Genomic DNA, 72,089 nt, shown 5'->3' with positions numbered 1-72,089 from the left:
CTGGAGTAGATGGACCTTGGGTCTGATCCAGCATGGATTTTCTTATGTTATGACATTTGTCATTAAACATGACCGTACAGTTTTGGAGGTTAGGAGAGTCTTGATGCTGCAATCCAGTGCATACTTGTTTGTAGTAAGTGTCATGCAGCAAAGTGGTATTGGGCTACACATGTAACATTTCAAAGAGATGACAGGTCAAGTGTGCAAATATTATTTATAAAGCACCTCCAGTATTAGAGTTGTGCAAAATTTTTAAAAACACAGCTCTTGACTGCAGGCTTATAGTCTAATAGATTGATATAGACTTATATCATGGAAGGGAAGAAAATGGAAAAACAAATGAATTTGGGCATTAATTCTTCATAAACCTACAATATACACAATAAACACTTTCACAGTAGTGACTGAAGAAGGCAAATGTTTTGTAGTCACTTCATATGATTGCCAAGCCCGTATGGCAGAGGAATTTCTGAATGAGAGCCAAGCCGGCATTTTGCTTCATGCCAGCTGCCTGCTATGTTAGATGTCAGGCATTGTGTTTAGGTTAATCTAACATGCCAACTGGTGTGGAGTGGAGCTGAGCACCCATTCAGAAATGTTACTGCCCATCTAGAATTAGTGATTGCAGCAGAGGGTTCTTCTGAATGGGAGCTGACCAGACTCTCAGCACCATTTCTTGACAACTGCCTGGTACTCTTGGGATATGGGCCCCGCTGAATCTGTGGGCCTTTGGCAGCTGCCCAGGCACAATGATCCTGTTTTCTGTACCTGCTGCATGGGAAGATGAGAGAGCAGAGCTGATGAACTCAAGGTTCATTCTCATAATGCTAAACCATAGGTTAGGACTGCATCTGAGCAAGACAATTAAGGAGATTGTCAGTTGCTTGATCTTATACTTTTCTATGTATCCCTTTCTCTTTTCTCCTGCATAGCCATTCAAACTGTATAAAATGCATGCCTCCTGATGTTTTTCCTGGTGACATGTTGTAATTCTTTATCCATGTATGGTATAAAGTGCTTATCTGCATAGACCATGTACCAATGAATAATAATGGCATCATCCTGCACTTTACAGTAATGTTGTCTTTGCTTTAGATTGTGGGTTTCTAAAAGGATCAAGGAAGTTTCTTCTGATAATATGGATACTATCTGTCCATTTTTTCAATGCTATTCTTCTGGAAATCCTTCTACTGCTTTTTGACTTTATCTTCTAGTTTGTGAAATGAATCAACAATTGACTCATCAGCAGAGTTCCATCTGTCACGTATTACTAAATCTGGGACATTATCCAGAAATGAATTTCCCATAGTTTCTATGGTCTGAAATAGGTTACTGATTTGCCTTTGAAAGTTGATTTGTTTAAATGTCCTTATTTGTGACATGGGACGTTTGGAATGATATCAGGCTGCATTTTCTCAACCATTTCAAAGGGCTGGTAGCTCAGGGTGAAAGAGCATCTGAAAGCAGTGTGATTTCAATAAGTCCAACTGTACCCCCAAATCCCTTGACATAGTTCTGAGTTTGATCAATTTTAAGTGCAGATAATTTTGGTTTCAGTCTTACTAAGCAGCCAGTGAGCTGGATTACAGCTGCGATAATTCCTGACCATAAGCTTCACTGGGGCTGGTGGGAGTTTTAGTACAAGGTACCTGGAGGTTGCCTAGTCTTGCTGTACATGATTCAGTGCTTAGATTCAGCAATTAATTCATCTCTCATGACATCCATCTTGCACATGGTACAAAACAGAGATATTAGGTCTTCCAAACCTTCATTATATAGGAGGGATCTTTCATCTGTTCATGCTCCATGATGATCTGTTGAACAAGGTCCCATAACATGAAAATGGGGCTTTTCTGTGCATGTCACTCTACAATTCTGTGGATGATGTTTTATAGAATCCTTTGAAAAGTAAGAAATCATTTTGCTAGATGTTGTGAATGGCCAGGAGAGTGACTTCATGAAAATACTAGTTCTTATGAAGTAAATTGACTATAGTAATGCATGTGCAACTCTGTGGGACAGCACAGCTGATTGAGTCCCATCCGGAAAGACTTTCCTAAGATTTCGCCCAGTCTCCTCTGTAGAGTCATCTCAGTGCTCAATGCAAACACATGAGCAAAATTACTGTGAGTGAATACCAACATCCACTAAGCAAACTGCTAAACAACAGTTGATATGGATTTGCTTGGGTTGATATATTCAGTGGCTTCCCTTATATCATCCATGCTATGCTGAATTATAGCTGAAGTAGCAGATTTCTCTTATGTGGAGTATGAGTATAAGCAACTTATTTTTAAGTTTAGATTAGCCTTCCATAAGCTGGTACCCTCCAGTTCAAAATGTCCATAATCCTAAGGCAATATGGTCATAGGGATGATTGGAATTTATTTCAACATACCCACAGTGCACTGGATTGGAGACGACTGGTCTAGATAATCAAAAAATATTAGGTTATATAAGTCATTTTTCACCATTGATTTATACCATTTTGGATCTCAGAGAGAAGTTGGCTTTAAAGCTGAAATTCAATTATTTCTTAATATAATTTCTATCTCTACTTTTTCTGCAAGTGGTTTCAAGTTAGTTTACAACAACCCAATAAAAGCACAATATTAAACAGTGAAACGACAAGGATAAAAACAGCAGAACCCACATATAACATGGCAACTAAAAGGGACATGAAAGACCCACATGCAAACTTTAGAGCTTTGCTACACAAGTCTGTGTCTGCTTTGATTTCATCATAGGATTGAACAAGCTTTCCCCCGTTTTTCACAACATAACCTCTAGGTGGTACTGTGCTATAGTGGAATATTGCAATTACACAAGTAGAAAAACATGTTTTCTTTTGTTTTCAGAAATATACTTCATTTTCTTCTCTACAAAAACCTGGAAAAGTACTCTTACATAACAAATGCAAAACTAAAGGAACATGACATCTAAAGAACCCATTTCTCAAGTAGAAAACCTCAGTGTTACACACCTGTGTAACATAGCTGTTTTACACAAAACAAACTGAGGCTTAGGAGAATTTAGGATCAGAATGATGTATATGTTTTTAAATTATGGAGAGTCAATTTGCATTTAGAAAATATTGATAAATACAGATAATGCTTTTCATGTTACATATGCAAATGCCACAAACTTTCCCTGGATGAGATATACTGTAGTGCCCTGAGGATTAATTAACTCACAGTCGGCTGTCATATTATCCAAAACAGGATGAACTGTTAGATCTCTCCATACCCTCTTCCTTAAACAAACACACATGTTCATTTGTTATCAGTAGCTTAGGAAAAAATAGAAGCTTCAAACCAGAAACATTAGTGCATTCATGGGTTGACATGTACAAACTGCAAGTAGAGATGACAAACTTGTGATCTCATTAAGTTTTTGGTACAAAGCATCTTTGAAAAGGCATGGTTATTGTCCACTTCATGAACCAAATTTTAGATTTCTTTGCTTTAAGGAAAATGTGAAATCTATTAAGTGTGAACTGTATGTTATCTACTTTTAATTTACTGTCAAATGAAGTGAAGCCCTGTATTTATCACAGTCTCATTCACCTGAAGCTACTCATAACCCTGTAAACTGTTTGATTTTTTAAAACCAGTCATTCTCAACATCTCAATTTTTTTATATATCAATGAAAACAACTATTTTAATAAAAACAGAAAAAATATTTTTAAGAGCAACATTTTCACTGGTTAACATGAATTAATTATAAATGGTTAAATATGAATGGTTAACTTTGTTGTAACTTACAATAAAGCAAAATGGCTAGCTAACACTAAATGGGACTATATCTGGCCAGTTTAAACTGCCATAGAAGTTCCTGCTATTTCTGAATCAGAGTTGTAGCTTCAGTTTAGAGTTGAACTGAAGGATATATCCTTGGACCTTTAAAGATGCTGCCTTGACCCCAGAGATAAAAATAGTAGTTTCTATGAATACTTATTCAAAACAACTTTGGTCCAATCTTAGCAATTTGGCCAACATAAAGACAACTGCCTTATGAAATTAATTTCTGCATCATCTAAAATATAAATTTCATTCCAAAATCACAGGCACACAAAGTCACATTGTTATGGTTTACAATGACAATGTGGAATATTGAACAGTACCTCATGCTGAATTTGCTTTTGAAAATGAAAAGGTTGTTGTAAACTCACAAGATGAAACAAATTGTGCTGTAGCAGTTTGTGCCAGATACATCGCTGCTGGATAAAAATGTATTAATAGGATAGTTTTCTACATGTATACTCAGAAGTAAGTTCCATTGAGGTTGGTGATAGTTACTCCCAAGTAAGTGTTCATTAGATTGCAGCCTAACCTAGTGTGAAAATGGCAGAGATCTAGAGATCTAATTCTTTCTGGGACAGGTAATCTTCTTTCTTTAAAGCTCCTCGATATTAAATAATAATTCCTAGTAAATATAAACTTAACATACAGTGGTACCTTGGCTCATGAACCAGGGCGACTTATTTTATATTGTTATTTTTTGTATTTTAACTTTATGTTGTGAGCCGCCCCGAGGCTTCAGCGAATGGGGCGGCATAGAAATGTTTTAATAAATAAACAAATAATAAATAAATAAATAAAATGAACCTAATCCGTTCCATGACTTTGGGTTGTGACCCAGGTCAAATTTTCCCATAAGATTCAATGTAAATGTGGTTCATCCATTCTGTAACTAGTTTTTAAATCAGAAAAATGTGAAACACAGTGACAAAGAACAACGAAGTACTGAAGTACAGTACAGTGGAGAACACTAATGTAGGTGGGAGGGGAGGTTATTGTTTTGAGGCAGAGTCCCCCTCCACAAGGACATTCGGGAGATCTCTTTCAGGGGTTTCCTCTCTTCTTTGTCTCTTAGCTGCAGGGTCAATTTTGGTGAAAAATCTGTCTATAGTCATTAGTTTTTTCCTGTGCTGCATAACCCTCCAGAAATGAGAGACCATGTTATTGTTCATCAGATTCAACACTCTGTTCGTTACAGTTATATTGGGGTGGTGCTTCTCAAAGAAATCCTGGCACGGGCACGCTCCTGCAGGAAAGACAGGCGCAATCTTGGCCATTCCCCCCCCCCCCCCCCCCCCCCCAAACCCCCCCCCCCCCCCCCCCCCCCCCCAAGTGCGGAGATGGCCACAATCGCAGTCGCGTTCGTGCAGGGAAGACATGCTTGATCATGGCTGTGTTGTGGTGCGCCTGTCTTGCCTGCAGGAGCATGCCCGTGATCACACACGTCTTCCCTGTATGAACGCAACTGCGATCGTGGCCATCTCCCTATTCGGGAGGGTGGGGTGGGGAGATGGCTGTGATCTTGATCACCACCCAATGTGGAATTCGCAACCCAAGTCAAAATTTTCATGAAATTTTTGTTCGTGACCCGATTTGGTTGTGAACCAAGGTGTTCGTGAGCCAAGGTACCACTGTATTACCAAAAACAACAGAGTCCTGTGGCACCTTAAAGATTAACAATTTTATTCTGGGGTAAGAGATCATAGATACTGTACTCTTCATCACATGCATGAAGTGTTAACTAATAACTGGCAGATTTATGTACATATTTTGTGAGATGGAGAATGGAAGATGTAAACGTTGTCAGAAGGAATTGAAATACAAAAAGTACAGATAGTAGTGATTTACCTCAAGGGTTGCCTTTCAGAAAACATTGTCACGTGATGACACAGGCATCATTGTAATGATAAACTCACTAACATATGTGATGTGATTTTAAAAAAGAAAAACTTTGCCCTTACTCAGACTATAGGAAGAAAGTGGTTTTTAAAATGAATTATATTTCAGCAAGTTCCATCCTTAAAATTCCTTAGAACAAGAATATATACCACAGGGTCATAAATAGAGTTTTTAGGAATTTGAAATGCTTTCCTACTGATTTCTGAACATTGCTATTCTTGTTGTCCTATTTCCGTCCATTGCTGGCAAATGATGGTATATCATTGGAAGATAAATAGGTGTATATGCACCCTGATGCTTTGGATAGCATATTAGGTTCTGTAATAGCATTGCCAAGCAAGATATTGGGCAGAGTTGACATCTGTATTGGCTACAGGGTTTAGATTGCTGTGCCCTTTTCTCCATTGCAAGGTCATGTGGTAGCGGTTTTAAACCATCCATTTTAGGTTGGGTACCTCTGTGTAAGCAAGAACAGGCTTAACATGCATGGCCTGTGAGAGGGAAGTATCATTGTCAAAGATGGTTTGATGGTATGTTTTGGTGGTATGAGTGGGAACTACAGATTATGTGGCATTCTGTTGTTTTGTCTTCTGAGCTTGTCCTTTAGTAGATTATTTCTGGGGACCATCCTGACCCTATTTGATCTTTGTTGGGTGGGTATTGTAGTCTGAGGAATGTCTGATTTAGTTCCTTAAGCTGTGAATCTCTATCTGATGAGTCAGAGTAGATGTGACTGTAAACATATTAGCTTTACTTAATGGGCTGGTTTTAAGATCATATAAAGAGTACTGACAGATCAAACCAAGGGCCTATTTAGTTTTCCATCTTGTTTCCAACAGTGGTCAATTGGATTTTATAACAGCACGTGAAGGAAACAGACCTCTCCTGCTTTTTGCCAGTCCTCCAGCAACTGTTGAAATTCAAGGGATTACTACCTCTGAACTTGTAAGTTCTATTTAGAATCATTGGTGTCATTACTGGTAGTCTTTACTCCATAAATATCACATTTTGAAGCATTCTGAGCCTTCAGTTATCACCATATTACGGGGTACTGAATTCCATTAATTAAATTATGCATTGTAGGAACAAGGACTTATTCTTGTAGGCCTGAGTCCACTGACATTCTAGTGTGCGGTGTGAAGGTTAGAGCATTGGACTGGGGACCCAGGAGATCTTGGTTCTATTTCCCACTTGGCCATGAAGTTCACTAGGTGACTTTGGGCTGGTCATACACTCTCAGCCCAACCTACCTTGCAGGCTTGCTGTTGTGAGGGTAACAATGGAGTTGCATAGGAAAGTTAGCATTACATAGTGGACAAGAGTGTGATAAAATTAGTGGACAGTTGTACGGGGAGGGTTTACATGACATGTCAACCCCCTTGGGAATTTTACTATACACTGGGAGTAAATTCCCATGTTTGACAGATGAGTAAGTACAGTGGGGGTTCTGTCCCTCTTCTTCTCCACAGTTCCTCTCTCTGTTCTCCTATGGTATCCTGCAAGACCTGAGAACAGGATGACAGTGGTCAAAAGCTGGCACTTTCAGCCACTTTTTCCTGCTTCTCTTCCCTCCAGTGCTGGCATAATGGGATTGCTCATGAGCTGTTCTGCTTTCCCAGCATGGTCAAGAGTACTGGTTTGACAGAATTCAGATTAAGCTGTGGTGGGTTATTTAAACCACAGTCAAGGTATGCATATGCCATGTGTCATCTGAAACCTGTGTTAGCAGTATCTGATCTATAGCACTGAAATAATAATAGCCTGCCTTACAAGAATTAAAGAAGTGCTTGGAACATCTTAATGTGCAACATAAATATTATCACTAAAATAAAACCTGCTAGAGACAGAGGCTCCCTTTTGTACATTGTGCATTTTTGACAAACAACATAAGGCAGTTCATTCAGAACTAAGACTCACTATGTTCAATAGACCTTACTCCCAGGTAATTGTGTATGCCACTATTCTGTAAACATACTTCGAGAGTCAAATATCAGTGTCTTATAAAATTGTCAGGTTTTCCTTGCTAGAAATTTGGTTTTAGACTTGACGATGTTTCCATTTATGACAGAATCATTTTCTTAGAGCCAGTTTGCAAGACAGAAGGGTCCTTCAAGGGTTATTTAGCCCTCTGCAAGACTGTCTTATGTGCCAGCCACCATTTTGTATATTCATTCCTAACCAGGCTGTTTAACCCATACTGGCCAGGTTCTCCGAGTTAAGTATGGAAAATGGCATCTCTGTGTTGTTGCTTATCATAGGCTAAATAACCCACAGTGAACCATCATATGGCATATGAGCTTGGTCAAAATATGTTTAAGTCATTTTCTTTTCCACCATCAAGCATACATTCTTGAGTGGATATATGATAGGTACTGCTGTTATAGCTCAATGTGTAAAGTTTTTCTTTAAGCCTTGATGAGATGTTGCAAAATATGGACTGTATACAGATGTTAGCTTTTTAGCAACTGTTAAGTGGTAACTGTAGAGCTGTCATAAACAGTGAATATGTACACCATGAAGTAAGTCACACCCAAGGACTCTGGGCAAATGAGTTTCGAAGGTTTCAGAATGCTTATAATTCCTCCTTGGAAAGTTGAAATTACCCCTCCCCCACCTCTCTCTCTCACACACACACACTCTCACATAGAAATGTAATTAACTGATTTGTATGTTTTGGTTTGTCTTTCATGAGTAGCTAGTAGAGATGTTTGCAATGAGAATACACTTTTGTTATTACTTAGCACATGAAACCACAAGTGCCTTCTTATGAATACTCCTATAAACTTAAAACAAACAAATGGGCAGCAATACACAGCTCTTTTTCTGAAACAATGTCTTGTGTAGTTGGTATCTGAGAATATCCACAGTCATCCCCTGTGCTTTTTCAAATAGATTTATGCAAACATGAGTACTATTATCTTGCTTTAAAAAGAAAAAAAGCCATGGTCCCCAAGAATTTATAGTCGCAATACCAATCCTGATATACTTTTTATGTACTTTGATGAAATCACAACATATTGCAGACATACCAAAAGGGGTGAAAGTGAATTATTACCAAGGGGCTCAACCTTGCTGCTATGTTACATCTCTTTCTAACATTTTGCTACATTAAAATGTAATGTGCCTTGAGTAAGTTTTGGCAGGCAGAGACTTGGCCCTATCAGGCATAAAAAGAGAAGTTTATGACAGGCTATCTCAGTAAACAACAGGTGGGGTCTGCCTGTAATAGGCATAGGATTTCTGGTTTTATATTTATATTACTATCTAGATCCTTTTGTATACAGCCATCCTGGACAGAGTCTTTAGCTGACCAACCAGAGCCCCCAGAGGAGAAGCAGCATTCCAGAAAGCACTGTTTCCACTGGTTAAAGCAATCAGTAATCATTAGCAAGAGGAAAGATTAAGCAGCAAGACACAACATTTGCACATGGAACTCTGAGTTGATAAACCTCCCTCTTCCTTTCTTGCATCACTGTTCCTCCTCTGCATTTCTTACTTCTGCAACTTAAAGCCTTTCCAGTAGCACCACCCAAGCCCTGCACTACCAGTGCTTTGTGTTACCCTGTTGTGCTAAGGCCTGCTAGGTATCCATGTGTTTCCCTAGCACTGCCTTGTCTGGTCACAAGCTCCTGCTTTCTGCCAGTTTTTATGCTAGTCTGGTTCAGCCCCACCACCTCCTTCTGTTCTTGGAATGCCCATTAGATAAGCTCTTGGTATGTGAACAATACCTGAATAATCGATATTCTGCCCTGATACAAAGTTGCATATCAATATTACATTCTGTAATTAAATGCACATTCTTTCTTAATCTTTGGCTTATGTTGCATTGCTGATTTCCTTCTGAAGTGTAAAGAGTAATTACTGAATATTGTGTCCAGACTCTTGGTCTGAGAACCTGCCCCCCCCCCCCGAAAAAAGTGTTAGTCAAATATATACAAATACACACACACAAATATATATATACAAATATATGTGTGCATATGTTTAAATGTGATCAGGGTCATGTTAACAGAAACCACTGCACTTTGGTATGGCCCAAGACACAATGGCAGTGCAGTATTCCCTCAAACCATATTGCACCTAGTTTATTTTTGCAGGGTGGGAATGTTTTTATAGTAAAGGGTGACTTTTTCACCCTCAACAACAAAAGCAGGAAGCTAAGACTTTACTAAAAAGCAGAGACATCACCCTACTAACAAAAGTTCATATAGTCAAGGCTGTGGTTTTCCCAACAATGTATGGCTGTGAAAGTTGGACCATAAGGAAGGCTGGGTGCCGAATAATTGAGGCCTTTGAGTTGTGGTGCTGGAGGCTTCTGCGAGTCGCTTGGACTGCAAGGCAATCAAACTGGCCAGTCCTAGAGGAGATCAACCCTGACTGCTCTTCAGAAGGCCAGATACTGAAGATGAAACTCAAATACTTTGGCCACCTAATGAGAAGGAAGGACTCCCTGGAGAAGAGCCTAATGCTGGGAACAATAGAGGGCAAAAGAAGAAGGGGACAACAGAGGATGAGGTGGCTGGATGGAGTCACTGAAGCAGTTGGTGTGACCGTAAGTGGACTCTGGGGGACGGTGGAGGACAGGAAGGCCTGGAGGAATGTTGTCCATGGGGTCTCGATGGGTCGGACTTCGTGACTAACAACAACAAGACCTGTAGAAGGGAAGAAGATGGAAGTTGGCACAAAACAGGTAAAGAGTAAAACTACACACTGTATATGTTCACACCTTTACTAATGATGTTACATATGATTTTGTTAGGGAAACATGCTCCAATTTAACCAAAAGCCTCTTCCTAGTATAGTGATATATGTGTCCTAACTTAGTTTCAGTTAAAAATGTAGTTGAAGGAATAGCTATTTCTATTACCCTTGACAAATGCTTGCAGTCTGAAATACAATAAAAGCATATGGATTTGTCCCATGAAATTTCTTTGGGTTCACAGTGGAAAAGTATACTTGCAAAGTTTGTGCAAATTCTGCTCTCAGCTCTTTGTTTAGGCTGCAGGGTGTGGGGGATGGGCAAATGTAACTTAGGTGGAAAATTCCCACTAGAAGATGAGGGTGCAGGAAGGAGACAGGAGGAAATGCATTAAAGACTTAGGCTGGAGCAAAATTTGCGGAGTTCAGGGTAGAGAGTGAAAATGCCATGCACTGTAGAAAAGGGGATCATAATATTTCATTTCAGCTCATTGCCACTTAATTGGTGAGACATGGGGGAAATTATATATGTTGGAAGCTAACCTCTGAAAATTCATTATAACCATTGTGGTTTGTGGATCACAGTAGCTAGCCACAATCCACAGGCCCACAGCGGATATATTAAATCAATATGAACAGCTTTTTTTAAAGCTTTTCTGTACTTGTTCTACCGATAAAGTGTCAGTGGGTGCAATCCGCATGTCTATCGAAACCAGTGGCATTATTCCCATTGATTTTTATGGAGTTGAAGTGCATCCTTTGAAATGAAACAATAAATACATTCGGTTTTGTTGATAGCCCGCAGGATTATGTAATAGGGCACAGGCCGGGCGGGGTGGAGTTTGCAAGCGGGTGAGGTGTAAAAGAATACAGGAATTGATTCGAGAGTAGATCCAGGGGGAGGCGCGGGCTGAGAGGAATCAAATAGACGGAAAGCAAACCCTGAATTAGTACGAGGAACCCCCTCATGTCGCCAGACGGTTCGGCGTTTTGATTCCACGGATTCCATTCTTTGCCCAGAACTGAGATGCGATTATGTGGACATTGTCTTAAATACGCTGACTGCTAGGCTGAGGCGGGGGACACCGGGAAGAGAACGGGTGGCAGCATTGTGCTGGACTTCTTACCTTTCTCGCCCTTAATTTTAGCAACAGCCTTGCTTCAGGCTTATACAACGTAGTTAGTGTCTTTTTGGCGGCGAGTGAGAGGTGTGCATTGTGGCTGTTGTGGCTGTGAGTTGAGAGGCCCCGAGGTATGGGAACTATGAATGGCGAGTACCCTTCCTGGGTGTGGCGTAGGCTTAGGATGTGCCCTTTCTTTTCTTTTCCTCCTTCACCCTCTCCCGATGGAAGAACCGTGACTTGCTACACCAAAACTGGCACTACAAGAGACTTTTATGGCTGCAACTGGGCTGATTCTGAGGAGTTACTAATGGGAGATAGGGGGGGGGGGGGGGTGAGATGGGAGGATGAAAAGGACTGTCTGTCGCTTTAAGAAGTGCCATTGGGTGGCTGCATCTTTAAAAGGAAGAGGCGGTGGAAAGAAAACTACCTTGAGGTATGGGGTTGGTCTATGCTAATTGAGGAGGCGGTGCCAGGATGAATGGAGGGAGGTGAGGGCGGTACTGCTTACAGGGGAGGAAGGGCCATGTATTTAGGCCTGTCTCTTTAAGGGACCAGTTGATACCATTAGTGAGAGAGAAGAGGGAAGCAAATCTGTCCCTCACTCCTTTTTCTTTGGGATAATACCATTCCCTTTGCTGGGAGGAAAGGCGGCTCAATGGCTTGAGGAGTTGAAGTCTGTCCGTGAGTGAGTAGGGGACGTTCCATTGATTGGGTGGGGCGGGGGAGTACACGATAGGCGGTTTCATTCGATAAGGGGGGGAGAAAGAGGTAGAGGGGCGATGGGCGGTACCATGTGGGAGAAGAGGAGGAGGGAGGCTGGTTCGCGGACAATGGAACCTGTGTGTGTTTGCGGGAAGGGAGCGAATTCACGGTAGCTGGGGGTAGTCACTGCGCCGTCCATTCCTGCCTGGGGCCGAAAGGTGCCCCCCGGCCGGGCCAGGCCAAGCCGGGCCGGGCCGGGCCGGGCCAGCCCTCCCGCCCTTGCTCGGGAGAGCGGCAAGCGTGAGGAGGGGCAGCGAGGAGGCTCCGCATGGTGCCCGCACCCGTGGAAACTGTGGGCCACTGGGAGGTGAGGAGGGAGGCAACACGGTGGCGAAGACAGCGGGGGCCGCCGGGTAACTGCCTGCCTGCTCGGGGGAAAGTTTCAGAGTTTGGGGGCTGGTCAAAAACCTGGTGCGGGCGGGCGCGGAGAGCGCGTGGGGGACGGAAGGAGGCAGGCGGGGAGGGGGGAGGCTCCGTGAGGCGGGAGTGGTGGGTGTTTGGCAAGGCGAAGCTGGGGTGGGGGCAGCTCCGATTAGTCGCCCGAAGCGTGTGGCGGGGGAGGGGGAGGAAGGAAAGCTGAGGAGGAGGAGGCGTGTCCGTTGCATGTGGGGAAAGAATAAACGGGCGGGGGGGACGTTGAGGCTTGCAGGGGGGGCGTTTTATGTGTGTGATACCGAATAGTGTGTTTGGGTGGAATTAGGGATTTTGGGTGGGTAAAGTATACCAGAAATCGTAGAGAGATACAAAGGGGAGAAGGTTCCTATGAAGGAAAGGGAGTGCAAAAAACGAAGTCTCCGTCGGAGTGTGCCTGTGATTTGGGGGTGAGCAGCATTTCTCCATTGCTGTCTTGGCTGTCTCTCTCCTCGTACTCCTATTATTAAGAGTGTGATTTTCTATAGTGGGTAGACTTTGAAGTAGAATGAGGATCTTGCAGACACTGTTTGAGGTGAGGAGCGTCTTAATGGTTTGGGGTGGAGGACGTTGTGATGTGTATATGTCAGTTTGGAGGCAGCTGCGATGGGCCTCAGGATAGATTAGAAGAGTAAAAGTAGAAGGATGAATGGTAAGGTTTCTGAATCTGAAGGTTTATAAGAAGAGCAATGGGACAGAACTGGGGGAAGCTCATAGGTGACTCAGGCTCCATCCTGTAGATTTCAGGCATAATACATTGGGCATACCTTTAAGAACTTGGAGTGCATGGCTAGCTTACAGTTCTCCCCATGTGGGTCAGAGTGGTGGATATATAAGGAATTAAAGGGAGCTGTATCGGAGCAAATTAGGGGCTTGACAGTCTTTTGTGGTGCTGTGAATGTGTTGGTCCATGTTTGCTTAATTGCTAACATTTGGGAATGGTATAGATGGCATAGAACAGTAAAGTTTCTGCCTGTATTGGAGATTTGCGCTTTAACATGTAGTAGTTATTGGTGTAGAGATAACTATGTTGGTTTTAAGATGTTGGACTGATTGATCTTAAGTCAAAACCTCTTCTTGTTAAAAGAGAAAATAAGCTTTCTCTGAGGTTTTGACCACTACTTTGCTGAGTTAATAAGTTTTAAATTTGAATTAGATAAGAGAGGTCATATGTGCACTGCAACCTTTTTCACCTTGCTTTTCTTGAGTGTGTTTTTTCAGATAACTCAAATGTTAATGGTAAAGGGGTGATGTAAGATGGAAGGGGCAATATACAAAGGGAAGTTTGATGTGCCTGAAATGCTGAATAACTTGGTAGGTGTTCCTGCGGCTTGACCTCAGATCTGCAGGCCCTCCCCAGTTCAGTTCAGTTCACCTGATTTTTTTCCTGTTAAAGTCCCTTGTAAATAAACATCAGAGGAAGCTGACTAAAATGTATTTCATTAACTTGTACTGAATTAAAGGATCAGAAAAAATAGCTTGCTTAGTCAAACACTGAAATCTTGAGTTATTTTAATATATAGAATATTAGTGAGCTAGTGCAATATTGCTACTGCATAACAGTGATTTTAAAATGGATTGGAAGATATCCATTTTATCCAACTTGCATACACTATCATCCACAAATAAAATTAGCTTCCATTTGGCTTTGTTTTTAGTTCATACAGCATTTCAAGTGTGCTCGGTTGTTAGTAGTCCTTGTGACAGTCTAAAAGATAGCTTCTCTGTGTTTTCCTTCTAAGGGAAATCAAGGGCACTTTCACAAGTGATGCCAACATTCTGAACAGTATTGTCTGTCAGTATTTTAGCAGAGTGAAATAGTCCTTTAAAATGGCATATTGCAAAAGTATGAAATTCAGCCAGTTAGGATCATGTGGTAAATGAACTTTGTTCAAAGCCACCAGGTAAACTTGACTTATTTGGAATATAAGCTCATTTCAGCACTGTATCCACATGGCTACACTTTTTCTTGTGTGCTTAATTCCTTTTGCTTGGAGCAGAACCAGTATTTAGTGGAAAAAATGTAACTCTAGGATTGCATTCTAATTTTCATATCTTAATAACATGTAATCAATGTATTTTGGTGCATAACTTAGGTGTCAGATTACATTCAGTTATGTTGTATTTACACATGATAAACTAAAGCTCACAAGTCATGTAGATTGAAACAGTGAATGTGTGCTGTCTTTACTTAGTTAAAAGTAGTAGCTGCTACTATTAAAAGTAGTTGTAGCATGCTTAAGTAAAGCTACTTGTGATTTTTGTAACCTGTAATTCATGATTTTAAGCCAGATTGAAGTGACTGGTTGAAATGAAATGTTTGTATTGCTTTCTTAGCTGATACTTATGTTTGGATGATGGGGTGCAAACATTTTTTGCTACTGCATTTGACCCTCTCCACTCTGTGTAATAGTAAATTGTCATTATTGGTAGATGGCATGTGGCCATTGCTTGACCTTGGTTGTGCAACATTGCATGTCCATTCCATAACTACAGTTGGACCCTGACAATTAAAAAAGCTCATAAGTAGTCAAGTAATTGATGATTTTACAAGAATTTACCATAATAAAAGATGTTTTAATCATCACACAACTGAGACTTAATACTGATCAAGAGTCAGTATAGTGAAATATCTAGAACATTAGGAGATCTGGGTTCTAATCTTTAATTGGCCATGGCACTTACTAGGTAACTTTGAGCCAGTCACTAACTGTTAACCTAACCTACCTTATAGTGATATTGTGAGGATACAATAGGGAAGAAGATGACTGTATAAGCTGCCTTGAGTTTCTTGAGGGGAAAAAGATGGAGTAATAGTATAAAACAACAACAACAACAAATCAATCACTTATTGTCAGGGATCCATAAATTTTGTCTTGTCTTGATGGTCTGACAAAAAAATTGCCATCCCCATCTCTACTGCCAGCTCAGAATTGGGTCTTGTGCTTGACATGATGCCTTAGACTTAGCAAATGGTTGCAGTCGCCAGGTTGAAGCTGGGAAAACAGACTTGGATTGCTGTGGGGAGCATGGATATGATACCTGCCCTTAATTGGAAGGAACCTGGAATTCACCATGCTTGCCAGAAGGCTGTGGAATACTTAGCTAATATAGTGAGCAGAACTGAATGATGGTTACTGGGATATAATGATACTAAGTTTTAATAAGTTGTAATATCTTGAAAAAACATTGGTAAAATTTCTGTGAATAATTGCAATCAGCCAAATAGTTCTATTTCCCTTTTATTCTGGAACAATTGAAACAAAAAGCAAAAGAACTGCAAGGGAAACCCAGTAAGGGGATCAAGTGAAAGTATTAAAAAATCACTTGTAAAGCAGCTATGTTAAATAGACAGCAGGATTCATGGAATATTGACAATACTTGACTGTGGCTAAATTATGAGTAATCAGGTGATGATATGAGCATGTCTGCTTGTGACTCAGTGCAGGTAATTACTGTGCAAGTAGGGGCTGGGCTTTTCAAGTGGACATGCACAGGAGAGGGCTATCTTATTTCTTTTAGTGTCATGGCTAATGAGAGATGCCATTTTCCTCTACTTTTTTACTTTAAATCTTGAATATTGACTGGGTGAAACTCATGGTTCTTTTCAAAGGAAAATATGTGTGTGTGTGGGGGGGGGGATGTTTGCTAATTCGGATGTCCCAAAAGAGCAGCTAGCAGGTTGTTAGGAGTTTTTTGTGCATATCAGCAAATCTTGGATAGATCTGGGGTCACAGTTGAGTGTTGGAAAGAAAAGAAAATGTCATGGATAAAGGGGGTGGGGGAAGAAAAGATAAGGCGATGAGTCATCCCTGCTCCTGATATGCTTTCTATCATAGGAACATGTGACTTACTAGTTTCCAATATTTCTACTTCCTTCAGATCTGATTGGTTAATGTTAGATCCATTTGTAATAAAATATCTATAAGGCTTTGGTGAAAAGCTCAACATGACTGACCTGATTGGAAAGAAAGCAACTTATGAATTGTTCCAAGTAGCTGAGTACTTCACACTCAGCAATGGGTAGAAGGGAGAGGATGTAGCATTAGTGTGAACTGGATTGTCTTGCTCATCAGTTGATCTGTTTTGGCAAACTGCTTTTATTTTATGTGTGTTACTGATATCACAGACAGATTAGGGATACTGTTTAAAGCACTCCCCACCTGCTATCGCCTAACATATTTCTTGACTGAATTCACAGAGGTGGTCTGAAGTGTACAGTGGAAAATCCCTAGATTGTTACTTTTGGGTTAGAGTGTTCCTGCCAAATTATTGTTGCATGTAATTTGGGACTTCATGTTAATACATTACAATATGTGTTGTATTTTAGAGTCAAAAACGTTTACTTGCACAGGTCACACTTTGGCAAGTATGCTTGCCATGCTCACCATGACTGTGGAAAGCATGATGAGTAAGGCTTGCAGCTGTTGCCTAGTGTTGGATCTGGAATATTGGCTATAAACTGCACTTATCCCAGCAGTAGGTCTAAGGGAAGGCTTCTTCGGCTACTGCTTGGAGCTCTGAGCACCTTTGCTGAGTAGCATCTGGAGCAGGAATACTCCCCATCTGTCTTAGTTGCAGGAAGGGTTGGTGTGGATATATGTTTGGTGGTGGTGGTGGTGGAGGCAATTGACTTGATTCATTTGGAGTGAAAAGGGAGTGAACTTTTGTGGCTATAAGCTGATAAGGGCAATTGTGAACCCTGGCTCAGGCATGTGATGTAAGCTTGTTTTAATCATGGTTTATTGGCTCTGTTCACTCTTATTGATCGATCTGACTGCTTTTTGTTGTCTTAATATTGAGTTGTATATTTCTGTTGTTCCCCTTAAGGGTAACATAGAATTTTTCAAAAACACAACTCCTATCCCAGCATCATTCTGTAGTGGCAGCATACATAGAATTTGCAGGCAGCCACTCATTCAGGCACTGACTAGACCAGAAAGTTTGTTTCATGATGTGCTCTCAGACCAATTTTCTGAGTAAGAGGTCATACTCTTGATTTGGCATTTTTCCACTGGATCAGGAGAGGGTGATTTGTGACTTAGGAGTAACCCCTTTCTGTCAGAACCAAAGTCATAGGGGTTTAGCCTCAGCAAGAGTAAGAACAGTTGAAATGTTCTGGCCCAAAGTTCTGAAGGCTTGCAGTTTGCTCTTGGGAAATTGCCAGCTATCTTTCTGTTAGTTAATTCCTGGAAAAAGAAATTGACCATAGTGCTTGACACAATTGCTCTTTGATGCACTTCCCCACTGACTAAATTTGAACTGGTTCTCATAAAGTAGTTGGGATAACAGTGAAAAATGTGGGGCAGTTCTGATCAAATACAGTTTAAAGCTCATTTGGAACCTGATTTTGTTGGGTGGCAGTAGCAGTGTAAATTTTGCTTCTGTGCCAATATTATTTAAATGTGTATGGTAGTGTTTGCAATTTTTTTAAAATATTGCAAGTTGTCCTGAGAGTCATTGACTAAATAGGGACAGTATAGAAATGTTTTAAATAAGTAATAAATCCAGTGAAGCTATTCCGACTTCCAAAAAGGCTTATTCATTCACTTAATAATAAACATGGAATAACTGGTATTTCTTTGGGACACAAACAAGTCAGAAATAGAAAATAACCTAGGAAAGCATTTGGACCATTGGATGATAAGGGAATTAAAGGAGTGTAAGGAAATTGCGGAGAGCTTGAATTGATTCCTTTCATCTTTCTTTCTTCATTGCAGAATATATAAGACAGATATCTGTATCTGAACTGATGATTTTAGTAAAGGAATCCAAGGAACTGTGACGTAATGGTCGCAACAACTGGACAGCCATTTGATAGGGATGGTTTAACTTGGAGTCCTGCGATGATCAGGGGGTTGGACCCAGTGGCCCTCTGGTCCCTTCCAGCTCTTCTATTCTGTGATTCCCTGACAAAAGATAGTCCTTAACCTTATTGATGAATTGAAAGTTAATAAATAGCTGAGCCTGTGCGATATCCACACCAGAGTTTTAAAGTCAAATATGAAACTACTGACCTTCGTATAAAAATATGTCCATGTCATAAAGATTGGATAATATAACACCAAGTTTTAGAACGGGAACTAGGGGATCCAGGAAATTATAGATAAGTTAGTTTAACATCTGTTCTGGGGTATATTGCTTGAAAGTATTAAAGATAAAATTTGTAGGCATACTTGAAGGGCAAGCACTGCTGAGAAACCATGGACATGACTTCTGCAAGGTAGGTTCTGTCTTGTTAACCTTTTATAGTCCTTTTGACAGTATCAAAAACGTAGGCAGGGATGATCCAATGGACATTGCTTACTTGGTCTTCCAAAAGTCCTTCATGAAAGCTGAGAGCATGAATAAATGGTAAATACTCCCAGTGGGAGGATTAAAGCAGTGGGGTCCCACAGGGATCTGTATTGGGACCATTGCATTTCAATTAGTCTTAAACAATTTGGAATTAAGAGTGAGTAGTGAAGTGGCCAATTTTGCTGATGAAAACAAAATTATTTAGAGTGTTAAGAACCATGAAGCTGATCAGTGGGAGAGCCAAGACAGATCAAAAGAAGTACTAATTCACATAGTGCATTGTTAAGACTCTGAAATTCATTTCCACAGTATGTAGTGATGGCCAGCAATTTGAATGAGGATTAGACAAATTTCTGGTGGATAAGGCTTTCAGGGGCTGCTACACCTGAAGGCTACATGTTGCCACCAGTATCAAAGGGAGTATGCCTGTGTATAGCAGTTGCTGGGGGCAGGAGGTGTTACTGCACTTAGGTCCCACTTATGGCTTTCCTATGGGTGTAATTGCTGAATTAAATGGACCCTTGGTCTAAGCCAGAATGGCAGTTCTTATAGTTTTGCAAACACTCATTTGGATTCACTCTAATCTTGCCACCATGTTTTCAGGATCTGCACTTGTTGTCCATTGACTTGTATGTGCATTGCTTGAACAAATTTCCATGAATCTTTCCTGAGGATACCAACCAAGTGCTTGGAGAGGTGTGATGTACTGGCTTGATTCTTACCCTCTTTGGATGGTGAAATCCAGCTAGAAGGTGCTAATACCTCCTGCAGTAAGGGGAACTTTTCTGCTGTTTTGAAGGAGGTGATTATGAGGCCCCTGTTGTGTGCTTGTGGTTCTTTTAATATTTAAACCTTATGGACTTTTAACAACATTGGGGCAATCTGCATCTTGAGTTTTTGGATAGAGTACTTGAGTTAGAGTGTTACTTGAAAACTTATACACACTTTAGAAGGTAGTATCTGAGTCAGTGCTTGCTAGTTTGTGGTCTACTGAATGGCTATGTTGGTTACAGCTGATGGGAATTGTAGGCCAAGACACCTGGAAGGTCAGAGGTTGCCCACTTATGATCTTTAGATTCATATCAGTATGCGCTCTGGTTTTTGTTTTCCTTTGAGACAAAAATCCTAATTTGCTTGACCAGATGGACAGCCTGCACCATCAGAGAGAGGAATGAGCATGATCCTGGAGATTCTTCTAGTCCTCCCAGTCATTTTCTTGACTATGGCATTCTTCTGGAGTGTCTCTCTAAGCTAGAGGACATCACTTCATGGGAATTTTGTTCCTTTCTCAAGGGAAGATATTTAGAGATTTTTCTATTTCATGGTAATTTTTCTGGATGCTTCCTCAAGGTCAGTTTTGCATCCTGGACTGGACCATCAACATGAAACCCTTGGATGCTGTCTATAGTTTTAGACCTTAGGTGGGTGAGGTGTTATGAGGTGGTTGCTGTCACTCTACAGATAACACCCAACTTTTTTTCTTTTTTCTTTATCAGACTCTGGTTTGGCACTGGCTTTCCTGAATGACTGAAAGCAGTGAAGCAGTGGATGAGTGTGAATTACTTTTTTTTTAAATAGGCAAGGTAGGACTAGTAATCAAAGAATCAGAGGATTCCCTACCTGGGGAAATGCCTGTCCTGGATGGGATCCTTTTCTGTTTGAAGTGACAGGCTGTTCATCTGGACTCAACAGTGTTTGTAGATGCTCTGGTGGCGAGTATAACTTGCCTTTTGTGAGTTTCAGTTACATCAGTTACATCAGCTACAAGTATAATTAGAAGACAGACCTGGCTACTGTCATCTGTGCAGTGGTATCATACTGATTACAGTAATGCAGTTCAGGGGTACTGATCTTCCAGATGGTCCAGAAATTCTAACACAGACTTAGGGAGTAAACAAAATTCTGGGAGTAAGCTTAGCCCAACAAAATTGACAGTTTTAAAATGACTTTATTCATTAATATTTCCAAGTCCAATTCATCCATCCATCCTCCCATTTAATATGTTTATACCCTGCCTTTTTTCCTTCAAGGAACTCAAGGTGGATTTCATAATCCTTCCCCTCCTCTCAGAATTACCCTCTCAACAGCTCAGTAAGGTAGGTTAGACTGAGAGTCAGGGTCTTGTCTAAAGTTTCACAGTGAGCTTTTTAGTCGAGTGGGGATTAGAACTAAGGTCTCCCTAGTTCCAGTCTAACACTGTTAACTATTACACTACACTGGTTTTCATGGTGCTGGGTCAACTTCTGAAGTCTTCACTTGTTGAGGTGCATGTTTATATGTAATCCTTATTATCTCCCTCTAAGAGTTGATATGTCCCAGTGAGGCTGAATTCCATGTTCTGTCTTAAGGATGATGCCGGCTAGTAGCAGGACTTTGGTGGCAGCCCCAGGATCACTCTCTCTGGGTACTTGTCTCTTTGTGGAACTATTCCTATTTTGTGGGAGCTAGATTTAAAAAAAATCTTGCTGTTGATACTTGTGCTTAGTGGGTTTTTGATTGGGTCTTAATTACTGGGTTTTATGTAAGTTAACTTGAGAACTCTGGCATATTATGCATTTGCACTTTCATTTTCAACTTTCACCAAGAATAATTTAAATTCACTGGTAGTTTCTGCTAGAATTATGATACCATCTGCATATCCTAAATTATTGATGTATCTTCCGCCAATTTTCATTCTTTCTTCCGCCAATTTTCATTCATTCTTCCCCTAATCCCTAGTACATCTTTTGTTGCATTTTCTGCATATAGATTAAACAGATATGGAAATAAAATACACTCTTTTCTGGCACCTTTGTCTATAGACAACCATTTTGTTTCCCCATATTTGGTCTTAACAGTAGCTGCTTGTCCACTATTGTAGGTTTCTACACTTGTTTTAAATTTGCTTTTAAAATTTTGTAATGGTGACTTTTTATTATGTAAAGTACAGACTAAAATTAAAACATTTGATTTTGCATTTTGTTGTAAACTGCCCAGAGAGCTTCAGGTATTGGATGGTAAAATACTAATAATACAGATTGTGCAATAGGACCGTCAAGTCTTTGAGAACTGTCCATAGCTTCTTATGTTCTACACAGGCAGAGGGTTGCTCTAGTTTATAAAGCATATACTGAAAGTCTTTGGTATGCCTCAGTAGCCAACATATATTTGCAATATGATCTCAAGTACTATTTGCTTTTTGGAATCCAGCTTGAACATTAGGCATTTCTTGAATCATAGCAGGTAACATTCTGTGTTGCAACCCCTTGGGCATCACTTTAATTACATTGCAAACTAGTATAATAGTTTATTAGTGTAACTTTACTATTGCAGGTTCTTCCGTGTAAGATTCCTCTTTGTCTTCCTTTTAGCTCTTTTGTATAGCTCTTCTCTATATTGCTTCCATCTTCTCTTTATTTTCTCCTAGTCAGATCGTATGTTCCCGTTTGTCTTTTCATTATCTAGGTTTTAATTTTCTTTGGATTTCATGAATCTTTTGGAAGAGGTCTCTTGTTTTTCCTCTTCTCTGGTTCTCTTCTGTTTCTTTGTTCTGGCTATTGTAATAATTCTTTTTGTCTTTATCTGATGGTCACTGAAAAGATGCATTCAGAATTCTGACCCTATTTCTGTTACCTTCTACTTTTAGTTCTTGTCTGTTCATAGCAATAGTGAGCATTTCTTCTCTCATCCATCTAGGTTTCCCTACACCCCTTTTGCTACAGGAATTGCCTTTTTGCATTCTTCTATAATTGTAATTTCAGTCCACAATTCTGGTTCATCCTCAGTTGAGTGCAGTAATGCAAATTTATCCATCATGTGGACTTAACATTCTTAGGAATTTAAATTGTATTTTACCACTCTGCTTCGGCTAAAGATTTTTTTTTTTCAGCTTTACTCTGAGTTTTGATATTAATAGTTCATGGTCATGACTGCAATCTGTTCTTGGTCTTGTTTTGGCAGTAAGAATACAGATTCTCCATCTTTTGCTTCTCATTATGCAGTATTTTTATTTTCTGTATTGGGCATCTGGTAATGTTCATGGTACAGTCATCTGGTTGCTTGAAGAATGTATTTCTAGTAAACAGTTAATTGGCTTTTCAGAATCCTATGAGTAGTTCTGCTTTGTTTCTGACCTTTAGGCCAAATTCTCCCACATTTTGATTCTGCTTTGTTTCCTACTTTTGCATTCTAGCCATCTGTAATTATTAGCATGCCTTGTCTTGATGTATCAGTTTTCTCTTGGATGCTTTCATAAATGTTTTCAATTTTTTTCTTGAGCATCTTTGTTAAAGTGTATACTGGAATGCTAATTATATTGATAGGGTTTCCATGAATTCTGATTTGGGCTGCAAGAGAATCCTAGCAAGTAGGTATATCTAAGAAGTCCTCTGGCATGAAAACTGATAATCTAGAAGAGGAAATTTATTATGGTGCAATGAATTTAATGAACACATTTACTAAAGATATGAAGGAAATGTACTCTGAACATTTTTGAACTTTTTGACTTCAGATTCTGTACTTTAGTTTTGATCAATTTATTTCTACTTTATTGCAGTTGTAGTTCAGCTTTTTATACAAATAAGATCACTGTCACTATCTTTACATTTCTGACCAAGATGAGGCTGTAGTCAAGTCTCTGTCTGAATACTTGAGTGCAGTATCTTCAAGCTGTAGATGTACCTGTGATAGATTCTTGACTAACAGTCAACATGGGAAATTTAACAACAGAATGTTAAGAGATACCCTGTTGAAGGACAAATATTTTGAGTTTTCTAGAGGGATTGTGATTTCACTGAACTACTTCTTTGTACTTATTAAATAATATCTAATTTGGAATGTTCAAAATACTGTGGAAGACCTTACAGTAAGCCACTCTATATATAGTTTGGCACCTTCTATCTATAATTTTGGCACCTTTCTGGTGCCAAAAAATTATATACATGTTAAGAAAGGAAAAAAACAACTGTATTAAAAACTGTTGCATGGTGATGCCTAGCATCATTTGATTAACACATCTTTTAAGCAAAGCTCATACTACGCATTTCTACCATAATTAAACTTTAAAAAGTAATATAGGTAACGTCTCTTAAAATGTGTATACGTTTTTTGGCACCCCCTGTATTTAGCTGCTTTTTGGAGCTGTGTTGTCACAAAAATGAAATGAGATACAGTGCAACAAATAGACTAAATAGAGGAAGACTGCATTTGATATTTTTTAGAGCCAGCTGGGCATTAAAGTTATTTGCTATATCAAAGGCTTCAATGGAGAAAGGTCTTTCAGTCTTGCTTAAATGCCTGTGCTTTCGGGTCACCACCTAGGCTTCATGTACACAGCCATCTAACTTACCTTAACAATGGGCATTCAGAAGGCAAAGATTGCCACTTTGAATTGGACCCAGAAATCAGATTATAGTCAGTTTAGGCCCAGGTTTCAAAGTCAGGATTTGTAATATTTTGTAAAAAAAAAAAAAAAAAAATACCCCTCCCCCCGGGCTGCAGGCTCTTGCTGTTATTCCTACCTACAGGTCTAGACAGTGATAAGTCCAGGAGCCCACTCAAGGTGCCTACTTGAGTCTTTCAAGGTATATGAAATCCTTTATACTATATTCCAAGTCAGCTGACTTTATCCCACATAGTCTGTCTTTTCCCAGATTACATTTTGACATGTAATCCATCTATCCACGTACTGTATCCAAACACCCATCTAAAAGTCCCCAAAAAGTTTTTTGGGAGGAAAAGAGAAAATGAGCTTTGTCATCTGAATATTGATGACAACAAAGTACAATTATGTATATTACTTTTTCCACTCCCTTTATATAGATATTAAAGAAGTATTAAAGGTAAGATGGAACTTAGGCTCTCTCACAAGCCAAAGGACATGGATTGGCACAAACATCAGTCAGGATGATCTTGCGCTATTGACCATCAGGGAATGAGTGGAACCACTGTAATATTGCGCCTCCTCATCCTATGGCCAGTGGTGTCAAACTCTGCTGAGAAGCTCACTTAGAAAAAATTAACGTATACAGATCTTTGCAGTCATAGATATCCCTAATCCATCCTGCTACTTCAGATAATTTAAGCACACATAAACAAAGGCTGTAGGTCTTTGATACTGCTTTTTTACTCAAGGACAATTGAAAGTGTATTTGAATGTAGGGCAGCATTACAAAGTTAGAATTTAAGTGATGGTAGCCCACTCAGTGGCTGCAAAGATAACTTTCTCCCATTTAGTTCGTTAATGAAGGAATTGGAAGCCTTTGACAAAGGGAACAATACAAATGTTCTCATGATACAGCTCATTTTGTTAATGCTTTGATAAAGTTTCCTAATCAGGTTTCAAGTTTTGATGACAGCAGTAGCTCTTAAAGACAGTATTTTATTTAGCAGGTGTTAGGTTAGTTAACGCTTTTTTGAGCTTACAGGTTTTTGCCATAGGGTCTCATCTTTAGTATGGATCTTATATGTATATTCTTGGCTAGCATGAGGTTTTGGGAACTGCATTTTTATTAAAGAATATCCATGTAAAAGTAACCTGTTGCACACTGAGTGTCTAGACTGAAAATATCTGGGTTTTTAATTTGCTGTCTGAATAGGGCAATAGATGGTAATTCATACAAACTGTCCTGTAATGCACATGAGAAGATTGTTTCTTCTCATGGGTGCTTTAAATTGTATAAACAGAGCATTGCTAGAAACCATAACCATTCTAATATTGCATAACCTTCAGGCAAGATGTTGGGTTGAAAGCAGTTGGAGGTTAAAAAAAAGCTCAGACATGCTGGTTCACTGTATCCAGCTCCCACAATTCCCATGGGGTACTGCGCAGATGTGTTCAAATAGTCGACTGGGGAAGCAGTTGGATTGGCACAATGGTAAATTCAAACCACACATTCCCTCAGGATTGATGCACCAGCCAGCTCGCTAATTTGTATCCCTTGTTTATATTTAGCACTAATTCAATAACAGTGTGGGATGCTGTTTGTCTTTTCTCTAGAATATTGTTGAGAGGTAAGTGCAAGATATTTACTGGATCTTTTATCAATTTATTATGACTTCTTTACTGTGCCCACTTATTACTGCAGTATCTGCCACTGTGAACTATAAAATCCAGTTGACTTATCTACCCTCACACTATTGGATGCCAGTTGTTGTTTAGTTTCCCATGCATGTTAATGAATCCAGCTTTTAAATTACTAGCTCTAGAAGGCTTGTTTGAAGTAGATCATGACTAAGGTTATCAAAGCAGCTACCTGTTCATGCTACAGTAGGGTGCAATTGTATCTGTGATTAGACAGAAAAAAGCCTACAATTTTCAGCATTCTTCCAGCTGGTTGTGCTAACTGAGGGATGGTGGAAATTGTAGGACTTTTTTCTTTCTACACTTGTGTAGGATTGCACCTTGGTGTTCTAACATCCAGTTTGCCTGGATTTATAGTAGATATTCAGAGGGAGGTACTTTTTGAAAGTCTGTGTGATGTTTTAAGTAAGATCTTTTAGAAAACAATACTGCATTACAATAAAATTGTATTATGTTGACATATGGGAAATTTTGATCCACTAATCTAGTTCTGGAAATGGTAATTAAATAAAGAATGTGTGCAAAGTACTAGAGCAGTCTATTGGCTGCGGGGTTGGGTTTGTAAAGGATTACAAAAAGTCTTCAGTTACTCTAACTGATAAAAGATTTAGGAAAATCACTTTTTCTGCCTTATTTTAGCCTGGACTTGAACTAGGCCTTCAAATTGGCTATTCAACTCTATTCTAACTTCAATTGCAGCAATGTGATTCTCTCTTAGTACTGTGTTTAAACAACAGAACCATCATTGTAATTGCTTACATCAAACCTAATTTCAGTTTCCCAGTAAAAAAGAATGTTTTGCATAGTAACTTAAAAAATAGTACATTTAGTGCAGACTTCGCATATAAAGCTGTATTAAGATAACCTTTTAAAAGGGAGTTTTATGTTTTCCACAGGATGACTTCTGGAGTAGTGAAACGTAAATCAAAATTTGTTTTGACTATGATGGGGAAGAACAGAGGATGTTTTCATACTGTGTTTGTAAGTTGCTGTCCTTCTCCAAACATAGGAAATTAAGGCCTAGTAGTGATGATTCAAAATAGCTTATCCAGTGATGATCAGTATATATGTACATCTGATAGTTCTACTTCTGTAGATCAGAGTTACGGTTGAAGTCAAAATTTTCAGCTATCTTAAGCATGTCACTTCCAATTGGATTAATTACTGGAGGGTTTGCTAGCTAAATTCTGGTTGTGTGTATCTGAAATATTTATGAAAGAGCTGTCCATATATTTAGGAAAAAATTCCTAAAATTTTAATAGTTTGTTAGCTTGCTACAGGATATGTTATATTTCTAGTTTTCTATGCATTTTTCTTATATTGATTTGTTTACTTGTGAGTTGCTTTGAGCATAATTTGGATAAGCAGGATACAGCCAGGTCAAAACCTTTTTATTCAAATGTTATTTTAAAAATTAGTATTTTAGTGTTTTAACAGTCACTTTTTATTTAATTTATTTTTTCTGGTTATATGTTATTTATTATATTGGTATGGATTGTTTTATTGTATTTTGATGTTAATGATTTTAAGCTGTCCTGAGATGCCATGCATAAGGGATGGCATATAAAAGTTTTAAGTAAGTAAGTAAGATCAGCTAAGAATACGCCATCTAGTGTAGCTAAGCCCCAAAACATGATATATGTTACAGCATCTCATATGTAGTGGTGATTTGTTTCAAAATTCTTGCTAGTTTGACTGTTTGTTTGTAATGTAATATTGCGAGGATTCTAAGAAGAACCACAATTAAAACTATGCCTGCAGGCTTTCATATACTTATGAGTTGTATCACTTTGCAAACAGCAGTGTCAGTGTTATATGCTGCTGTTTTTAAAGTCCTGTAGCTGTATTTTCTCAACAAAATATTTTCCAAAATAGTTTCTTTGTACTGTTGCATCGTAATGATGTACATAAGGAATAGAGTTGCATCTTGGAACACTAATATTTTCAATGTCGTACATGTTTTCATGTATAACCAGTATCACTTTATCCATCCTTGGAATTCTTCTGTCTTGAATAATCTCTTTTTAAAAGTATTCCTTTTAACTTTTAAACAACTAGCAACTCTTAAACTCTAGAACACAGTAAGCATCTACTAAACCAGTATCTCAGCATGAGGATATAAGTTGTTTCCTATTGTATTTATTTCCTTGGAGCTTACTGATGTGTTGAGTAAAAGAACAATCTGCAGTCCCACTATATCAGTGACCAGCTCATGTGGGTACAATGTCATCTTAATTTTGCTGTGCTGATAATGACAGTAATTCAAATAAGAACAGTAATTCAAATGAGAACAGAGCAACTCTTGACAGCCACTCTTTCACCGTTTTTGACAATTCTTCTGGTATGCTTCAATCATGGAGTAGCATGGTACCATATTGTGGTAGTCATATGGAAAAACCAATCTGTAAGCACTGATAGGGAAACACTGACATGAAAGGATAAGTGATAATTGAGGATGCAGCAGATAATTGAGGCCTTAGTGGAAGAAGCCCAGTTTACTGGGAGATAGACCTGAGCTGGGGATTGGCTGAAATGGGTGACTGAGATTTTGAGTTCTGCCAGAAATTCTTGTGGGATGCAGACAAAATTCACCTTTAGCCTGTCTATGCAGTAGCATTAACATTGCAGCTTAAAGGGAAAGCAGGGGAAACTAGAATCTGATCCTAATGTTTCATAGAACAGTTCTAACCACACAGGCAAAAGAGCAGATCAAAGAGAAGCACCCAAAGTGTCAGCACTCCTACTCAGACATACAGGCAGGAATGAAAGTGAATATAGGGAGGAGTATAATTGAGTGGAGGAGCGCAGGTCCAACATAGCTGTCCCAGTTCTGTGCTCTGGGTGTAGCATCATGGCAGGAGAGGGTGAGTGCCCAGACACATGTTCTGTGGTTAAGAGAGTGCAGATAATGTAGATAACTGCCACGCTTTCAAATGACTCGCCTGTGATTCAGTCTGGGTTTTATTCTATTTAACTTCATCTCTCCCATACTCATTGGTTTGAATTGCCTGTGCCTGCTGCTTGTTGGCTGAGCAAACTTCCGTTGTTTGGGTTTGCTGGGAGAACCCTGTCCTTTTATAGGAAGTCATGGCTAAGGGTTGAAAAGATGAAGCATATCCTTGGCATAGTTCCCATTCTGAGCCCTGTTCTCAAGATAGCTGAGGTGAGCAAGGAGTGAGGCGTAGTGCAGTGGAATTTACAAACTGCTATAAAAGTGAGAGATTTCATTAATCAGTATGAGAGATGAAGTAACTTCTGAAGACAAGGCACATAACTGGGGTTCATCTGCTTTTGACAACTGTGTTATAGACAGCAGAGAAACAGGTATAGCTTTTTCATCAGTGTTCCATCCTATTGTTAGATATGGCCATATATTGTTGTTAGTTGCGAAGTTGTGCCCGACCCATGGCAACCCCATGGACAACATTCCTCCAGGTCTTCCTGTCCTCCACCATCCCCCAGAGTCCACCCAAGCTCGCACCAACTGCTTCAGTGACTCTATCTAGCCACCTGATTCTCTGCTGTCCCCTTCTTCTTTTGCCATCTATTGTTCCCAGCATTAGGCTCTTCTCCAGGGAGTCCTTCCTTCTCATTAGGTGGCCAAAATATTTGAGTTTCATCTTCAGTATCTGGCCTTCTGAAGAGCAGTCAGGGTTGATCTCCTCTAGGACTGACCGGTTTGATCGCCTTGCGGTCCAAGCGACATGCAGGAGTCTCCTCCAGCACCACAATTCAAAAGCCTCAATTCTTCGGTGCTCAGCCTTCCTTATGGTCCAACTTTCACAACCATACATTGCAACTGGGAAAACCATAGCCTTGACTATACTTACTTTTGTTGGCAGGGTGATGTCTCTGCTTTTTAGTATGCTGTCTAGATTTGCCATAGCTTTCCTCCCCAGGAGCAAGCGTCTTTTAATCTCTTGGCTGCAGTCCCCGTCTGCAGTGATCTTGGAACCCAGGAAAATAAAATCTGTCACTACCTCCATTTCTTCCCCATCTGTTTGCTAGGAAGTGAGAGGACCGGATGCCATGGTCTTAGTTTTCTTCATGTTGAGTTTCAAGCCAACTTTTTGCACACTCCTTCTTCACTTGCATCAAGAGGCTCTTTAGTTCCTCTTCACTTTCTGCCATGAGAGTGGTATCATCTGCATATCTGAGGTTGTTGATATTTCTCCCAGCAATCTTAATTCCAACTGGTGATTCATCTAGCCCCACCTTTCTCATGATGTGCTCTGCATGTAAGTTAAATAGGCAGGGCGACAGTATACAGCCGTACCAAACTCCTTTCTCAATTTTGAAACAAGTAACAGTTAATTTAAGAGTTGACCAAGGAGTCAAATAGGTTATATAGATTTATGTACATCTTACATCCTTTCTGCCATTGTGAAACCCAAAGTAGCTTACATGAGTTCCCAGGTGTTCTCTCATCGGGGCCCTGACCAAAACTTCTTAAATTAGAAAGATAGTTGTTCCTTGTGCCCTAGAACCATGACTGCCTTTTCATGACTTTTCATGGTACAAGGCAATCTGCACTTGTTATCTAGAAAAGCACATAAAAGAGGGATGGAGATAGTTTTGAGGTTTGTTCAGCAGTCTTTTTCAGAATGAAGAGAAACTGCTTGTGTTCATGCCTAAGCCTTGCCCATTGGTGGAGCCCCTGATGTTGATGTTTGGAGAACTACCTGCTGGGGAAAGCGGGAGATCATTGAGGCAGTGCTCACCTACCCCATATAAGAAATTGCAGTAGAGCTCTGCCTGTAATTCATTTCTGGGCCATGGAGCCAAAGTCTCTTCCCACAACATGGAGGATTCTGAATTAGTTGGTAGCAATAGAGGTGGTTGGAGTATAAGAGTATTCATAAGTGAAGAACTTAGATGTATACAAGGTATGTCCAGAAAGTAATGCGAATGATATTTCAAAAATTCTTTTATTGAAAAACTTAACAATTGAACATTGTTAAGTATGCACCTTGTGAATGTACATGCACCCAGTGTTTTTTCCCTTCTTTATAGCATCTGTGGAAGTTGAGTGGGATGGCGTTCAGAGCCTGCATAGCAGCTCTTTGGACATTATCCACACTACCAAAATGGTGTCCTTTCAAAACATTCTTCATCTTTGGGAAGATGAAAAAGTCACAAGGAGCCAAGTTGGGGCTGTAGGGTGGATGGGGAAGCACCATGATGTGTTTTTCAGCTAAAAATTCCCGGAGAGTAAAAGCACTGTGATTCAGTGCGTTGTTGTGATGACGGATTCAAGTTGAGCTGATCTCAACTTGTGCCATCGGTACACTTGTCAGATGATAGTGCAGCTTCTCCATAAGCTTTCCTCACCATTTCCAAAGTGCTTTTACCCAATTTCACACAATTTTATCACATACTGCTGTTCCAAACTCTCTTGCATTATTCTTAATACAAGACATTTGAACAGGGTGTCACAAAAGAGAATGTCTCAATTCTGACAGGGCTGGAATGCAGCTGATCAGTGTTCTAACGTATACCTGGCACCCCAGGAGTTCTTCTTGAGTGTAGGGACTTCATTCTCAATACTTTCTGGACATACTTCATATATGGGGTTTATGACCACCTCACGGTTCTTACTCATCTCGTTTCTCTTGTGGGAGACCTTGCCATAGGAGATGGTAATAAGATCTGAGGTGGTTTAGGAACTGAATTCAGCTTTGCTCTCCCCCGCCCCACAAAATTGTGTTAAGTGGCTTTGCACCAGCATACCTTTTGTGATATCAGCATTTTTCAAGATCCTTTGGTATAGTAGGCTCAAGTAAGTACCCAGACATGCCCCTGTCCCCACAGGGGTGCTCTGTAGAAAAGTGCCCATGCCTGCTACCTGCCGCACTTGAGTTTTTCTTACAAAAGGTTGTTTCCTCATGTTGGCATCTGTTTCTGAGATAATACATCTCCCCCCATGAAACTAGCCCGCTTTGCATTGCTTATAGTAAATTGGAATGATTGCATTCTTGTTTTTCTCATATGCTGCAGTTTTCCCTGTTTCTGCAACTTTCTCATATTGAAATTGTTTTATGTTGAGACACAACTATCTTATCTTCTCTCCTGACCTTTATTCTTCTATAGGCTTTCTGGGAGCCTTCTGTAATTGAGATAAAACTCATTCTTCCAGAACAGGACAGTATTAGATGGAAGTATTAAGAGGTAGCCTCTGTTAGAAATGTGTTTTGATGTTTTTAGAAAGATTTCCCCCCCCTAAAAGTTAACTAAATGCTATATACTTGTAAGGTACCCAACGTACATGCTCTATACTTCAAAGACTAGCTGTCTGAAATGTATGTTTTTGTGGATTCTGAAGAACTATATGTAAATCACTTAATATGGACTTATTGCATTTGAATTGAAGATGGGGGTGGGAAAGGATGCCACCAAAGCTGTTGCCAAGAAACTGTTCTGTTGGCACATGTCAGTACTTGCGTATCTTTCTGATACGATAGTGTATTTGAGTTATTATGTATTATTTGGGTATATATATATGAATCTACTGGATTTTGACTTGTAAGCTCTCCAGAGACCCGCAACGTATTGGACGGGGTAAAAATTCCCAAATAAAATAAAATAAAATAAATAAATAAAATATTTTTACATTTGGCATGCAGTGTCAAACATATTGACAAGTGGCCAAACCAAAATCAAAAATAAAGCATCTGGGACAGAAAAGAGATGCAAGAACATCTTATGGCTTGTCATGGAAGAAAAGATCCATTTTCTTCTCTTGATGTGCCATTAAGGCTTGATCAGGTTTTTTTTTTCTTGCAATGAACTAGGATCTGTGAGAGGTGAGGCATAGCGTATATCCCCCCCCCTTTAAAAATGAAGAAACAGAAACAGAGTACTGAGAGATAGGATTCTTTTGTAGACTGCTTTCTCATCTCATCCATTGTCTCTTATGTTTTTACCCAAACTCTTTCATACGGTACAGAAAGGAAGGAGAATTATATGCCCTTTTTATCTTCCTTAAGTTCAAGGCTAAGTGACCTAACCCAAGATCTCAGCAATTAGGACAATTGCTAGGGCAGTTACACTATAGCTATAGTCTGCTGAGTAGGTGAACAAGAAGCTTAGCAGTTATGTGGTTGTGATTTTCAGAATTATGCTCTCTACCCCCATTTTTCAGAGGCATCTGACTTGTATTTCCTAAATTTCAAGATTTAAATCTGTTTGTTTGCTGGAAGCGATGAGTGGGTATTGCATCTTGCCTTGCAGATCCTGTTTGTTCTGCTTGAATCATGTGATGTTCTATTTTTAGTGTTGTTTAATAGATTTGTAGCCTGCTTTTCAGGATAAAAACTATCACAAAGTGAATGACGACTTAATTGGAGACCACAAAATACACAATCAGACTCTATAACAATATAGATTTTATATATACATTGATTACACACACACACACACACACACACAATAGTACATAAATTATTTATTTTCAAAGACCCTAATAAGATAAAATGACTAAATAGCAGCATATTAAAATCTTGCTTAAAGGGGTTAGTTTGCTCAGCACGGCAGCCTGTGGGCTAAACACATGGAAGAGACTGGGTGCACTACCTCCTTCTACTTCTAATTAGCAACCCGTGAACACTTCTTAATCCATGGCAAATTGCTGGATTGTTCAGCCCTAAAACAACTCAGTGGTCAAGGTTTGGGTGACATTCTCAGCAATCTGAGAAGGAGCCACTTGTGGGTTTATGATTAAAAGTGGAAATGACAGGTGCACCGAAGGCAGTGCATTCACTTTCACCTGCTCATTTTCAGCAGCCCTTGTGGTTTTTAACCCATAGGGTATCATGTGAGCCAGGTGTCTAGTTACTGTCAGCATGGAAAACAACGTTCTGTATTGGTGCAGATATGTTTGTTAGCTGTGCTATATATGCTGGTCTCTCATCTTCTGTTGAGACATCACTGTTGATGAAATAGAAATGGGCTATCATATTTGTCAAGGTGTTCCACAGTCTTCTCCAGTGTTTTGTGTAAGTGCCTTTCCTCTGAGAGGTAGGTAGGGATAAGTTCCTTATTTTTGAAGTTTTTAAAACTTTAATGGATGTGCATCTCTAGATAGTCTCTAATATCTTTTTAAATGTACTTTTTATCAAGATTTGTTTATTATATCATCTGATATTTATGTGTTGATTTCAGTATCTGAACAAAATCTCTAAGCAGTTTAAAAAGAAAGATTGAACTACTTCGTGTTAAATAGAAAATAAACCACTTGTATAATATATATATATAAGAATATTTAAAATGAACTATTCAGAACAACTTAATAAACCATGTGGATAGCACAGTTTTAATCAGTGAAGGCCAGGATAAATAGATGGAGCTTTTACTGAAACCGCACACCATAGTTGGGACCTCCCAAATAACTGGGGTAGGGGCATTCAGTGAAGTGAGCTCCACCATGGAAAAGCTTGTTTCAGTGTTGCCAAAAGGTGGCACTGGACTGGGACAGAGTTTGAATTTAAGTGGCTCAACAAAGAATATTAAACAATGTAGGGTGTTATGCTGTGCGAAGTGGAGAGCAGATGTGACAAAATAGTATAATGGTTGAACAACTATTCTGCTGAAGGCAGAATACCTTTATGTTTATATAACTTTCCACTATGCAGTTAATTGGAATAATTGTGTTCCTTTTCCCCTCTATTATTAAGATGAGATTCTCAATTATAAGCTGCAGCTTGTTGGGCAAATGCTTCCTTAGCTGGTCTTTTGTAACCCAGCTTGCCTCTGAATTCTTTAAAATGGCAAAGAAGATGTCAAATATGCAACCAACTGCTCAATTTTCAGGGCTTGATCAGTGCATAGCTTTTATTTAACTTGACTGGGGCAAAAAAATCAGCATGCTGCGGCTATTTAATGAAACTTCTGTTTTGTTTTAGGTGATCTTTATTTGTGAGCAAAGGGCTTCTGAACCCATCTCCAGGATGATCAGCACAATGTCATGACACTGGAGTTCTGGTAAGCTCTCTGGTACTGAAAGGAAGGGAGAGAAAGGCTTGCAAAAACACAGGTTTCCCCTTTGCTCTATTCAGTAATAAGCTGCTGATTTAAACATATCATATGTCAGTAGAATAAGAATAATGCAGCTGAGAAGTGGCATTAATACCCTTAGGCAAAGAACTTGGCACCTTGGGCTGAAGATAATTTTTGTGGGTTGTCTTATAAGTTGTTTGAGTCTATTAATGATGTCAGTTGTGCACCCTATCCAAAATACTTGAAACAGTGATATATGTAAACTCTTAATCAGTTTTTGTGTTCTGAAGGAGAAAGGAATAGAATTTGGGTTTGTCAGAATTTAAATGCTTAGATATCTGGATGCTGCTTTTTACCTTTCCTGGGTAGCTGTAGAAAACTGCTATTTACTTTGTGAAATGCCTTTCTGTTCTAATATATGTATATTTATATATTGTACATATGTATATGAGGGGTGGCCAAGCCAAGGTTTGCAAGCAGCATGCAGCTCTTTATTTCATTTTGCCACTCCCCACCACCCACAGGTGCCCACTTGCAGTTCCCAGACATCTGACATTTACCATATGTGGCTCTTCCATTGATCAAGTCTGGCCACTCCTGGAATATACTAACTGCACGTGTTAACAGTTTTTTGGATGTTAGCGCTAATTGGAAATGGAAATGAATATTTATGATGCAAGTTTCATTTATATTTTTGCACAGGCATACTGCTTCTTGCTATAGTTTGTGTTACATCAAGCTGTTGAAATTAGGGATTTCTTCTTCATGCTTACGGGAGCAACAAGCCAGAGTTCACATGATTGAGACTGCTAGGAAATCTGGACCTATAGTTAAAAGAATGTATTATAGAGATATTTTTGAACAAAAGTAGGCAAATGCACACTATGTTGTGCATGCAGAGTCCACATTTTCTGTATTCAAAGATGCATTTCTGCCTCTGCACCATGAAAATGCTAAACTAAAAGGCAAAACTTGATATGATAGCATGCCTTCATTAAGCATGAAAGGCCGGAGCAAACGGCATAGATCATGATGTTGAAATGAACTGTTAACGCATATAATGGCTACATATTCTCCTAGCATAAAATAATTCATGTTTAGGAATACCATCACTAAATGTGAGCTACCATAATGAATTCTCCATGGTCCCAATTTTCTGACTGGATAGCTTTTTATTTGTGGGTAAATAATATGAATAATATGCAGCTGAGGTAGTTTTCACTTAAGGTGACAGAAAACATACTGTAAACAAATACACACTATATGTAAAGCATTTGATGAAAATTATTTATATTTACTGCTTCCAAAGAAGCTTTTTTTTTAAAGAGTTCTTAGTGCACAAGCTATTTACTCATCCTCTTAAGTTGATAGGTAGTACAGGCATATGGAGTTATGGCTAGCTTGATTTTAGGCATGGAGATTTTAGGCATGGGGTTGGAAACACAAAGATTGGTATGAGGTCATTGTCCTTGTACTGTCAGATATTTCTATTAGGTGGCACCTGATAACTATCTGTTAGAATAGGGATGTTCTATAATCACATTGCTTATATGAAGAATGACATTATGTCACTTGTAGGAATACATTTGTCCTGGGATAGTTTTAAAAATACATTCCATAATGCCTGTTTCACAGATATAGTAAAGCCTCTACTTTATTACTTCCGCCATCATATTCCATATAGCTTGAGCAATTTTATGAACAGATGCCATCATCTTGTATTTTAATTCTTTCAGGGTGAAGGGGTGAAAATACATTGTATTTCAGATTTTGACTCACTCCCACACAAGTGGACTCTGCCTACTTGTGTTAAAATTACTCTAGAATTTCAACCATACTGTGGTAATTAGCATATTATTTCAGGCAGAATGAATAAGAGAAGCTTCCAAGAAATTTCTGGACTTGTGAGAATAGTAACTATGAATCAGCAACTGCATATATGCAGCTCATGTAAAAACAACAACAGCAAAATAAAAACTTCTGTACTACAGATAGCATTGTATTTTGTATAAGTGCTTGGACATCAAAAATCCTAATAGCTGTCTTATAGCTGAAATTGTTTTAGCAGATTGCTCTGTTTGTAATGAGCAAGAAATAACATTCCATAGTTGTGACTTTACATAATCTAGTATGATAACTTCTTGCCTAATTTCTACAGGATTTTATTTGGCCAGTTGCTTCAGATACTTGGAAGTGCTGGGAAGAAGAATGATAAGCCTAAAAAGAGCACCAGAATAATTATGCTGTGATATTCTGATGTTGTTTTGAAATACCTCCTCAAAATATGTTGATGCTATGTCACGGAGAGCAACAGAATTCAGTATCAATGAGTTACTGTCATAGATAGCAGATCTTGTCACCTGCAGTACATCCTGCAGTGCTAGAGACTTCTTTAGCCTTCTAAAGGCATTTATATGCTTTTTACAAAGGTCTATGTCAGCTAAATATATTTTCTTGAAACAGTAGCTTCTGTTACAGTATGTAGGAGCTTGCCAATTTGTCTTCTGAATTTTGGGGGAGGGGAAAATACTTAATTTGAATCTATTTATATAGTGATAGATCGGCAGAAAAATATACATTTGATTAGAATCCAGTATAAACTTGTTCTATACCCCTTTACTATAAAGGACAAGCCCTGTTTAAAATCCTTCAGTTAATATTGGCAACATCTGTGCTAAAATCTGTCAAGCAGCAAGATGGCTAGTGTGTCTGAATTTTCATAGTAGTGTGGACAATTGAATTGGATTTAGCAGTTCTGTATAAGAATTTCAGTAGAAGTGGTGAACTTTTGATCATATCAGAGAAACTTTGCATATGAATATTGAATGTTAAGTAGTTGGAAAAAAGATCCCCCCTTTATTTCTGTTTCCTTCTTTTGTTACCATGTGTTGTGCTAAAGTAATGGTTGCCTGCTTTGAAGTGATGTGGGCCACTAGTTTGATTTTGTGGATCTGTTTCTGTATTCCTTAGTACTGATGAGCACACCTGGTTATTGCTTATGTATCCAATATCTGAAGAGCATGTACTTGGAGGAATACACATTCAGCTTCCAACAGGCTAGAACCTTCTCATATCTTCTTTCAGTCAATATGTGAGGACATGGTCCTTTGATAAGAATTCATTTAGTTTTAGATAGTTCCCTTTTTAAAATATGGCTTTTGTTTTGTACTCTGGTTTAATGCAGTGTGCCCTGGAGATGCGAGACTTCCTAACAACAGCAGGAGTTACTCACTTGGAGAATGCTGGAATTGCAAGAGGGAAAGGCCCAGTGCAACAAGAGAGAGAAGCAAAAAGGAAAAAGACAGGCAGACCAACAGCACTGAGGAAAGCACGGGACAGAAAGTACTTCAGAATAGTGAGCAGCAACAGAGGAACTTGACAAGAGCCTGCCAGTGTGTGTGTGTTTGTGTGCTTAGGATTTCTGTCAATGCATTCCAGTAACCCCAAAGTGAGAAATTCCCCATCAGGAAATGCCCAGAGGTAAGTACTCACTCTCCTTTAGAAATGTCAAAGAATGATACCAAAGATTGCTTGCCCTCTGCTTCTTAAATAATCAGAGACCTCTATCATGTAAGCTTCATTTGTTAAGTACTTTTAAGTTTCTTGAGGTCTGTGGGAGATGAAGAGCTCTATTCTTTTAGTGCTGTGCATGCTGTTTCATCAGACATAGCAGTTTTTGCAATCTTTCGGAGGTTCATAATTTTTGCTATATGCAGCAGTGGTTTTCTGCCTCTATTTCATATTCAGATGGTAGGAAAATGATGAATGCTGCATATACCTTGACTTTTTAAATTGCGCTGAGAATATCTGACATAATGTTCTGATTTGATAGAGAAACCTTTGGGAGGAGTAACAGCTTTGACCAATCTGTTTGACAGCACACCATGCTGCTACTTTTTGTTTTATAGGGAGGGTCAATACAAGAGCACAGAGCCAAGTGCTCCTCTGTAGGTCTCTGACTTGATATTCAGAGGAAAAATAATTTTTCTCAATAAATGGATCTCAGTGTTTTCAAAAGCTTTAAAGGACACAGAGCAGAGTGAACCATCCTTAAACACATATCATTTGATTAGAAAACAGCTATTTTGCCCGAAGTAAACAAGTTTCTCCTTGAGGGAATAGACAAGGCAACTGGACCATGCTGTGGCCTTCTCTGTCTTATAACTGGTCTTAAGAGGAACACATCAGAAAACCAATTTGTTTCACTCAGTCACTGATTGTAATACTCTTACTGGACTTGCATACCATGCCAACCCATCATAGGTCACTACCCATGATAACTGTTGTGTTGCACAAACTGAACAGAGAACAGGGTGGTTTATTAGAGGGAAACAAGCCACCTTGACTCACCATGGGCTGTTGTACCCATGGTAGGTTTTTGTGTCATCTGAACCTGGCCAAGCAACCCCATTGTGGGTACAGGAGCCAATTGGCAAAAGAAACAAAATTCCAAGCAGTGTTTTGGGGCACTGGCTCTGACTTTGCCCCCTTTGTTGTGATTAAGCTTACCACAACATCTTTATCCTTTGAGCTGTTTCAGATGGAGAAAAATTATGTGACCCATGTTTTGACAGCTGTGGACAGGAGGAGCTGTCTATGGTAACCACACCTGTCCTGTCCCTTTGAATTTCTGCAGATATCTGTAAAACTCACGTTTTGGAAAAAGTATTACCTGTATGTGTACAACTGCAGGAATGGGACTCTTTGATGTGCGGTTAAGTTTATTTTTTCCTTTGCCTATTTCTGAAAGCTCGCAAAAGGTGAGCTGCCAAATGTAACTGAAAAGTGTGTACCTGAAGTAGCACAAATGACAGTTGTCAAAAGCAACTGTATGATTTAGAAAGAGTTTGCAGGAAGATGTACAGATAAGTGCAAGTAGGAGGAAAACAGGCCAACAACCCATGGTAAACCCAGTCAGCTGTCATGAGTGGTCACAGCAACCAACCATGATTTATTACCAAGGTAATAACACATCAAAACATGATGTGTGAATATACCCAGAGAGAACTTGAATGACCACAGCTCAGCTTCTCTTGTCAAGAGAAATTTCCTTTTGATTTTGGGTATCATGCATATTCTTTTTCACGGAAGTTGCTAAATGTACATAGGGTTTGCTAAATGATTCAGTTCTTGTATATTTTCTTCACCTTTACAGAGTTGAAACTGTGCAAGATTGAGTGTTTAGTTTATGTCTTTGCAGTTATTTTCAAAGACAGATTATTCTTGCAGCTATCAATTCAAAACCCAATTAAGTATTTTAACTACCATTTGCAAGCTGGTAATTTAGGATAAATGTTCATAGTAGGCACAAGTTCAGCTGTCATCTTCTAAGCAGACTGATCTTCCTTGGATTAACTGTTCTCTGATAGTCAAACTGTGTTGTTTGAATCCAGATGGGTGGCATTGTGAGCTTTATGATGCCCTGCTTATTTACTTTGTGCTACTTTTAGTGTGAGGCATGTCTTTGTACATAGAAACCATTGTCTTTATTGACAGAAGTCACAGAGATACATCCCCATGTGACTTACTGGTTCCTAGGATCTGATTGGTTGCTGCCTTTCTCTCTGCTGAAGTAGGAATATGTCAGGCTGGATAATAACTCTTTCAAGGTATTTTTGAAATGGCAATTGGATGATAACCACACAGATGAATTAAATGATTGGTACCTGCTTTATGCTTTAAAGAATCTGAGTTGGTGGCAACTGCTGAGTAAACTGGCATTCTTATATTTTTACTCTTTTCCTTTTTTCTCTCTAGTAGTCCCAAATCAAAGCAGGAGGTGATGGTCCGCCCCCCTACAGTGATGTCCCCATCTGGCAACCCCCAGCTGGACTCTAAATTCTCCAATCCGGGTAAACAAGGAGGCTCAACAGGCCAATCTCAGCCTTCTCCCTGTGACCCCAAGAGTGGGGGCCATAACCCAAAAGTAATCCCAGGTCAAGGAGGAAGTATGGGCTTGAAGAATGGGGCAGGCAATGGTTCGAAAGGGAAAGGAAAGAGAGAGAGGAGCATTTCAGCAGACTCATTTGAACAGCGGGATGCTGGAACACCCAATGATGAATCTGAAATCAAAGGTATGTCCACATGGAGGGGTAATGGTATAGGTGGGTGTCAGTTTTGCTTGAAAGCCCTTGTACTGAATTCTTCACTTTTTTTGTCCTATTTTGATGTGCTCTAAATTCTAGAAATAATGTATCGTACTCAAAGTAAATTATTTAAATTGGTGTGAAGGAAAATTATGATGTAGAATTTGTGTTGAAGTTCCTCATTTACAGCCATTTTTTAAAAATCCAAAGCAAAGTAACAACCAAAGGGAAAAAAATCAAATAGCAAAATATTGAAAAGAGCCAACCTAATGACCAGAGCACCAAATTCGAAATTCAATGCCTCCTGGTAGAGTCATAAGAGTTATAGCCTTACATCTAAACATATGTAGTGATGACACCAGGCAGATTTCCCTGCATTCCACAGTCTGGGGATGAGACAAAACTAGCCAATCCCCTGCAAACAGGGTGTCCTAATGAAAGTAATGATTTAGAAAGGCTCAAGCTGTATAACTGAACTATAGAAAAAACAGTTGTTTGCCACTTAAGAATATTTTGTTTGATATTCCTGGTCAGAAGACCAGTCTCGCCCACAGCATGACATGAACAGTCTCAGTGGCTATTTAGGTGGGCCTCTTTCCTATAAAACCAAGGACCAGTTCTCTATATCCTGTGGACACATTGCTGCTACTTCGGAAAAACTACATTGGAAACCCTGAGTGCATTCATGATAAATGTGTATTTTGTACTCTCTCTAGTGGGTAACACATTAGCTCCTAAGGTGTAACTATTGTCATCTAAGCTTAATTTAGCTTTTCAAACCAGCCTTGATATTTTTGGGGGTGCTGTATATTTGTATGTTTCAGTAAATTCATGTGTATGGGAAGAAACTGATTTGTTAATGTGATGGTATTTGCTGTGTGATCCCTTGTGAAAGTAGTGGGATAAATCCCTAGGAGGAATATCATAAGAAAGGGAAAAACTTGCAAGGCAAAAAGGTTCTTTGGATACCTTCTCCTAGCCTTTAATAGCACCCTGCAAAGGATATGTTATCTTTGTTTCATAAACTGGGTTTATACTGTATTTCCTAAACCAATCGAGATGATAGGAGTGGTAAGGAGAGATTCATCTCCCTTTTCCTCTCTACCAAGAAATTGCTGTCCTATGTGCACCCACTTGCACAGTTAGACTGGTCTCTGGACAGTGCAATGAGCTGGATGAAAACCAGTACACTAAAACTGAATCCTGACACAAGAAGCTTTGCAGATTAAAGGTTTCCAGGTCCAGGGACTGGTCTGGATAAAGTTACACTCTCCTCTAAAAAGCAGGCAGTTTTATCTTTGTCACTGGAGACTTGAATTGCCTTGTTGGCTGTTAGTGCCATTGACTATCTTCAGTTGTTCCTGGGAAGAAATACCTAGCCACAAGAATTTATGTGCTAGTAATGTCCCATTTAGATTACTGCAGCATGTGGGGCTGCCCTTGAGGATGACATGACCGTTGCTTGATTGCTGTTGGAAGCATCTGACAGAAATGACATTTTGCTGCTTTAAAGGAACAGCCCTGCTTGCCAGTACTCTTCCAGTCTGAGTTGTCACTACAGACAGCTTGGGACCTCGATATTTGAGGAAGTACTTCTGCATACACAACTCCTGTTCATATTTTAAGATCTGCTAAGGGGGTTGTCCAGAGCATCAGACTGTTGGGTAATCTACATTATAAGGAGATACAAAAGTGGGTGGCCCTGTTGTATCATCCCATTTATGGAATACCTTCCCTTATGAGTCAGCATTAGACATGTTTCCATCACTGTGTGATGACCTGGCTATTTACCAAGGTATTTGGGTCTAATTGAAAGTAGCTCTGTTTTACTTTGTTACAGCTAGTGTTAGTGAGCAGTTGGAGATTTTCATATCTAGTAAAAAAAAAAGACCAGCATTTCTGCATATATGAAATAACACCTCAGTAGAGGTATATGCAAGTCCAATTGAACTATCAAAAAACTCCTGGAGTGACATGTATGGAATTCACACTAGGTTTAGGAATGCTGCAGTTGGGCTTGTTGGGACAGTTGTTTATGTGGATCACATGTGTTGGTACATGGGAGTTATTTTAAGTGACTTATATGATTTGCAAGATTACTGCCAGAATTCTCCCCAGTCACAGGCTACATATTTGCACAAAGAGCATATCTGCTTGAGTGCTGCTTGGCAATAAACCTGCTGGCTCTCTGCAAGTTCAAGACACTCATGGGAGCCACCAGCTGTAGTAAACCAAACTAAAGCATGCAATTATATCTGTTCATCCTGGGCTTTCCCAGTTGACCTTCCTTTTTTATTTTACTTCTCTATCCTTTCTGTTCTTTATTTTTATATTGTTATGCCTCTATACAAGACCCCTGTTTTATGTTTAATTTTTTTGCACAATATCTTGCCATTTTAGTTGCTTTGATAATTATGGTTTCATACTTAGCAGCTTTTTGTTTCCCCATCTTCCCTTTTTGACATGAGCCTGAGTCCCTGTGCTCAAATATTTAACTTTTGAATAAGCCAGGAACATCTTCCATACTCAGCATTTTTAGAAATCTCCTATTATATATTCTTTGTTGGGGTGCGAAGTCCAGGCACCCAGTGGGCCCAGTGGATTTTTTTTTTTAAGTTGAGTCTGGTGAATGACACTTCAGTTGCTGTTGAGGTCGGGAAGCAGGTTTCTTAGAAAGGCAGAGTTTTCACCTCTCGATGTGGAATAAATGCCTTAAACTAGATGCTGTGTTTTAGACCATGTGGGATTATGTCTTTTTAAAAGCTTCAGAAATTTATCTGTCTCCTAATCTTTGAATCAATCCCTATTTCTTCAGCCAGGGATAGGAGGCTGTGGTCCTACAGATATTGGATAATGATTGAGCATTGACTCTGTTGGATGGGCTGATGGGAGTAGTTCAATGTCTTGGGGGCACAGTTTCACTGGACCTGCCCTTAGGTGGAGGGGAACAACTTTTGCAAATAGAATGTAAAATACAGGGAACTTGAATATTTCTGTCTGTTGAAACTTTGCTTAAATGTTGTAAGATTTGTATTGATTTGAAAAATATCCAGCGTTTGGCTTCAGTATATTTCTAAGGAAGACATGCTAACATGTAAAACTGCTTAGAACATGTCTCTTATGTACTGTTGTCACTCCTGATGTGACAGGGTGGTAGTGATATGCATGGGTTAATTTTACATTGGTCAGAATTTCTGTAGGAAAGCATATAATGCAGCTAAATAATGTGAAAGAGTTAATAACTTTACCAGTGGTAGGATTCCATATAGCCTTGTGTAGGCCTCTTTAGCTATAGAGTTCCTCTTGTGCATTGTGTGAAGACTTGCCAGTGCTATCTATAGAAAACCATGTAAGGTGTAATGGTGGAAGTTATGGTGCAAAATAAAGTGAAAATAACAGATGTAGTAAATGCTGTCTATCAACAGAAGGATGGACATTCTTAGGAAATACTGTCCAGTGTGAATTAATAAAATCAAAAAGTGAATGTGGACTAAGCAAAAGTGCTCAGAAAAAGTGGTAATGATCTTCCTACATCTCTTTTGAGACTGAAACCTCTCAATTTCTTCGCTTCCAGAACTTGGTTCAGCTGATCATGCAAAATCACAAGAGTCCCAGCATACAGCACATTCTATGCCTCCTTCAAACGCCTCAGCCCCACGATCTTCCACACCTTCGCATGGTCAGGCTTCCACTTCAGAGACAGGTAGCATACAGAAGACTCCATCCAAAGTGGTCTATGTCTTTTCAACAGAGATGGCTAATAAGTAAGTAGTCGTCTGATTCCTTAGCCTAAAGGTTTGGAGTTACAAGTTTAGCTCATGAAATTAGATTGGAAATATCTTTGCATAGGATGCATTTCCTACGTGGTTATTGCAGTTTTGTACCATAATAGGACACAGGTCTTTCTGCTACTTGTATGGCCAATTAAGGTTTCCTTTCGCAAATGTATATATAGTGATACAGATACCTGCACAGGTATCATATCATGTGAGACAAGAGTATGCCTGATGTATGTTTGCTCCTGCACTGAAATAGGATCCTTGTAAAAAAAGACAAACCCTATTCCTTATGGATAGTACAATACTTCAGGAGCATTTCTCAAATGGAAGTGAAAGGTCCCACACTATTTGAGACCACCTATCAGTTGTTTCTTATTGCCTGCCACATTTAACTTTGCATCAAGTTTGGCATAACTTTTTCAGCAAATCATGTAGGATAGACTATTTTAATGAACAGTAAAATCATTCATGTCCTAGGGCTTATATACATGAGGTATTGATTATCACTTGCCCTTCTGTGAATTGTATGTTCTCAGTTACCAGAAAGAAGCCCCAGCCTTGTATGACTGGGAAACTAGTATGCTCGGTAATGTCTCAGCTGCATTTTTGTTTTCTTAGGGCTGCAGAAGCTGTGCTGAAGGGACAAGTGGAAACTATTGTATCATTTCACATTCAAAATATCTCTAACAAGGCAGAACGGAATACTGCACCATTGGTAAGGAACCTCACAGGTGAAGAAGAGAATTTGTGGGTGGAGAATTAGCTTCTAATGGTTTGAGTAAGAATGCTTTCATCCTGAAATGCATGCTCTAGCTCCAAAGCTTAAATAAGGCAAAGGTAATCTCAAAATTTGGATTTATCATCCAGTTTCTTCTAGAGTTACGTTAAATTATTCTCTCTTTTTTCTTCAGAACACTCAGATTCCACCACTCCGAAATGATACAAAGCCCCAAGCTCCATCACAGCTTCCTGTTTCCCAGGAGCAGACTCCTCCCCAAAATGCCAAAATGCAGCAAACTCCACCCATTCCAGTGCCAGCACCAGCACCCAAATCTACTGGCCCTTCTTGCCCTATTGACCAGGACAATCCTGGGTTAGAAAGTAAAGTGATGTCTGCAGGAAGTCCTGCAAATTCTACCCCACTGCAAACTGAAGGATTTGGGCAAACTTCAACCCCCAATAATCGAGCAGTTAGTCCAGTCTCCCAAGGGAGTAATAGTTCCAGTGCAGACCCTAAAGGTCCCAACCAGCAGGTATCTGGAGGGGACCCACCAAATATGGGTGAAAATCCAGATGGACTGTCCCAGGAACAGCTAGAACATAGAGAACGTTCTTTGCAGACTCTTCGAGATATTCAACGTATGCTTTTCCCAGATGAGAAGGAGTTTGCTGGAGGGCAAACTGGAGGGCCTCAGGCAAATTCTGGGGTGTTGGATGGTCCCCAAAAGAAACCTGAAGGGCCAATACAGGCAATGATGGCTCAATCCCAAAGCTTAGGTAAAGGGTCTGGACCCCGGACAGAAGGAGGGGCTCCCTTTGGTCCCCCAGGGCACAGAGATATGCCATTCTCACCAGATGAAGTTGGACCACCATCTATAAACTCTCAGTCAGGTCCTATAGGACCAGACCATCTGGATCACATGACTCCTGAACAAGTGGCTTGGCTGAAGCTGCAACAGGAATTCTATGAGGAAAAGAGGAGGAAGCAAGAACAGGTCGTGCAGCAGTGTTCTTTACAGGATATGATGGTTCACCAGCATGGGCCTCGAGGATTGGTCCGAGGCCCCCCACCCCCGTACCAGATGACCCCAGGTGAGGGCTGGGGGCCTGGAGGCCCAGAACCCTTTTCTGAAAGCATTGCTATGTCCCATTCTCTGCCCCCAAGGGGCATGGCCCCCCATCCCAATGTACCTGGAAGTCAGATGCGGCTGCCTGGATTTGCTGGAATGATAAACCCTGACATAGAGGGCCCCAGCGTCCCAAACACCACATCAAGACCTGGGCTTTCAGGCGTCCCTTGGCAAGAAGATGTGCCAAAAATTCCAGATGGCCGAAACTTCCCTCCTGGACAGGGTGTGTTCAGTGGCCCTGGTCGAGGGGAGAGGTTTCCAAATCCTCAAGGTTTGCCTGAGGATATGTTTCAACAGCAGCTAGCAGAAAAACAGCTAGGACTTCCCCCTGGCATGAGCATAGAAGGAATCAGGCCTGGCATGGAGATGAACCGGATGATTCCCCCACAGAGACACATGGAGCCTGGCAATAACCCCATCTTTCCACGTATGCCACTTGAAGGATCCATGAGCCCTTCTAGGGGAGACTTTCCAAAAGGAATGCCACCTCAGATGGCAGCTGGTCGCGAATTGGAATTTGGGATGGGCCCCAATAGCATGAAGGGGGATGTGAATCTGAATGTTAACATGAGCTCCAACCCACCAATGATACCTCAAAAAATGAGGGAAGCTGGAGTAGGCCCAGAGGAAATCATGAAAATGCGCCCAGGTGTCTCAGAAATGCTCCCCTCTCAGCAGAAAATGGTGCCCTTGCCGTTTGGTGAGCATCCCCAGCAGGACTATGGAATGGGCCCAAGACCTTTCCATCCCATGTCTCAGGGCCCAGGTGTTGGTCTCCGGAATCATAGGGAGCAAATAGGGCCTGACCAAAGGACTAACAACCGGCTTAGCCACATGCCACCACTACCTCTGAACCCCTCCAGTAACCCAAACAGCCTCAGCACAGCTCCTCCAGTTCAACGCAACCTTGGACGCAAACCCATGGATGTTTCTGTTGGTGCCAGCCAGGTTCATTCTCCAGGCATAAATCCACTGAAGTCCCCCACCATGCGCCAGGTCCAGTCTCCTATGCTGGGTTCTCCCTCTGGAAACCTCAAGTCTCCGCAAACTCCATCACAGCTGGCAGGAATTCTTGCAGGTCCAACTGCTGCCGCTGCCGCTGCCTCAATCAAATCTCCCCCCGTTATGGGTTCTGCTGCCGCTTCTCCTGTCCATCTCAAGTCTCCGTCCCTCCCTGCACCTTCTCCTGGATGGACTTCATCTCCAAAGCCCCCATTACAGAGTCCTGGAATCCCCCCCAACCACAAAGCATCTCTTGCCTTGTCTTCACCAGCCATGATGGGAAGTGTTGAATCAGGTCAGTTCTCCCACCACCCTTTTGTATCTTTCTGGTTGGTGGGAGGCTTTGAAAAACCCCTTTTCTTAAATTAGTTCTGCCTTTTATGGTAGCTTGATGTGCAAAATTAAACAGGTCAACCCATTTCTGCTGGAGAGAGAACTTAGGGGAAACCTGTAGCTTCAGAACTTTTGCATGTGAGACTGCTATTAAAAGCACACAGGCAGAATATGAAAGGTGGTAACAGAAATGGCTTGTGTGTGTCATTGTAAACTGTGAAGTGACCTAACAAAAATCTCAGTAATTTTGTAAAATGTATATAACCTAAGCAAAAGGATCCCATCCAGTCTGAAGTAGGCTGTCCTGGAACAAAGGAGGGAGTACAAATTATAGGAAGTCCAAGTGGTATATTACTTTGCATAATCTTTAAGGAATATTTATTATGTTGATATCCTGTAGTTTTTCCTCTTGCAAGAACCCCAAGAAGGCTTACATGATCATCATCTCCATTTTATCCTTACAACAACATTTTGAGGAAAGTTAGGCTAAAGAGTCAGTGACTGGCAAAAAGGAACCAGTGAGCTTAATGTCCAAATGAGGACTTAAATGTGGATCTTCTGAGTCCCAGTCCAGTACTCTAACTGCTACTCTACTCTTGCTTTTGTTGTTGAAGAAACAGTGTTTTTGCAGAGGACTATTTAGAGCACCCTTCCTTGTATACCATAAACTGATCCTTCAGTATTTTTGTGGTGCATAAATATCTTGAAATAAGGAAATTTGTAAAGGAGCATGGAGATGTTCTCATTAAAGCAGTTCAGATGGTAAACAGAATTTGGAAACGGTGTCTTGCTTGGTTTTACAGATCCCTGCCAGCAGGAACTTGCATTAACATTGGATCAGGGATTTGGCTTTATTGTGAATTGTTAGGTAGATGCCAGTTGAATTCCTCATGGATTTTGCCATTCCACCAGCCACTCAGCTTAATTCACATGATCTTGTTTGCCCTGCAGAATTGCAAGTCCTATATAAATCCTCCAGATGTATAGCTTAAAGGCAACTAGCTGTTTTCATCCTGCAAGGTTCTAATAAAGCAGGTCCCCAGTGTACAGTGTTTGCATGCAGTTGTTTGATGGAGCCAGCCTTGGGAGCTCTTTAGTCTGTGAAATCACATTATTCCAAGAATTAGGAAGGCAGTCAAGTCAACTGTTTGGTTACATTGCCCTCTGCTGTTCAGAGTAATCAGTACAATGGCATGTCTGCTTTTTTTTTTCCTTCCACACTGGCATGGTTCTATAGATCTGAGGCAGGCTATGGAAGACTTACTGGGCTCAAATGTTTATCAGGTTTATCAAGGCATATAAATTATTAATTTTGGTTAATGATGGCTTAACAGGGCTTTACTTAATGTGAGAGGGCTATAGGGCCATATCTTTGGTTCCAACAATACACAGCTGTGAGCTTTACCTTCTTTGTCCATGTGTTAAGACTGAGCACCCATGGTCAGGAAGCAAATGTGTGAACAGCAAGGCTGGTAGAGCTATGTATGTCAATGAGGCAGGGCCAGAGGTGCAGCCTCCATATACATTTGCCCCCTTTGTGATTAATGTAAGAGGCATGCTTTGGATGCTAGTTTGAAATTATCTGTTTGGGGGGTCGGTTAAATGAGCCCCTGCTGAAAACAGTTGGAATAAAATTCTCCTCCTGCATGTTTTTCACTAGTTACAAATTAATAATTAACATGTAGCCAGTTTAGCTATCTGTCCTGCACAGTTAATTAAGACAATCCACATAATTAAAAAAGAAATGTTACTTGGTCTTAAACATGAGTTTCCTATAATTCTTTGGAAATCTGCAATGATAGTTCGTGCTTTTATTTTTTGTTGAAGAAATGTAGCTTTGAACAAACCTAATTTTTATTAAATGGAATGCTCTGTAAATTGATTAACTTGTAAACTTTCTTTAGCTGTTTAATATTATTTTACATATGTGCACTAAAGTGTAACTGTTCTGTTTAATTGAAGTTCTAATGAGTTAGCTGGATTCTGAATTATTTCCAGTGCAGGCACTGGTTCTTTGTACCTCCATTGAATTTTTGAAAGTTGACTTTTTGCAAACACCTGATCTGTGTGCAAGGGACACTTCACTTCTATTTTTGCCTCATCAAGAGACAACTCTGCACAGCCAGTGTGTGTGTAGGTCGGGGAGGAACTGGAATGGGGACCACTACTACTGGTAGTGACATTACAAGATTCTGCCAGTTTCTGCACAGAAAAATGTGTAGTAGTTACACTTGCTGAGAGTAATTTTTCCAACAGAGAGAAACAGAGATTTACGATGATTAGTATCACGTGCTGGAGCCTGGTATTTGGACTCCTAAAAGGAAGTTACTGTCAAAGGTTGAGAGAATACATGCATGGTTTCCTGTGCCTTGTCCTACTGTTTTTCTCCCAGTTAGAACTCTTGATTGGTCAGTACCTATTTAGAAACAGCATGGGCTAAAGTCCAGTTTATGGTTGTGCAATGTATATTTCAGCCATAATATCAAACTACAGTGCCATCATGCCAGCTATTCATAGAATCAGTGTTACATTCCTTGTAATGAGAACCCATCCCCAAGCCCTTATTTTAGCAGTTTTAGTGTCAAAATCCAACTTCAGTTCATATTGGTTCCAAGTTCATTGACAGACAGGGCTGTATGGTTGTTGTGGCTTTTGGTCAGTTCAGATATGTCTTACAGAAGGCAGAATGGAATCAGTCTCTTTCAGGGCTTTTTCTACAGAGCTTTTGGTATCTTGGTACAGAAGTCAATGGGGCAAAATTAGAATATGTGCGACTGAATGCCACTTCAGTCAAAATCCTCTCTCCTCCCACCTTGTGTAGAAATGCCAAAACTTTGATTGGCTCTGGATAGTTAAAAACTTCGTGATCTGCTGCACAGCATTGTGGCCAAAGAGAGTGGCCTCTTCCCTGTAATGTAAATGCATATTCATGAAAAATGTGATGTGGAATCATTTGTGGACAACTTAATCTTGAATCAGTTCCCTTATGAACTTTCAAAAGTGCTTCATGCAGGGTTTGTTCTTTCTTTTGGTGTGGATTGGTGTGTGTGGATGTGGGTCAGTGTATGATTTAGGAGGCTATAGCTCAGCAGGAGAGCACACACTCTGCATACAGGAGGCTGTTCGGTTCCTAGCATTTCTGTTGAAAAGGAATTTTAGTAGCAGTGCTGCAGAAGACTCTGCCAGCCAGAGCCTTGGCAATATTGCGCTGTCTCGATGTTTTGGACCACAGCTACAACAATCCCTAACCAGTGGCTATGCTGGTAAAGGCTTATGGAACTTGTAGTTTAAAACATTTGGAGGGTGCCCTTGCCATACACAGTAAAATGAACCAATTGTATAATGCAGCACAGTAGCATTTAGCTTGGGATATATGATGCTTCTGAATGCATATACCTTTAGTAGAAAGTCGAGAGCATTCTGGATATAATAGGTTTTGATATTTAGTTAACTTGTATTTTACTTGCTTATTTAGGTGGTGCACCCCCTTCAACGGTTAGCCAGGCTGCTCCTGTGACTCTTCCTGGAAATCTTCCTTCTAGCAGTCCATACACAATGCCCCCAGAGCCTACCCTGTCGCAAAATCCCCTCTCTATTATGATGTCCCGGATGTCGAAATTTGCAATGCCCAGTTCTACACCACTCTACCATGATGCTATAAAGACTGTAGCCTCCTCAGATGATGACTCTCCTCCAGCACGTTCCCCAAACTTGCCACCAATGAACAATCTTGCGGGTAAGAAACAAGTGCACTGGATGTGCTAGTAGCATGTGGTTCTGCTGTCTGTTTCAGTCTCTGGAGAGAACAATATCCTAGAGAGAAGGTGATGAGAATGTGATATGTGGCAAAATAGTCTTGTCAGCATGCAAACTTGGAAGCACTGAAGTAACCTCACTAATATTCAGGTGATGTGCTGTTTATCTAAAATGGAGGAGGCCCTTATGTTAAATGGTGTAACAAAACAACCAACAACAATACTGTATATTATTTTTCTCTCTCTTTCAAGTGGTCTCTTTTCAGTTGATCATGGATGAGAACTAGTTCTTAATCCAAGAATCATTCCAGTGTTGATGCAGTGACCCAGTTTGCATGCCATGCTCAGTTTCTGAATGATTGTTGGATGATTTTTGGATTAACTCTGAGTTGCTTAGTCTCTAAACCCTGAGTTCAGACATCACAAAATAATCCACAGATTCTTGTGTTGCTCCAGAAAGCAAAAGCAGAAGCAGCAAATGTGTCAGAGGTAGCACTCAAATCCAAGTCCTTGGGTTGTTTAACCCAGGAATTACATATGGCATAAAAATTGGGTTACTGTGACTGACAGCACATTGTTAAACCCAGGGCTGGTCATATTCCTGCTCCCATTAGTCTGATCAGAGTTATCTGTTGCATAACTCTTTTCTGGGTAGTAAGACTTACTACCCAGAAAAGTGAAACTTACTTGAATCTTGAGGACTTGCCTTTTACAGTCATAATATGGTAGGACTTGGCTTGAAAGCTTGCATGTCTCTGATTAAGGTTCCAGTATTTTTTAGATTTGTGGTACTGCTTTTTTATTTTCAAGGCATCCCTTCCTCTTTATTTGGTGAGTTGGAAATGATGAAGGAGGAGGGGTTCATGTGAATACAGTCCTGCAGCAGTAAGGTTGACTGAAGCTATTGTTACTAACAATTAGCTTTGCTGCTCTGGGAATAGGAACCTGGATGTTTGGCAAGCAAATCCAGAATGAGAGGCTTGACTTCTGCTCTGGATTCCCTTATTCTTTGAGGTGATGTTGTTTCTGGAGACGTTCCTTACAAATACCACTTCCTTATGACTTTCTTTCAAAAGGACTGTTAATAAGTCACCATCATTTTACTTTTAGAACACAACTTATTTTTTTCAGCTGCTGTATTACATTGGTGGTTTTCAAACTGTTCTGTGGAATCCTGAGTTTCCCCTCTGAAAATATCAGTAGTGGCAATCTGTCTTCCTTGATATCTGAATCATGAGTATTAATTTTGATTTACCCTACCATGCATCACAAAAAGGAAATTGTAATCGTTTTCTAGGATGTACTTAGGACAAGATGTTTGTCTTTATCCCATGTGAGCTGTGTGCAGCCTAGATTAGGCCATGGAATTCCTTTACAGCAGAACAGTCTTTTTTCTATAATCTCTTGGGGTTACATGCTGGCAGTGAGCAGAGCCAAAGCTCTAGTGGTGGATGTAGTCAGAGCCAGAAGTGGGTGGGTTAACCTTGTTCTTTCTGCTACTTTTATTTTCCTCCCTCTTCCATTCTTTGCAGCAGGCTGCCAGAGAAGCAATATGTCGCTGTTGCCAGAAGTCTGAACTTACTGCATGCAAAAAGCTTTTGAAATTGGCCTGAGGTCTGCACACTGTTAAGGCTGCAGGTTGTCCATCCTTGCTTTACAGTGTAGCAGAATACCCTTGGTAGAGAAGTCAACAACCTAATGCTTCCTCAGTTGCGTAGTTTGGGGGTGGGGGACTTTAATCAGCAGAAATCACATCTTTCTCTGCTTTAGAAAAAAAAAATTAATTTCTAAGTACAAGTGGTTTGAAAGAAAATTAAGGTATAAATGTAAAAAAAGGTATGTGGGAGTGTTTTGACATGATACTATAAGCAGGAATGCTAGCATAGTAATGAGGAATCTATGGATAACTGGGCTTCTTGAAGAATAAGCACTTGTGCTCCATTAACAGAAAGCTTTGATGTTTTCAACTATTTTGCTCTAATCTCCTACATTTTTTTCCCTCCTGTTTTCTCCAGGAATGGCCATCAATCCCCAGAATCCTCGTGTTTCAGGTCCCAACCAGACTGGTCCAATGCCAACTCTTAGCCCAATGGGAATGACTCAGCCTCTAACTCACAGTAACCAGATGCCCTCTCCAAATGCCATGGGACCCAGTATACCTCCTCATGGGGTCCCCGTGGGACCTGGCCTGATGTCACACAATCCAATGATGGGCCATGGTTCCCAAGATCCACCAATGGTACCTCAAGGACGTCTGGGCTTCCCACAGGGGTTTCCTCCAGTACAGTCCCCTCCCCAGCAGGTGCCATTTCCACATAATGGACCTAGTGGAGGACAAGGCAACTTCCCAGCTGGAATGAGCTTCCATGGCGAAGGACCTCTGGGGCGTCCCACCAGCATGCCCCAAAGTTCAACAGATCCAGCACTTTGCAAGTCTGGAGGTCCAGGAGGACCAGACTCTTTTACTGTTCTAGGAAACAACATGCCTTCAGTTTTTACTGATCCAGAGTTGCAGGAAGTGATTCGCCCTGGAGCTACTGGAATACCAGAATTTGACCTGTCCAGGATTATTCCTTCTGAGAAGCCAAGCCAGACACTGCAGTATTTCCCTCGTGGGGAAGTGCCAGGCCGCAAGCAGCCACAGGGTGTTGGGCCTGGTTTTTCTCACATGCAGGGAATGATGGGAGAACAGAATCCAAGGATGGGGCTGGCATTACCTGGCATGGGAGGACCAGTGGGCACTCCTGATATCCCTCTTGGAACAGCATCATCCATGCCAGGCCATAACTCAATGAGACCACCTGCCTTTCTACAACAAGGTATGATGGGACCTCATCATCGGATGATGTCACCAGCACAAACAACAATGCCTGGCCAACCCACTCTAATGAGCAACCCAGTAGGCATGATTCCAGGCAAGGACCGAGCTCCTGCTGGGCTGTATGGCCACCCAGGACCTGTGGGTTCACCTGGTATGATGATGTCAATGCAGGGCATGATTGGACCCCAACAGAACATCATGATTCCCCCACAGATGAGACCCCGGGGTATGGCTGCTGATGTAGGAATGGGAGGATTTAGCCAAGGTCCTGGAAACCCAGGGAACATGATGTTTTAAGCTGCTACATAAAGACTGGATGGTTCCAATCCTTATTGAGATGAGATTCCAGGTCCTGAGAGCTCCAGGAGCACAGTTTGGCCATGCAATAGGTGAAATCAGACCAGAGGATGCTTTGGGAAATCTCGAATGTATGGAATTACCTGAAAACAAATAATTCATTTTAACAGGTTGTTTTTTTAAGATTTATTTTTTAAAAATTATTTTTGTGTACTTGGGTATCCTGTGATGGCACCTGCTTTGAGAATCTGTAGCTGTATTTTGAGAATTGCCATTTGTCACAAGTTGCACCATTCTCTGTATGTTTACGTCTTTCAGACTGGCTTCTCCCAGGACTCAGTTATTTTTGGGGGGTTATTTTTGTGTACTGTACTATATTGTAAAAGGGATTTTAGCAGAGACTTTAGTCTTTGGGGTGAGAGGCTGTTTACTTTTAGGTGGAAAATCCATCTTCAGAACTTTGGACTATTTTCCTTCAACTCCAATGTATAGAGAAACCAAACTACGACCTCAGAGCAGAGTATTAATTGAAAAGCACAAAAGGAACTTAAGTTCAGTGAGGGGGAACCTTTTAAAAAATAAGTTAAGGACATATTTTTCAAATTATGGAGTGCTATCCAGCACCTTTTTGTCTCTCCCTCCCACTCTTTTAAAAAAAAGGCATCTTGGTCCTCCCCACCCTTTTACTGTCTCCTCCTCTGGCAGCTGCAATACATTGTATTATTTTGGGGAGTATATCTGGGCAAGCCCCTTCTCATGCTGGGAGTGTTGCCACTTTCAGGAAGAGGCTGGACTTGGACACTGTTACATTCTACAGTAGTCTTACTGTTTCTTATTCTCTTTTTCTTAGACCCCCCCCCCCCCAAGTGACTTTATTAATGTGGGAGTGGAACAGACACTAAAAGTTATCCTGACTTTTTTTGTGGCTATCCTTTTTTTGTTCCCCAGCGTAAAACGTACTGTGTAACCTCCATTAAATTTGGTACAAAACCACTTGCCAGGGCTGTGGTGTCAGAAAAATAAAATATATTGTTTCTTACGAAAAAAAGAAAAAAAGAAAAGAAAAAAGCAGCCGTTCCTTTCTCTTTTGCTACAATCCATTTTTCTGTCTTTGGATTATTTCTAAACCTGCTTCCTTGTAGCTGGATAATGTGTTTGGATATTTCTGAGTTGTTCCAAAGCGTAATTATTGTCCAAGTTAAATTCTGTCATAAGCTGACGAGAAGTATGTGCAGCCTTGGCACAGTTTCGTAAACTCAAGCCCTATTCCTGTGATACTTGGGTGTAGAGCATTAATACATAGAAGCATTGCTGGCCCAGCCTTTGTCCTGTGGGTGAACACCTGAAGAACCACCTCTTACTCCTCAGCAACTGTTCACACACAAGGGCTCCTCTTTAACAGCCACACTGAATGTACAGGGGTCAGAGCCAGCAACACACTTGCGCTCTTACACTGAAGTGCCTGGGGCTTATATGTTGTACTCTAGTCACTCTGAACTGTTAGTTTTCAAGAGGAAGAGCTCTCAGATGCTGGGAACACTGGAAAATCTGGACTTGGTCATCTGCCTTCAGCTGGTAAATGAATAACATTCTCAAGCATTTCTAATAATTTAGAATTTTTCTTGCAGGGGGAATTTAAGCAGAAGACTTTATCTGAAAAGTCCTCCTATAACATGTTGCTCTGACCAACCTGTGCCTAACTCCCATTTCTGAGAGATCCTGTTATCAGTTGTAATATCATTCCTGCAGCTGTATAAAGGGAGCATGTCTAGAATCTTTGTACTTCTACCAGTGAAGGAATAAGAAGCAAGGACAATTAATTCCTCTGTATGAACATTTTTACTCCACATTGCTGTGGAAGGTCATTTAAGCAATTCTTGTTTGGACAAAGTTGTTCTGTAGCTTCTTGCACAAAGCAGAGGTCCTGACTGCTTTTCATAATAATGCTTGTGGAAAGGAAAGAGACTGCTTATAGTATCTGTATTGATTTGGGTAGTCCATTTGGATTAGCTGTAACCTACATACCACAAATCTAGTCTGAACCAAATTGCTTCACATGTGCTGCTGTTACTATAGGTAGCAACCATTTGGAACACCCAGTATGTATTCACCTCCATTTATAAACACTTAACATCTTACAGGTTCCTAACAAGTGCATTCCATTGGGTTTTTTTAATTACTTGCATCTTATTAGGTTTTTCCAGGCTTACAACAACTGCCACCAGTACTTTCACAGTTTAGCCAGTTATGCTATTACACTATGGTTTAATATTAACACTACAAGCTCGCCTCTTGCTATATTTTAAATAACTGTTTCCTACTATTTATAAATGAGGTAGTTACCAGAAGGTTCAAAGTAATTTGCTCTGCTAATGACTGCACTATCAGCAAGTCTACACAGAAATTCTAAAACCAAAGTAAGGTGAACTATGAATGTATGTGGAGAGTCTGTTAGTCCTGTAGTTAAAACACTTCATTTAAAATTTCTTGGAAAGTAGCTTAGTTTAGACAAGAGACATTTAAAAAACTCATTATTGGTGTGTTTCTTTACTAAAATTAGGATTTGATTTAGCACAAGTCTCCACTAAGGAAGATTTCAGGCACATTCCTCTGCATGTTTAGACAGAATGAAGTCCCACAAATTCCAGCATGCCCTAGCCAGCCATGCGTAAGATTGCACCTTTAAATTTTTGAGGAAAGGCCATATTCCTTTAAGTGTATAGTTTAAAAGGAAGGACAATAGTAAGATGCATAATTTCTTAGAAAGTTGTCCATTTCTCTTATTTCAAAGAGTTCATTACTACGGTAACTTACTATGGGTAACTTCTATCTGCTCTTGCTGTGAGGAGTGCTGCATACTTTTATTCAGCTACTTAAGCCTCTTTCTAAAATAGAGAAGTAGCATACACCTCAGTCACTGTAGCAAGCTGCTTGCCACTGCAAGACTTTGAAGTGCCAAGTTAGACCATAACTGAATAAAGCCTTTTATGGAACTTCATGGGAGCTGTAATAACATAATTAAGAATCACTAATCGGTTATCTGTTAAAGTGCCTCTTCTGTCTGGGAACAAAGCATTTTGTATTCCTCTGGTGTTGTACTGTAGGTTGAAAGAATGTTCAGAAAGTCGTCCAGTGGACAGAGTCTAGTTCTGCACCCCTTGGGAATCAGTTCCTGCAATAAAACAAAGTATTTACAGTTACCACTTTTAAGCACTCTTGGGAGAAAAATACAACTTTGTACAGCATCAGTTGTGTTCTATAATGAAAGCCAAGTTCCTTAAACAGATAAAGGTTAGGTTAGAGAGCCTGAAGCAAGGTTGTAAGAGGTTCCATGTATCCAATTCACTAAACTGCTTGACTATTCAAATGAATTCCAAGCTTTGGCTTGTGCTTCACCCACATCTCACCCAAGGGTGTGTGTACACGTACAGAGAACGCAGCATCAGTGTGAAATGCCTACCTCTCCATTATAGGTCAGCCGTATAAACCAGCCCTTGGAATGTTGGTAGACCTCCAGAGTCACGCCTGAAGCATATGGAGGCCACTTGGAATTAAAAACTCCCAGAGCCATCAGTAGTGGGACAAGGGTAACATCATGAACAGCATAAAGAATTAGCTTCCTGAAGAAAAATGCAAAATAAATACAGCAATACTGTCAGTGTATAAGCCATTAGTCTTTTAAACTACCAGTTCCATTTACATGGGGTATCAATTGTGTTGGGTGTCTCTCCTTGCAGGGAGAGGTGATTGTATTTTCCCCTCTCATCTGGATTTTGCATGCAAGCACCTCATTCTGCGTGTTCATTTGAAACTTGCTGTGTGAGCTAAGTTAAAGGTACTCATGTTTAAACTGGTTATTTACAAGTGGCCTTTGTCCAGCTGATAAATATCTTAAGGCAAATTCTGAATGTAAGAATTGTCATGAATTTCTTAGTTCTCCCAACATTCCTTAGGAAAAAAGTGTCAATTTGCCACATTTACTCACTTTCATCCCACCCTTATAGTCAAGGTTTTCTACTGTTTGCTTTGTCCTAGTTTTCCTTTAATTTTAGCACAGGGTTGCTGATCCAAGTTAACTTGAATATTTCTGGATTATGCATAAACATCTGCAGGTGACTTCAGGAAGAAGCTATAAATATCAGTAATTGTGTACCTGGCCTTGATATCAGGAGAAGGCGGCTCAATTGCTTCCTTTATGTTCTTCTCTATTGCACTAAGAAGCGGACCGACAGACATCTGAAGATTCTCCCTATGGCGGGGGAAAACAGTTGGATATTCTCTAACAGGGCCTGAACATGTTACTGCATCTTTGATAATTCTAGATAACTGGCTTAGCTGTGCTGCTAAGAAAGGGAATAGGTTTAAAAGTAAAAGGGGTTAGTACATAGTTGGTACACACACTACTAGTTTATGCAAGAAGCCAACTTAACACTTAATAATATGAGACTGTACTTTGTTATCAGCATAGACATTCTTCCCACTTTCCTCCCTTACCAGTCCTGAAGCTGCTCACCTTAAATTGTGTTCTGTAACATAAAGAAGAGACTCTACAGCCCTCTGCTCAATCATTTGCAGGAAATTCTTCAGAATAGGGCAGCTTGGTAGATCATGTGCCTAAAAATATGAATTAAAATACAAACTTGCAATGAAAAGCACACCTTAAGTGTGGGCACTGATGACACCCATGCATTTATGATTGGATGCCTTAAGGTCAATGCTAACCTGGATGAGCATTTTGAACAACTGGTGTTAGGGGAAAGGTTTATGTTCTTGCTCACATCTATAAATTAAGACCTAATTGCTTTGTATGAACAAACAGTAATGTTAATAGAATTATATTACTATTTTTAAGCACTGATCAGAAAACCTGCTTAGGCATTATTTCTAGGGAAAGTTGAGATTGAGATGAATGGCTTAATGTTATTTCATAAAAAGCAGTGCACTGGCATGGATACAGGTTGCAGAATAGAAGCCTGCTGTGTTGGTGCTGTAAGAGTGGTTGCAAGCAACGTTGCAGGGATTTCTTGAAAGCTCCTTGATGGCATACAGGTTTCTTCAAAAGACACCTTGCTGAACACCAATGATCTTTCCTGTTTTGCACAGCCCAAGGTGACATAGTGTGTGTTAGAAGGATTTTCAGTTTATGCAGGGCTATAGAGGTCCCACAGGGCTAGCCATTAAGCCACATGAACTGAGTGAGTCATAGAATGTGCCTCCAAATTTTTAGCCCGCAGAAGTTCTTTGTCAGGCAAAGTAAGAACAGAAAGCCCTAAATGTAAAGAGTTTGAAAGCCAGAGAGGGGAAAGCACATTTTGAGTTATTAAAAGATACTTTTTAATGCTTTGACTGACAGTGATTTATCTACTTTAAATCTTTGGTGCCCCTTCTGTCTACTGCTATGAATGCTAAAGGTTTTTTAACATGAATAATTTTTCTACTCCCTGTTTAAGCTTCAGTGTCAATAACTTTGGAGTGTTGTGGGGGAAGTGCAGCTACACTTAACTGTAAGACTCATCTCACCTCAAAAACCCTGTTCATTCATTACTAGATGGGAACTACTTGGGAGTGATTTGGTCCCACATTGCATGCAAGTGCATGTGGTACTGTGCAGTTTTATAAGCAAAGGGCACAAGAAAAAAGACAATTTTCTAGAAATAGGCAGAGCAAAAGAAAGCATGGGAGGTAGAGGAGGACTGAGGAACAGAGGTGAAGTGTGGGAAGTGTGATTATGCACATGGGAAGGGTTCAACACCTTTCAAAATGTGTGTGGAGAGAACTTTAAAGGGAGAAGGGTGACTCCCTGGTTGCCATATTCTCAGACATCTTCCTACTTCTTCAAGTTGTTCAGTTGAATGGTTGCTTAACTATACTGCATTCCATGTAGCTTCTCTCAGCGGCCTGAGTGCATCCTATGCACAGCCAAAGAAAATAGGCTGTTTCTGTGAAGGTACTGCATACCTGTTCTGCAAAGATGTTGTCAAAGAGGACTAAGAAATCTACGTCCTTCTCACTGCTGATGCCCATGCTTTGTTTAACGGTCTTCAGATCCTCAGAGATGCCTGGCTGTAAATTCATAGTGGCCAGCCTAGCTCTGTCAACAAAAAAGAAATGCTTCAGGTTACTGTTCAGATGCAGGGAATGGGAATAACCTGACTGACTAATTGATGAATGCATACATACCACCCTTCTACAAATGTCACTAAGGCAGTGTACAAAATCAAGGCTCTCAGGGCGGCTAACAAAAGTTAAAAGGACAAAAAACCATAGCAACCAAATCAGCACAGAGGTATAGCAACAGTACAGGACAGAACACAAAATAGAAAATTAACTGTTAAAATGCTGGGGAAAATAAAAAGGCTTTGACTTGATGCTGAAAAGCAGAGCAGGGGCTCCTCTTGAGTTCATTCCATAGCTGGGTGGCACAATGGAAAAGGCTGTTCTCTGGGAGAAGGAGCGCTGCAGATTATCTCGGGGGTTCAGGTAGGTATTTACTGGGTGAGGTGTTTCTTCAGCTAACCTGGCCCCATTTAGGGTTTTGCATGTTAGTACACTGAATCTGGGCAGGACTTCAACTGGCAGCCGGTGCACCTGGAAGAGGACTGGTGTAATATGTTCTCCTTGTAAGCCTTGATTTGGATCAGTTGGAAGTCTGGATCATTTTCAAAAGCAGTTCCATGTACAGCATATTGCAGTAATTCAAATGAGAGATCACCAATCATGGGTTACTGTAGCTAGGTCTGTCCAGATAGAATGGTAGTTAGTGTATCAGCTTAAGCTGATAAAAGGTGCTCTGTGCCACTGAGTCCACTTGTGCTTCAACTGACAGTTTTGGATCCAGAAGCACCTCCAAGCTTTGAACCTTCTCCTTTAGCAGGAGTGCAACCCCATCCAGGACAGGTTTAATATCGCCTAACTGGAGAGATGACCACCCACTAACAACACCTTCCTCTTGTTTGGATTGAGTCTGTTGGCCCTCATCCAATCCATTAGCATGCTCAGACACTGATTCAGAACTGCCACCCCTGGGTTTGATGAAAGAGAGAGAGCTGAGTGTTATCTACATATTGATGGTAGCTCAGCCCATGCCTCCAGGCCATCTTTCCCAATGGTTTCATATAGATGTTAAATAGCATAGGGGACAAAATGGAACCCTGTGGTACCCTATGGCATAGCTGCCATTGTGAAAAGCAACCCCCAGCACCACCTTATGGAATGTACTGGTCAAGTAGGAGTGGAACCACTGCAAAGCAGTGCTTCCAACTCCCAGGCCAACCAGCCTATCTAGGATATCATAGCTGATGGTATTGAAAGCCATTGACAGGTCCAGGGAAATCAACAGGGTCACATTCCCTGTTCCTGGCTCTCTGTGTCTCTGGCCAACCAAGGCAGTTTGCACTCCAAAGTCAGGCCTGATGTCTGATTGAAATGGATCTAGACAATCTGTTCAAGACTGCCTGGGGCTGTTTAGTCACCACCTGCTGAAGCACCTTGCACAGGAAGGGGATGTTGGCCAATGGTCTATAGTTGTTAACCTGGGTCCAGGTCAGGCCTTTTCAGGAATAAGAGCCTCTTTTAAAGAAAGGGTGGCATCACTCCCTCCAGGCATTTACAGCCTCCTGAACCAAATTGTGAATACCTTCCTTAGTTCTCGTCAGATGCCATGACAGGCAAGGGTCTCACACAAGTGGTGAGCTGGACTGACTAAGCAACTTGTCTATATTCTCAGGCATCAATAGCTGAAGCTCACCCAATAAAACTGGGCCAGGTGGTGCTGTGGATGTCTCTGTTGGTAGAACTGCATTAGTTGCAGTGTCCAATTCATGACAAATCCGAGCAACTGTATCTTCAAAGGGCAAATTCATCACAATGAGCTACTGAGGGTTCCACAGTTTCTCTAGGCTACAAATCTCTTGAAAAACTGCTGGCCAACATTGAGAGGAGGCAATGCTAGCGGAGAAGAACTGTCTCTCTGCCACCCCCACTGCTGCAGAGTAAGCTCGATAATGAGGTCTAACTTGTGCTTGATCGGCCCCAGTAAGAGTTTACTTCGATATGCGCTCCAGCCATCTCCCTTCTTGCTTCATTGCCCTGAACCTAGATGTGCACTAAGGAGCTGGCCAGGGTCTGCTCAAGAGAAGAGGACATGTTTCTATATGGCATTAAACAAAAACAATTCACATTTTAAAAGACTAAAAGCCTGTACAGTGGGGAACAATCTTAGCTCTGTAGGGAGATTATTCTACACTTTGGGGACAAAGGAAAACTTTTTCATGTATGCCTGGCAAATAGGTCTCTGTGAGTGGCAAGTGTGTCTTCAACAGGGCTGCCATGAAGATTTAATAGCAATGAGACAAGACAGTCCATCAGATAGCAAGGACAAAAGTCCACTCAAACATTAAAAGATCATTTATTTCATGTTTATACTGCTCAATAGCTGAGGCTCTCTGGGTGGTTAACAAAGATTTTAAAAAATCAAAACAAACAAAACCACAATAACAATTGAATCAGCAAAGAAGCATAGCAGAGGTACAGAATAAAATGCAATATTAAAATTAAAGTTAACCTGTTAAAATGCTGGGAGAATAAAAAGGTCTTTACTTGGTACCCAAAAGAATACAAAGTAGGCACCAGGTGCCACTCTTGGGAGCTCATTCCACCACCAGGGTGCCACAATGAAAAGGGCCCTCCTGGTAGCCACCTGCCTCACTTCCTCTGAAAGGGGCTTCTGGAGAAGCACACCCAAGGATGACTTTACGGTCTGGGTAGGTACATGTGGGATAAGGCGAATTCTCAGAAAACTCCTTTTGGTGCCAGGTGAAGACCTTTTTATAGTAAAAGTAATTTTAAATACATTTTAATGCTATTTATTGGATTTTATTGCTACTATGTCTTGGTTTGACTGAATTGTGGTTATTGTGTAGTTTTATTGTGGGATTTTCATGTGTTTGTTGTAGGATATATGTCTAATTTAATAATATTGTTTTATTGCTGTTGTTTTATATCTTGTAAGCTGCCTGCAGTCACCCTGACTAATGGATGGGGCAGAAACTTAATCTGGCTCCAAGCCATGTAGGGTTTTGAATGTTAGTACGAGCACTTTGGATCAGGCCCGGGCTTCAAGTGGCAGCCAGTGCAGCTAGAAGACTGGCATAATATGTTCTTGTGAGCCAGTTCCCATTGACAGTCTTGCTTTGGAATAGTTTAAGTTTCTGGACCATTTTTAAAGACAGCCCCATGTACACCACATTCCAGTAATCCAGAGGGGCTATCACAGCATGGATAACTGTAGCTAGACTTTCTCTGTCTAAGTGGGGTCATAGTTGGTCAAGAATTAAAAAACGCACTGTGCCACCAAGTCAACTTGTGTCTCAGGTGACAACTCTGAGTCCAGAAGCACCCTCACACTATGAACCTTGCCCTTTAGGGGAAGTGCAACCCCATTCAGAACAGGTTGAATGTCACCTAACTGGACAGATGAACCCCCTGCCAACTGCACTTCCATATTGCCTGCACTGAATCTCAGTTTGTTGGCCCTCAACAAATCCATTACCATGCTCAGACACTGATCCAGAATAGCCACTGCATCACCTGAATTTGATGAAGGCTGAATGACATCCCATACCTCCAAATAACTCCCCTGCCCCCAGTGGTTTCATGTAGATATTAAATAGCATAGGTGACAAACTGGAACCCCACAGTGCCTCATGGCAAACAACAATTCCCCAGCACCACCTTCTGGGGTTGTCCAATCGAGAAGGAGCAGAACCACTGCAATGCAGTTCTGGTTCTGAAATGAGGCTTGAAACTTGACAGAATTAGATCTAGATAACCCATTTCATTCAAGAGTGTCTGCACCTGTTCAGCTACAACCTGGTCAAGCACCTTGACATCCTCTGGCAAGTAAAGATCAATATCATTAATTGAGCATGAAAATTATGGGAACCAGAACAGATCTTCCAATATAGGAGAAAATTGTTTGCAATACTGTGCATGTTGCACTTTGCATCAGCTGAAGTTTGTGGACGTTCTTCAAAAGTAGCCCCGCATGGAGAACATCAGCCTAATTGTGATGTGATCAAAGCATGGCTAATAGTTGTCAGATGAGTTGATTAGGAATGGTTACTGCTGGTGCACTAAATGTAGTTGGCAAACATTCTCTTTAGAGGTGATATATAAATTTGACATAGGGGTGGGGTGTGCAGTCCTTCCTCAACAAATTAATTCTCAACCCTTGAACTTAGCTTTCTACTGATGAACAGTACCTCTGCCTTGTGTGGATTTAATCTCTGTCCAGCTTTATCAAGTTAATTATCAAACCTGGGCAATGTTCAGGCATATCAACCACTACTGTGGAGTTATGCAACAGAGCCAAATGTCATCAGTGTATTGATGGCACAAAATTATAGAACTGTAAATAACCTTTCCAGTGGGATACTATGGTTTATGCTTGCTTGGAAAACCAAGAAAATCAAATGTGTTAACCCCCCCTCCACCCCCAACCATACAAATCATGTTCTCATTGTCTCAGGTGACAAAGGTAGTTTCAATTCTCTATCTTGTTTGAAAGGCCAGTGGAATAGGGAATAGTTGTGGTACTTCAAACAAGGAGCATATCCTTCCCATAAGGCATTATTAATCACTTCCTTTAATTATAAGATGAATCTCACTTTGGCCAATTTAATCAACCAGGGCAGGCAAGGGTTATGTACACAGGTGGTAGCCCTCACCTATCCACACACTGTTCAGATGGGCAAACTGAGAAGAATCCAAACCACCTGGACAAATGGCCCGGGGCAATGTTGGGCTGAGGCAAATTCAAGCTATTTTATCTGGAAAGAATGAAGCAAAATGTTCAGAGCAAACCATCTGATCTTCACATCCCATCTGCCCTGTATCTTGGTAAAGAAGGCTCTGCACAGTCTAGAAAAGCATCTTTCTACATGAACACAATGACAGTAAAGTAAGGGCTCACTTTTATCTTGGGTGCTTGGACTCCTTCACAGATAAGAAGGACTAGAGGGCAGTTAGGTTTGAAGTGATGAGTTTAGCAGGTGTAAGTTCATACAACATGAAGATCATAAGATTTAGAATTTAAAAAGTCAAGAGCAGCCAAGGATATGAAAGCCTTGCATCTCAATTATCCCAGGAAAAGGCAGTTTTCAGTAGAAATAAGTGAATAGTAATTGTAATACTGAAGATGAATCTATTTCCACCTCCCATAATCTTTAAATTTGTGAACTTTACCTTAAAAAGAAACCATACATTTGGGGTTGAGCCCAGGATCTGCCTCTTGTGGATGGAAAGGATCTTCTCACAGAAGGTGCTTTCTTCCATTTTGTGGAGGATTTCCTGCCCACCAAAATCCCCAGACCCTCTGTGTACCATTTTCAGGAGGGGAGTTACGGATATGGGAGGCAGCCGCAGTGGTGGGGTTGGAGTTGGTGTCTGCTGCTTTCAGAAGCTCATTTGCACATGCCAAAATCTATTTCTATTTCTGTGTTTCATACTGATCTTACTGCAGTAAGATTTTGGGCTGTGACAAAATCAAGTAAGATCATGCTGCAATACAGATATTGGGCTGCAATGAAATCTGGCATTGTCAGGATAAAAGGTAAGTTGTTGCCTTTTGGAAATGTCATACCAGTTAGGTTCAAACATGCCACTGAATTGTGGCAACTTACCTGTTCCCATGTTTCAGTCGTTGGCAGTTCAGTGTATTGGGATAAAGAATTTCAGATTCTGCTTCATCTGTAACTATGGTAATGGGTCCTGAGTGGTAGATAAAAATGTCTTGTTCTCATATGTTTATAATTGATGTTTCAGATGTTAGAATCACACCTAATCTTGCACTTCATATAGTGCAAAATCATTTATAATCTTAGAGCCACAGTATAGCTTTTCAGTGTTAGGGCAACCCAGTCATCCCTACCATTATCGGCACACAGCTCATTAGGGAATTTCCTCTTCCCTGGAAAGCATACATGTCTCTACTCCAATTACATTTTTGCTACAAGCCAACTTTAAATCATGCCTACAGACTAATAAGGGAAGGGCCCACTGTGCTAAATGCTAAGTAAAGATTACTGCTAATTAATACAGGCCTTCCAACTACTTGCTGGTGATATATTCAGCTCTTACATATAACAACTCACGCCATAGGATTCTCTTACTTGTACATTAATATCCACCCCAGCATGCCATTATCTTAATCAAAACAGTTAATAACAATGGCTGTTACACATCCTGTGGTTTATGGAACCAGAGGATTCTGCTCCCTCTCCCCACCATTTCACATTGATCAAATTTTATAAGCTTTGAGCTTCCACAAGAGATGTTGATTTTCTGTGAATTCCCAGGCGGTAGCAGAATGCATGTGCTTTTAGAAAGTGATTTCATCCTAGTACTGTAGCTTTCAAAGCTTAAGTTGGAATCTGTTCAGTTATTTCTGGGTTTCTGCAATGCCACATATGGGTTCTATGCCTCCACAATTTAACATTTGGAATCTTCTAGGGATAGATCATAAACATACTAGCAACAGCAGCTCCACCCTACCCCTCCTCAGACATCCTCAGGGGATACCCATTGTGCCATGGACACTGCTTTTTTCCATGGCCACCATTTTCATTTTGAACTTTCACCTCATGAATTATAGCAAAGGCATCTGTTTTCCTTTGGTGTTTTAACTCCCTGCTTTCTATGATGTTCACATTCGCCCTTCAATTCCTGTCAAGGACAACCAGGTGTCCATGGAGCAAATATTCAAGAAATGTGCTGCCTCAGAGGTATGCTCCCTACCACCCCCCATGGCACAGTCACATGTTGAGCATGTTTCCTACAACAGCATTCTCCAGTCTGGTGCCAACCAGATCTTTTGGACAGCCCCCAGCATTTCTGACCATTGTCCATACTGGCTGGGCAGATGGAAGTTGAAGTTCAGCACATCTGAAGGACTTCCAGTTGGAAGGCTGCTCTGGAAACCTCCAAATATTGTTCCATGCAGGCAAGAACCTCTAGGAAATGTATACCTCACCGGTATACATATGAACAACTACAGTTACAGCTAAGCAGCTTGTTTCTCATAGCTTATTTCTGAAACTGATAATCAGACAATCTTCTGTATCAAGAACATATGGAAGGGCACTGAAGCATATGAAACCTGTGTGTGCAGCAAAACTTCTTCCCTGGAAGTCAGAGCAAAAGGACTCAGCCCTCTTTTGCAGGTATGTCACCACTGCAATTATTCCTTATTTATATTGTCAATGGGGTCTAACAATGCATTTGGATGTGGAAAGGTAGGTAGAGATAAATAGAGGGAAAACTGCCCCCAAAAAGAGTAAATGGCACAAAAAGTGAGGATCTGATGACTGGAAACCATGTAAGACAAGACACAGAAAAGAGCAGCAAGAGGCTTCCTTTCATCACTAACCTTCTTTCTGCTGTTGGAATAGCCCAGCTAGCAAGCACCGTGCGGACTCCAAATTCCGGACAATATTAGTGGAACGAACACTGCAAAATAGAAGACAGCCCATGGAAAAACGGCAAACAAAAAGTTTTCACTTCCTGTACAAACTGGCAAGGAGGAGACACGAGGATTTCGCTACCACTGATGGGCCACCAGCAGGTCCAGGAACCACCTGCCAAGGCCACTTGGGAACATGTGAGGCTACTTGACAGTCATTTCTCAGTGCTATTTGAGAGTCTTAGCAGCAAAATGAACATGAGCAGGAGGGGATCTGGCAGGGAATCTGCTGAGGCTTATAATGCAATACTGGGAGTGGGAAAAGTGTCAGTAGAGAGCAAAAAAGTGGTTAGGAAGAAAACTGGAATAGAGACTCACAAGACCTCAGAAGGCTTGAAGGCTGGTGATAAGAAATTGAGCTCCTCAACATAACGTCTCCTTAGCCGCTTCCCAAGAGCAAATGCTTGCTGCATACCTACTTTTGTCAGCTGCCCTGCAATTGCACCACCCTAGGAATAGAAGAGTTTTAGCAAAATGGTTTCAAGAAGGCAAGTACAATGTTTTGGAAGGAAAGTTTAACATGACACCTTCAGTGTAGTTTTTTTGTAGTTTTCATCATAAGGAGAATAAGGTCTTGGCCCACCGGAGAGATCAGTAACTATGTAGTCCAACTTTGTCTGAGCAGGGATCTCCAAAAGAGCATTATTCCACTCCACCTAGTCAACCAAAAACAGAGCTTGATTAGGAGACCCTGGCCATGCTGGCTGGGAATAACAGGAGCTGCCATCTAGCACAGTGGGATGGTGCCAGGGTGGGGAAGTCGGACCTTGGCAATGGCTTCCTGTGCTCAAAGCTGGACGCTGTCGGGGAGAGGCACAGCCTATGCCATTCTGCCATCAACTGCTGGAGGAGCAGGTCTGGCAATGCCCTCTTGTACTGCGCAGTGCAGGAACAACTTGGCTCTTCAATCATCCATGCTTTCGTAACCTTATAACATCCCTCAGTTTGTTTCCATCTTCTCCACATTTTATTTCGGCAAATGTGAAATCTTTATCAGAGACTCAAGGTGTGGCACTATTTTATTTTTTGTACTTTGCCATATGTTATCAGCACATGAGCAAGGCAGACCTTTGACTTATGCTTCAGTCTGATATAGGGCATGCCTAACCACAGCCATCCTGTCAATGCACAGTGCTGCCCTATACTTCTCTCCTCGCAAGCAACGAATGCAGATGGAGTTGGTGTGTACAGCACTGCTCCTCAGAAAACTCCATTTCTCTTGCTGTGAACCCCTTATAGCAAATGGCTTTTCACTCAGCTGGACACTGCAGCATCTCCATCTCCACTCCACTGTTTACATCAGGAATTTGCAAAAGCAGGTTGTCAAATAAGCACCTTTCCTCACAATATCCCCAGATAAGACTTAGGCAATGGCTTTCGGCAATATAGGGCACATAAGTGAATATATAAAATTCCTAGTCTATGGTTGTTGTTACAAAGATCGGCCGAAACAACTGATCTAATGGGCTGTGAACATTCAAAAGTATTATATAAATAAACCCATTGTTTTTATCACCCCCACCCTCACTTTCGGCTAGGTGTGCAGTGCTGTTGCTGCCATCCGCCCAAATGTCTCCCGTCTCCCTCTGGGCAGCAACGGGGTAGGAGGAAGAGGCGCGTCTTTGCAATTCATACGGGTCCCAGCCCGCGTTTCACCTGCTCTACATCTGGGATCGGTCTGAGAGGAGTGCGGGCCCCGTGCCGAAAGAGAACCAGCACCAGCTTCAGTCCCAGCTGCTCACTGCCGCCTCCGTCTGGCGTCCTGCTCCTCCTCGCTTCGGCCAGGGCTCTCCTCTTGCCCTGCAGGCAGTAAGCCAGAGTGCCTAAGATGCCCACGCGGGCCCACCGACTCATGCCAAGGGAAGCTCCGCGCAGCAAGACGAGGAACCCTCGTAGGCGCTGCCGGGCGGACGGTCCGTCCCACTGCTGGAGGGAGGAGCGGTTGAGGAACCAGTAGCAAAACTGGCTCAGCCGCCAGAAGAACGGGAAGTGAGGCACTGCTGCGTTAGAGGCCGCCGCCCGCCCCTCGTTCACTGCTTCTCTTTGGGAAACATCATACGGAGCGCTGAGTCGCAGCTAACGAGGGCTGCAGGCGAGCCGTGATGCGTGCTAGAACTCGTCCCGGGCAGCCTCCCATGTCCATTCAAGTTGAGGTGGATTATGGGAAACGAAGTCTTCGTGTTCTGCTCCCGTCACATCGGGTTCTAAAGGACTACAAGTCCCAGAGGGCACTGAAGCATTTAGCATCCTATCTGGGTGGAGGCTGCACCGTTTTCCCAGCAGATGTATAGGTCTGCCGGGGGAAGAGAGGTTGGGATGCTTAGGGACCAGGAGCAAGAGCTTCCGCAGCTGTTGAGCACCCAAACTTTGCGGTCTCTACTGTCTATTTCCTCCCCCCGCCCCGGCTAATCTGGGTCAGGGATAAAAATGCAGTACGGATGTAAGACTTTTGTTAAATCGTGGCTGCGGTTTTGGGCGGTAGGCCGGCGCGCGCAGCACTTTGGCAGGGATCCCCCTGATTGCAATGTTGTTCAGTCGCAAAGTCGTGTCCCGATTCCTCGCGACCCCATGGACAACATTTCTCCAGGTTCTCCTGCTTTGTAGTAGTCTGGACTAAATTATCTCAGTTGATCCCACTTTTCCATCTCAGTTCGGGGTTTTCTGAGCAGCCCATAAAGCAGGGAAATCCTCTCACTTGCATTGTTTCCTTTCCTTAGGATCTTCAAGCGCCTGCTTGCCGCTTGCCACTCGTGGCTCTCAAATTTATTTATTTATTTTATTTATTAAAACATTTTTATGCCGCCCCATTCGCCGAAGCCTCGGGGCGGCTTACAACAAAAAATTAAAATAACATTTTAAAATATATACAGTAAAATATAAATATATAATATAAAACATACAATATAAAACAAGCCGCCCTGGCCAAATAAAATTCAATAATATTAACATTTAAAATATGCTTAAATAAAAAGGTCTTCGCCTGGCGCCGAAAAACAAATAACGACGGCGCCAGGCGGACCTCTCTGGGGAGTGCATTCCATAACTTAGGCGCCACCGCTGAGAAAGCCCTCCTCCGAGTAACCACCCTCCTAACTTCTTCCACGGAGGGCTCCCGGAGAAGGGCCTCTCCCGCCGATCTCAGGGGGCGGCTGGGCATATAAGGATGTAAGCGCTCCTTCAGGTAACCAGGACCCAAGCCATTTAGGGCTTTATAGGTCATTACCAACACCTTGAATTGGGCCCGGACTTCAATGGGGAGCCAGTGAAGCTGACGGAGAACTGGTGTCATGTGAACATAACGTCCAGTCCCCGTCAGCAGCCTGGCAGCTCTATTTTGGACCAATTGAAGTATCCGGACCGTCTTCAAGGGTAGCCCCACGTAGAGGGCGTTACAGAAGTCCAGACGGGAAGTCACCAACGCATGTGTCACTGTCGCAAGGCAGTCATTCTCCAGATAGGGGCGCAGCTGATGAATCAGCCGAAGCTGGAGGAAAGCGCTCCTCGCCACTGCTGTTACCTGAGCTTCCAGTGAAAGCTCCGGGTCAAGGAGCACTCCCAAGCTGCGGACCTTGTCCCTAAGAGGGAGTGTTGCACCATTCAG

At 41.0% G+C, this 72,089-nt stretch overlaps 2 protein-coding genes across 2 annotated transcripts; one reads left to right on the top strand and one right to left on the bottom strand.

The window, feature by feature from the left end:
* Positions 1-12,092: 12,092 nt before the first annotated feature.
* Positions 12,093-55,136, top strand: BCL9 (BCL9 transcription coactivator). Its single transcript, XM_044441693.1, has 9 exons — positions 12,093-12,207; positions 34,953-35,031; positions 38,231-38,526; positions 40,804-41,120; positions 44,707-44,896; positions 45,530-45,626; positions 45,823-48,058; positions 51,572-51,832; positions 53,867-55,136. Exons 3-9 carry the CDS (start codon positions 38,474-38,476, stop codon positions 54,967-54,969), a joined length of 4,257 nt encoding a protein of 1,418 aa, XP_044297628.1. The 5' UTR covers positions 12,093-12,207; positions 34,953-35,031; positions 38,231-38,473; the 3' UTR covers positions 54,970-55,136.
* A 186-nt stretch (positions 55,137-55,322) lies between these two features.
* ACP6 (acid phosphatase 6, lysophosphatidic) lies at positions 55,323-70,568 on the bottom strand. The gene is made up of 10 exons (XM_044441694.1): positions 70,145-70,568; positions 69,016-69,144; positions 68,807-68,937; positions 68,396-68,475; positions 66,651-66,738; positions 60,928-61,060; positions 59,483-59,583; positions 59,123-59,218; positions 58,430-58,589; positions 55,323-58,141 (listed from the first exon to the last, which is right to left on the bottom strand). Exons 1-10 carry the CDS (start codon positions 70,340-70,342, stop codon positions 58,013-58,015), a joined length of 1,245 nt encoding a protein of 414 aa, XP_044297629.1. The 5' UTR covers positions 70,343-70,568; the 3' UTR covers positions 55,323-58,012.
* Between the last annotated feature and the right edge of the window lie 1,521 nt (positions 70,569-72,089).

Source organism: Varanus komodoensis, unplaced genomic scaffold (genome assembly GCF_004798865.1).
Source record: "Varanus komodoensis strain SLA01 unplaced genomic scaffold, ASM479886v1 scaffold4, whole genome shotgun sequence".
Lineage (NCBI taxonomy): Eukaryota > Metazoa > Chordata > Lepidosauria > Squamata > Varanidae > Varanus > Varanus komodoensis.
This window is presented reverse-complemented; position numbering and strand designations above follow the sequence as displayed.

What these genes read in the sequence shown, in the direction of transcription:
- BCL9 (XM_044441693.1), top strand. Translation starts at nt 38,474, where the DNA reads ATGCATTCCAGTAACCCCAAAGTGAGAAATTCCCCATCAGGAAATGCC. An exon ending in CCATCAGGAAATGCCCAGAG is followed by an intron (nt 38,527 to 40,803) that starts GTAAGTACTCAC and finishes TTTTCTCTCTAG; the next exon opens with TAGTCCCAAATCAAAGCAGG. An exon ending in GATGGGAAGTGTTGAATCAG is followed by an intron (nt 48,059 to 51,571) that starts GTCAGTTCTCCC and finishes TTGCTTATTTAG; the next exon opens with GTGGTGCACCCCCTTCAACG.
- ACP6 (XM_044441694.1), bottom strand. Translation starts at nt 70,342, where the DNA reads ATGAGTCGGTGGGCCCGCGTGGGCATCTTAGGCACTCTGGCTTACTGC. An exon ending in CGACTGAAACATGGGAACAG is followed by an intron (nt 61,061 to 66,650) that starts GTAAGTTGCCAC and finishes TTTTGTTGACAG; the next exon opens with AGCTAGGCTGGCCACTATGA. An exon ending in GGCTGACCTATAATGGAGAG is followed by an intron (nt 58,142 to 58,429) that starts GTAGGCATTTCA and finishes GTTTTATTGCAG; the next exon opens with GAACTGATTCCCAAGGGGTG.